Raw genomic sequence first — 72,089 nt, 5'->3', positions numbered from 1 at the left:
GGCATAACCCTTCGGGTACTCGATATTGCCATACCCGGTGCAAACTATGAAGCTGGACCAGCACGAGGACTCGACAAGCTGGACCTGCACGCGCCTCAACTTGGACTACAAGGAAAGAAGATTCCCATACGAATCCTACTAGGACTCTTGTAAACCCTAGCTTGGCTGATATATAAAGCCAGGCAGGGGCACCCCTTAGGGACAGACACAATCAGAACCATAATCATAGAGGCGACACGCCTAGAAACCGCAACCCGCGGATTAGAACTAGACTAGATCCAACAACTCCGCCTATGGCGGCCCCCTGTACTCATATTTACATATACTGGATTGCTAGCAGGACGTAGCGATCCTCCACCGCGGGGACGTGAACCTGGGTACGTCGTGTACCGCCCCGCTCTCGGAACTTCCGTCGTCGCCTTTCTCTAAAACCCAAGCCCCTCATGGTGGGAATTGCCGAGGAACCGCCTCGTCACATCCGGCCCTCCAATGCAAGATTGTAAGGCAATCGTGACTAGATCAAGATCGAGACGGAAGTTGGCACGTCCAAATGAAACATAGAGATGGAAACCATCGGAGCCAGATGAGTAGGTGGTTCCTCTCTCAAAGAAAGGGATTTGATTGGTGAAGATGTAGATGTAGATCTCCTATGTCTTTTCTCTCAAATGAATGCAAGATTCATTGCAGGGAGAGGGAGATAGAAAGCTCAAAGAAGGTCAAAAATTGGGGGAGGGGGGGATGAGCTCAAAAAGTTGGGGAACCTTTGGGGAAGAAGACCCCTTAAATAGGTCCCCAGAAAACTAGCGTTATGGTCAAAAATGTGTCTGGCTGGCAGTGCTGGCCCTCTCCGGACGGTAGTGTCGGGGTGCTGCCACCGGCGTCCCTAAGAAAACCCAGACACCCGATACAAAAACTTGAAGAACTTTTGCGTTCGAACTCCGATTTCGATGATCTTGGGCTCATTGAAATCACAACAACGACATATACAACAATATGAATAGAAACATCATAGTACAGCAAGGGAGGATAGAAACAATTGAATAAAGGTTTTACCTATCTATAAAAAAGACAAACCGGTAAAACCTCCAATATGGAAAATGCAACAACTTGAGTTAGAAAACTCGGATTTAGATGAAACCATTTTTGTTGTAAAGAGGATGACAAGAGCTACCCCCACAAAGAGAGAAAAACTTAAGAACAAGTGGGATAGATTTTTCTACGGATTTTAGAGCAAAATCTCTCAATATGAGAAACCGAGAAAAACTCCAATATCGAAAACGCAACAAGTGATTCATGCGGAATCCGTTTTTGATGAACTAGAGCTTGCTATGGAAATAACCACAAGCTCTAAATAACCACATGGATAATATACAAATAACAACCAAGAAAGATGATGCAAGGATGCAAAGGTTTGAGCTCTCTCCGAACGATACGATCGAGTTACTCACTCGAGAGCCCTCTTGATAGTACAGCAACTAACCTATAAACCGGTCTCCCAACTAAACCACGAGACCCGTAAGAAAGAAAACCTATCAAGGACAAACCTTAACCTTGCGCACTCCACTTGAGATCGATGATGACAATGTTGACCGCAACAAGATGGAACGCATTTCTTCATTGTGCTTGCTTGATGAAGTCTTACGGATTGCTCCCCCATACACCACTATGGGAGCTTCTTCTTCGGCGCATCTTCACATATTGTTGATCACCATATGGATGGCAAGGTTCATGCACATGACATCTTCGAGATAGCTCATCTTGAACTTGCACTACATTTATTCTTTCTTCGTCTTGTTGATGTCTTGAAGATACACATGAGAGCTCACTCAATATTCTTCCTTAAGACATACTTGTCACTTGCTATTCTTCATTTGATCCTTGTTGCAACTTTGAAGCCAACATATGGCTCAAGCATTGTCTATGGACAACTCCTAAAAATATAACTCAACACAAATATTAGTCCATAGGGATTGTCATTAATTACCAAAACCACACATGGGGGATCCATGCACTTTCAATATATCTGTCAACTTAATAGTTATGCTTCCTCATTTATATTAGTGGTGTCCCTGGAAACAAATTCAAGTGTAGGAGGGGATCAAATCAAGGTGATCCCTTGTTTCTCCTACTCTTTATCTTCGTTTCATATTTTTTATATTCAACTATCAGTGTTGTTTTGAAAACATGTACCGAACTTATTTAATTAAACGGAAACTTCCCTATAAATCAGTGTGAAGATGATCATTTTCATGCCTACACGAATGGCTTCTTGATAAATTTCTTAGCTTGCCAAGCTTAAGGGTTAGCTATCAGAAATATAGTTTGGTGCCTAAAAAAATTATTTAGGACAAACCTCCTCCTTTGAGTATTGTTATTCATTGTCAGCTTTGTATTCGCCCTTTTCCTTACCTAGGGCTACCATTGAGCACCAGTAATTCAAAGATAGAATATATCATACCCCTAATTCAAAGGATTCAGAAAAGGGTGGTTACTTGCTCTTAATTCCTTTCAACCTGTGGTAATTTTAAATGGCCAACTCTATTTTTTCCTTCATGTCAACTTTCTATTTCAGTTGCTTGATGGTTACAAGAGTATCATAGAGCAGATTGAAAAACACAAGAGGCGTTATTTATGGAAATGGAGCAACAATACTAATATAAATTCCCCACTTGCAGCATGGGAATTAGTTTGAAAACCTAAAAGCGTAGATGAGTTGGAATCATTCATTTTTATTTGCAGAATAAATGCTTGCTTCAGAATAATAATAATAATAATAATAATAATAATAATAATAATAATAATAATAATAATAATAATTTCTTCATGTGAATTAGCGATCGAGAGGATGCCCTCGACGCCCCAGCCTCTCGTATATATATATGGTACAGGTTACAAGTTACATACGATAACAAACCGAATTAGTTTAGATCTCTAATTCCTTGACGTGCGCTCCAAGCTTGTCTACGGCGGTAGCCGTATCCCTCTCCAACACGCCTCCGCAGTCTGAGCCAGGGAGAGGATCGACGTGAAGACTGGACCGGAATTCTCAGAACAACATAACCGGCAGTCCTTTAGTAAAAATGTCGGCGTACTGCAAGGAGGAGGGAACATGAAGAACGCGCACAGCACCAAGAGCAACCTTCTCACGGACGAAATGGATATCCAGCTCAATGTGTTTGGTTCGCCTGTGATGTACTGGATTGGCCGTCATGTATACTGCACTGACATTATCGCAGTAAACAATGGTGGCTGTATGAATAGGACAGTGCAACTCCTGAAGTATATGGCGAACCCAACAAGTTTCAGCAACACAGGTGGCCACGGCACGATATTCCGCTTCAGCCGAAGAGCGAGATACCGTGGTTTGTCGGCGGGAGGACCAGCTTATCAGATTGTCTCCAAGATATATGCAGTACCCGGAAGTAGAGCGTCTGGTATCGGGGCAACCAGCCCAGTCAGCATCTGAATAGGCAACTAAGGAATTGGTGGATGAGCGATGAAGGGTAAGACCGTGATCAAGTGTGCCCTTAAGATAGCGAAGCACACGTTTAATGAGAGAGAAGTGAGAGTCACGAGGAGCATGCATGTGGAGACAGATTTGTTGAACAGCATAGGAAATTTCAGGACGAGTGAGAGTAGTGTATTGAAGAGCACCGGCAAGACTACGATATAAGGTAGGATCAGGAAAAAGGGAGCCAGCCGTGGCAGAAAGTTTGGAGTGTGTATCAATAGGGGTGGAGACAGGATGACAATCACGCATACCGGCTCGAGAAAGAACATCTAGTAGGTATTGTTTTTGTGAGAGGTGAAGAGAGGTGGGTGTACGTGTGACCGAGATTCCTAAAAAATGGTGAAGTGGACCAAGGTCCTTCATGGCGAACTCATGAGCAAGAGATGTGGTAATGGTAGTGAGAAAGGCTTGAGAGGAAGCGGTGAGAATTATGTCATCGACATATAGAAGAAGATAGGCCGTAGAAGCCCCTCGACGAAGAATGAAAAGGGAAGCGTTAGACTTAGACTCAACAAAGCCAAGAGTGCGTGCATGAGTGGAAAAACGCTGAAACCAAGCACGAGGGGCTTGTTTGAGTCCGTAGAGAGATTTGAGAAGGCGACAAACATGTGTGGGATGCTGAGGGTCGATGAAGCCGGAAGGTTGTTGACTATAGACCACCTCATCAAGATATCCATGGAGGAAAGCGTTTTTGACATCGAGCTGGTGAATAGGCCAGTTGTTTGTGAGGGAGAGGGAGAGGACAATGCGGATGGTGGCAGGTTTAACGACAGGACTGAAGGTTTCGTCAAAATCGACGCCGGGTTATTGTGAAAAACCACGGACAACCCAACGGGCTTTGTGACGAGAGAGAGAACCATCAGAGTTGTATTTGTGGCGGAAAATCCACTTGCCACTAACGATATTGGCCCCAGGAGGTGGTGGAACAAGGGTCCAAGTGTGGTTTAGGGTGAGAGCATCAAATTCTTCCTGCATGGCTTGGCGCCAATTGGGATCACGAAGGGCTGTAAGATAGTTGTGGGGTAAAGGGGAAGAGGCGATGGCTGAGAGGTTTAATCTTTTGGGAGGGCCGGGTAGGCGACCAGTAGCGACGCGAGTACGGTGGGGAGGAGGTGGGGAAGGCGGTGGCGGGTTGGGTGGTGCTATCGGGGCAGTCTGAGCGCCTGGGGCAGGCTGCGAGGCTGCCGGGGCAGCATTTCCTGCCGGGGCAGGCGACGGGTCTGCCGGGGCAGGGTTGGTGCCTGGGGCAGGAGGATAGGGTATTGGGATAGGATCAAAAAGATCAGGTGTGGGGGATGAAGAGGAAGATGTGTTGGTGACCGAGGCGTAAGGAAAAACGTTCTCGTCGAACGTAACGTGGCGAGAGATGATTATGCGACGTGTGGATAGGTCGAGACAGCGGTAGCCGCGGTGGCGAGCGGGATAGCCGAGGAATAGACATTTTGTGGAGCGTGGAGATAGTTTGTTGGGAGAGGTGGCGAGGGTGTTAGGGTAGCAGAGGCAGCCGAAAACTCGAAGGGTGTCATAGGGAGGTATGGTGCCATGGAGCGTTACGAAAGGTGTGGTAAATGAGGTGGCGGAGGTGGGTCGGATGTTGATGAGAAAGGTGGCGGTAGAGAGGGCTTCGGCCCAAAAAGATGGTGGCATGGATGCTTGAAAAAGAAGAGTTCGAATGACATTATTGGTGGTACGAATAGCACGCTCAGCTTTGCCGTTTTGTTGAGATGTATGGGGACAAGAGAATCGAAGGAGGATGCCGTGGGTGGAGCAAAAATTGTCGAGTTTAGTGTTGCTAAATTCACCGCCGTTGTCACATTGAATAGAGAGTATGTTGAGGTTGAATTGGGTTTGAGCATAGGCGTGGAAGGCTAGTAGGGTGGCATAGGTGTCGGATTTTGTGCGTAAAGGAAAAGTCCAGAAGTAGTGCGTGTAGTCGTCAACAATAATAAGATAGTAACAGAAACCAGAGGGACTAGGATACCATGTTAAGCTTCATGCACTAGCCACTTGAACCAAAAGTCCGAACTTATGGAAAGGGCTAGGCAATCCACATATACACTTCACAACACCCCCACTCGCGTGTGACGGGAGAAGAGAAAGTCAACACGTGAAAGAAGAAGAGCACACCGAAACAGCGGTGGCTAAAGAGGGGGGCAACAGCAATTTTTAGGCTTAATTGCGAAAACCATGTGAAAGCCAGGATTTGAACTCGAGACCTGGGGCTCTGATACCATGTGAATTAGCGATCGAGAGGATGCCCTCGACGCCCCAGCCTCTCGTATATATATATATATATATATATATATATATATATATATATATATATATATATATATATATATATATATATATATATATATATATATGGTACAGGTTACAAGTTACATACGATAACAAACCGAATTAGTTTAGATCTCTAATTCCTTGGCGTGCGCTCCAAGCTTGTCTACGGCGGTAGCCGTATCCCTCTCCAACACTTCAATCACCATAAACAACCTTCACTCATTTGTTTTGGGAGACATGCTGTCAAAGTGACCTTACTCTTGCAAAATTTGTTAGTCGAACCTTTTGGTGGAGGACTATTTGAAGGGATCAAGGGAATGCTCATTTTCAAAAGTCTTGGTTACTTGAGAAATATAAAATTGTGTATTTATTATGTTTTTGTATGAAACGTGGACTCATGATGATCCCAGAATACAATGGCCACATCTTTTCACCTTTGTAAGAAAGTGGAACGTTTAAATTCGTGATTTACTTAGCGAGCAACCTATGCATAACATTTTTGCACCTACATATGTGTGAAGAAGCATTTCAAGAGCTCAATTATTTTTAGCAGCTTATCCAGGAGGTGGAGTGCTATGGCTCTTATGCCATTTGGAAGTAAAGGAACAAAAATCTTGGTATTCGCAGCTTCTTCCTCACCCGTGGGAGAAACATGCATACCACATGTCTTCAAATGGCTTTGTGAATGATGTAAAAAAAGGTTTTCTTTTGGTTGATGTTGCATAATAAACTCAGCTCAAGAGATTAGCTTCGTGGAAGAACTTTTAACTTGTAATATTATTCTTGCATGGTATGTTTATCTTGCATGCTTTAATCTACAGACCATCTACTCTTCTCATGCACTTTTTCTTCTATTTGTTTATATTTTTGTGCTCATTGTGGGATCCTGAAATTTTTTGCTTGGAAAATATTATCACATCATCTAGAGACCATATCAACAAATCTTTATTTATGGAGCTTATGATTTTTGCAAGTTGGGAAATATGAAAAAAATAGGAAGGGACACATTTTGAATGGCATCAAAGCAAGAAGAAGTTTAAGTGGGAAGACTTGGTTATCCAATGATCCAAAAGAAAAAAATATGTCATCGACCATTCTTGCCTTGAGAATATCCCTTAAGACATTCTCGGTTAATCTTTTGGCTTCCTTTTCTGTACATATACTTTCTTAAGACAGTTTAAATCTCTCCCAGGAAAAGTTGACATGGTTTCCTAATATATGCACATGTAAAATGAGGAAGAAAATTGTTGTATTTTGAAAATATTTCTCAAGATAAATCTATGCACATGGTTTCCTAATCTAAATATTTAAAAACGATATTCTAGTTAAAAAATTTCATAAACTTCACAGAAGACATGTCATGTGTGGCAGGGACTAGGAAGTACTGCTACCAAGAGTAATAAGAGTCTAAGAAATAACTTCCAAATTTAATGGTCTACCAAAATGGTACAACTAAAACTAAATATCGACCATATTGTGGTGGAAAACATAGACATTATGCACATATAAAATATTACGTTATACAGTTTTTTTCTATCGTTATGTTGCCTATATTTTAAAATTATTGTATCATTGTGGTAAAATATTTTTAAAAATTATCATAGGATTACACTATAAGGTATAGAAATCTGGGCCCACATATCAGATACGTTGCGCCCTAAAACATCTATTTGGTCTGGCTACAACATATTACATCAAAAGTTGGTGTTCGCTGCAAAAGGTGTTCTGACTATGGGCCCCTGTGATTCATAGGATAGGAAAATCATAGAATTAGAAAAAGCATAGGACTAAGATGTCATGGCTAGTTGAATTCTATGGGAAGATGAGTTGTGTTTGATTGTGTCAAAGTAAATTTTCCATGAGGTATGACCTAATATTTTATTCCTATATGATTTGCACTACAAGAGTCCTATAGGATTAGTTCCTTTTCGATAAAGGAAGTATATTAATATCAAAAGATACCAATTGCATCAACCTCTGCAACAACGCGGTGCCCTAATAATATTACGGATGCACACAGCCAAAAAAGAGAAAAAGAAAACTAAGAAATAAAAGTCCCGCTATAGTATCTCAGCCCTAGCAACAACAATACATCCATAACCAAGACAAGACCTGAAATTCAGACTCTTCAAAAGCGATGCCTCCAAGAAGGGAACAGTGCACCAGCGTCGTCATCGCCCGATCAAAGATCTTAGGTTTTCACCCTGAAGATAGTCTCCACTCTCAAAACAATACCTTCAACAAGGACATTGTCAGTCACAACCAGTTAAGACCAGACCTTAGGTTTTCACCCTGAAAGGTAAGACTCCGAACTTCACATGTGTTGCCGCCCCCACTTTCATACCACTGATGCGAAGTCTGGAACACCAAGCAAGCCCCTCAAGAGCGCAAAGACTTGAACCTCCATTAGCTATTCCTCCAATCCAGCCTTCATGATATTATCTTCTTCTGACTTCACCATGGATCAGTTGTCACTTGATTTCAACGCAAAAAAGAGCTTCGCGCAGCTCACTTCAGAACCAAACGGTCGGAATAAAAGCATGGGTGCGCATGACCGAATACCACTGATCCAGCAAAATCTAGGCAATAGAAGCACTATTACATTTGCCGGCGGCGCCTTCCGGAACTCAACACTCCGGCCATATCATGAAGGGTAGGCCTCCGCCGCCGACCAGGCTTCGCTTGGCCGCGCCCCCTGGCGGGGGCGAGGGAGGGGAGGGGGAGAGAGGGGTGGCGGCGGCGCGGTTTTAGGGTTTTCTCCTGGCCGCCACGCGGGGGCGGCTCGGGAGAGGGGTGGCGGTCGCTCTAGGTAAAGATCTTGTGGAAGCCTCATAGAATTAGTTCTTATAGGATATGTTCTTATGAATCAAACAACTAGTATAGGAAAAATCTCATAGGATCAAAATCCTACACAATTCTTATACAAATCCTATGAATCAAAGAAGCCCTATATGTTTTGTGGAACTATATTACCAATCATTGATGCTATGTGTAATTTTCTGGAATGACGGTGGTCACAAAATTGACCTATGTCTGTGGTCATCCGCAACTTCATTGTGACCTATCACGGATGTTCTTGCCATTTCACGTATGAATATATTGGCTAGTTACAATGCTTCATTGTGGCCCTCCTTTGAATAGATTGGCAATATAGGTCAGTTTTATCGAAAGTCCTAGCTTAGAGGAGAGCAAAGCTTGTTGGCATGCGCGGCCTGGCGCAAAGGTCAAAGTGTCAAACCGATGAGGCTGCCATGAATGAACAGAGGCCTGCCTGCCGTGCGTCTTGGGGCTAGCTACGGCCTAGGTACCTGGAAAGGAGGAGATCGCCGGACGCTAGCTTCCTTAACAGATACTGCCACTACAGCATCAACTTGAAGATCAGCTTAAGTAATTTATGTTTTCCCTTAGAGCATCTCCACTGGTAGCCCAAAATAGGTGCCGGCAGAGTTTCATTTTAATGTCATTTTGGATCGAGAAATGAATAATATTTTCGGTAAAATCCGAGTAAAACATTATTCATTCCTCAATCCCGATGACATTTGAAACCTGCTTATCTCTAATCTACTACCTATTGACCACTTGGCTCTATGGAGGTGGACGATCGGCCGATGCTCTCTCCGGTGGTCTCTCCCCTGCTCTCTCCGCTGCTTCTCCATCGATAATCCCCTGCTCTCTCCGCCACGAACTTCAAGTACGCGGCTCTATCCGCGGCCACCGCCTCCTGACGTAGCTGCTGCTCCAGCTCCTCCCGCCGCCGACGGTGATCCAACTCCTGCCTCTGTAGCCGGAGCTGCATCTCCGCCAAACGACGCGTCTCGTAGATTTCATCCTGACGCTGCGTCTCCTCCCGCTGCAACCGCCGCAGCGCAAGCTCCTCCCACCGCGCCTCCAGGATCTCCAGCCGCTCCGCCTCCTCGAGCGCCACCCGGTTCTCCTCCTCATGGCGCCGCCGCTCCGCCTCATGCCGCTGCCGCTCCGCCTCCCGTCACGCCTCCCCACGCTCCCGCCGCTCCGCCTCATGGCGCTCCTGCTCGCCCGCGTCGTAGGCATCTACGGTCGCCGCTAGCGCTGCCTCCTCCCACGCCTCATACTCTGCGAGCTGCGGGTCCACCTCGAACACTTCTACCGCCGCCTCGTCCGACGAGTTTCACATTGTGCATTTTTCTAGGGTTTTTGCAGCAATGGCGGGGGAGGAGGGATAATATAGACCGCCGGCGAGGCGGGAAACATCCCGCGCGGTGTCGTGGCGGGAGACTTTCCCGCGCGGCACGGTGGCGGGAGAGTTTCCCGCCAGGCGTCGTGGCGATAAAATATCCCGTGCGGCGCCCTGGCATAACTGATAGGTGGCTCCCACGCCCAAAGCATTTAGCCTCGCGAGGCGCCGGCGCGTTCGATTCGCGCCCTTTGCGAAGGGGCCGGCACGGGGTTGCCGGCGATTCTATTGGACTTCAAAATTGACCGGCGCCCGGCGCCGGTGCGATCCCATTTTCGCTCCCGGTCCCAAAAATGCTATCGGCACCGGTATCAGGGACGCCGGTGGAGATGCTCTTAGGCCTTATTGTCCAGAAGAGGAAGTCATTTTCTGTAGCCTGTAAGTTGTAGGATTGACTGGAACACCGTGAAGGGTGAAGTTGAGGTCGAAAGACAGATTCAGAATTCAGAAAGCAAGAACGCTATCTATCTCAGCATTCAACATACACGCAGCAGCACCGCTCACTCGATCGTGTAGAGCTGCACTGCCGCTGGAAATGCAACCTCGCTGCTTCCCGGCCGTGCACCCATGACCATGAGCAGCTTCGACTTCGAGGCAGGCCTATTCATCGCACGCGTGCAGTGGCAGAAGAGTGTCAGCGCGAAAGCCTCGGTGGAACGGCGGGCGGCGCGCGGACCGGAGCCGGAGGGGAGGCCCGGTTCAGGCGGCGGCATGCGCGCTAGCTGCACGTACGGTACGGGGGGCACGCCCCTGGATGCCATGGCTCTCTGACAGACAAGGACTATACTAGAACGTTGTCGTCCCGATCGAGGCCGGATTGTGTGATCTTCTTCTCACGATCTTGCCTCTGGATGCCATCGGCTCGATGACAGAGAATTGACGTTGTTCCGAAGCAAATTGACCTGTCAGAATGTCGGATCGTCCGAGCACCGAGGCTGCCCAGCTGACACCGTGATTTGATAACAATACTCTGCTTTGCACTTCGATACATAGCCTGAAGCAAAACTTGGGAGTAACCTAACCTTTTGGTTCGTGGACATCGCCACAGTTGCTAACATTTTGAGTAGCATAGCATGCATGCATACAAATCAAACGAACAAATCCTACCATGTTTTTTTCGATAAAGAGAATATATTAATATCAGAAGATACCAATTACATCTAGCCTCTGCAACAACGTAATACCCTAATGGCAGTACGGATACACACAACCAAAAAAAGAAAGAGAAAATTAAGAAATAAAAGCCCCGCTACACTATTCCAGCACCTACCAAAATACTACCATTATCAAGATAACACCTGAAATTCAGACTCTCCAAATATGACGCCTCCAAGAAGAAAACAGTGCACCAGCACCGTCATCGTCCGATAAAAAATCTTAGGTTTTCACCCTGAAGATAGTCCACATTCTTAAAACATTGCCTTCAATAAGGTCATTGCTAGGCACAATCAATTAAGCCCAGACCTTAGATTTTCACTCTGAAAGGTAGGACTCTGAACTTCATCTGTGTTGCCACCCCCACTTTCATACCACTGTTGCGAAGTTCGAAACACCAAGCAAGTCTCTCAACAGCGTAGAGAATTGAACCTCCCTTAGCTAGTCCTGCAATCCAGCCTTCATGATATTCTCTTCTTCTGACTTCACCATGGATCAATGTCACTTGATGACAACACAGAACAGAGCTTCGCACCGCTCCCTCCAGAGCCAAACTGTGGGAATAAAATCATAGGTGCGCACGACCGAATAACATCCGATCCAGCAAACTCCGGGCATAAGGTGCACTGTTATATTCGCTGGCGGAGCCTTCCGGAACTCATCACTTCGGCCAGATCAAGACGGACATGCCTGAGGAGGTCTTCATCTTCACACAAGAGGGACCCATAGGACCGCCACCATTATTCAAGTCGGGCCCCAACGCCGCCAACCATCCCGGGCCGACCGAGGCAAAGCAGCGACACCAAGCAAATGGGCAACGCCTTGTAGTCGGCTGACCCTCCACCGGCGAAAACCATGATGGCCATGTTTTGACATGCCACCAACCCGCTGTGATCGCAGTCACGGCTCGGCCAACGCTGGCTACCAAGCCTTTGGCCACGCCACCGGGACTCGGTGACGGATCGTTAGACCCATGATACGTCTCAAACGTATCTATAATTTCTTATGTTCCATGCTACTTTTATGATGATACTCACATATTTTATACACATTATATGTCATTATTATGCATTTTCCGGCACTAACCTATTAACGAGATGCCGAAGAGCCAGTTGCTGTTTTCTGCTGTTTTTGGTTTCTGAAATCCTAGTAAGGAAATATTCTCGGAATTGGACGAAATCAACGCCCAGGGTCCTATTTTTCCACGAAGCTTCCAGAACACCGGAGGAGATACGAAGTGGGGCCACGAGGTGGCCAGACACCAGGGCGGCGCGGCCCAGGCCCTGGCGGCGTGGCCCAGGCCCTGGCCACGCCGACCTGTGGTGTGGGGCCCTCGTGAGCCCCTGATGCGTGTGGTTGGCACGTCCGTTGGGAACCCCAAGAGGAAGGTGTGATGCGCACAGCGGCAAGTTTCCCTCAGTAAGAAACCAAGGTTTAATCGGACCAGTAGGAGTCAAGAAGCACGTTGAAGGTTGATGGCGGCGAGATGTAGTGCGGCGCAACACCAGTGATTCCGGCGCCAACGTGGAACCTGCACAACACAACCAAAGTACTTTGCCCCAACGAAACAGTGAGGTTGTCAATCTCACCGGCTTGCTGTAACAAAGAGTTAACCGTATTGTGTGGAAGATGATTGTTTGCAGAAACAGAGAACAAGTATTGCAAAGAGATTGTATTTCAGTAAAGAGAATTGGACCGGGGTCCACAGTTCACTAGAGGTGTCTCTCCCATAAGACGAACAGCATGTTGGGTGAACAAATTACAGTTGGGCAATTGACAAATAAAGAGAGCATGACCATGCACATACATATCATGATGAGTATAGTGAGATTTAATTGGGCATTACGACAAAGTACATAGACCGTCATCCAACTGCATCTATGCCTAAAAAGTCCACCTTCAGGTTATCATCCGAACCCCCTCCAGTATTAAGTTGCTAACAACAGACAATTGCATTAAGTATGGTGCGTAATGTAACTAGTGACTACATCCTTGAACATAGCACTAATGTTTTATCCCTAGTGGCAACAGCACAACACAACCTTAGAACTTTCTGTCACACGTCCTGTGTCAATGCGAGCATGAACCCACTATCGAGCATAAGTACTCCCTCTTGGAGTTACAAGCATCTACTTGGCCAGAGCATCTACTAGTAACGGAGAGCATGCAAGATCATAAACAACACATAGCATAACTTTGATAATCAACATAACAAGTATTCTCTATTCATCGGATCCCAACAAACGCAACATATAGAATTACAGATAGATGATCTTGATCATGTTAGGCAGCTCACAAGATCCGACAATGATAGCACAATGGGGAGAAGACAACCATCTAGCTACTGCTATGGACCCATAGTCCAGGGGTAGACTACTCACACATCACACCGGAGGCGACCATGGCGGCGTAGAGTCCTCCGGGAGATGATTCCCCTCTCCGGCAGGGTGCCGGAGGCGATCTCCTGGATCCCCCGAGATGGGATCGGCGGCGGCGGCGTCTCTGGAAGGTTTTCCGTATCGTGGCTCTCGCATCGGGGGTTTCATCACGGAGACTTTTTATAGGCGGAAGGGCAGGTCAAGAGGCGGCACGGGGGCCCCACACCACCGGGCCGCGCGGCCAAGGGGGGGGCCGCGCCGCCCTAGGGTGTGGCCCCTCCGTGGCCCCTCTTCGTCTCTCCTTCGGACTTCTGGAAGCTTCGTGAGAAAATAGGCCCCTGGGCTTTGATTTCGTCCAATTCCGAGAATATTTCCTTACTAGGATTTCTGAAACCAAAAACAGCAGAAAACAAAGAATCGGCACTTCGGCATCTTGTTAATAGGTTAGTTCCAGAAAATGCACGAATATGACATAAAGTGTGCATAAAACATGTAGATAACATCAATAATGTGGCATGGAACATAAGAAATTATCGATACGTCGGAGACGTATCAGCATCCCCAAGCTTAGTTCTGCTAGTCCCGAGCAGGTAAAACGATAACACAGATAATTTCTGGAGTGACATGCCATCATAATCTTGATCATACTATTTGTAAAGCATATGTAGTGAATGCAGCGATCGAAACAATGTATATGACATGAGTAAACAAGTGAATCATATAGCAAAGACTTTTCATGAATAGCACTTCAAGACAAACTCATAAAGCAACAATTCAAAGTAAAGATATTGAAGCAACACAAAAGAAGATTAAGTTTCAGCGGTTGCTTTCAACTTGTAACATGTATATCTCATGGATATTGTCAACATAGAGTAATATAATAGATGCAATAAGCAAGTATGTAGGAATCAATGCACAGTTCACACAAGTGTTTGCTTCTTGAGGTGGAGAGAGATAGGTGAACTGACTCAACATTGAAAGTAAAAGAATAGTCCTCCATAGAGGAAAAGCATCGATTGCTATATTTGTGCTAGAGCTTTGATTTTGAAAACATGAAACAATTTTGTCAACGGTAGTAATAAAGCATATGCATCATGTAAATTATATCTTATAAGTTGCAAGCCTCATGCATAGTGTACTAATAGTGCCCGCACCTTGTCCTAATTAGCTTGGACTACCGGGTCATCACAATGCATTGTTTTTACCAAGTGTCACAAAGGGGTACCTCTATGCACTTTGTACAAAGGTCTAAGGAGAAAGCTCGCATTGGATTTCTCGCTATTGATTATTCTTCAACTTAGACATCCATACCGGGACAACATAGACAACAGATAATGGACTCCTCTTTTATGCATAAGCATATACCAACAATTAATAATTTTCTCATTTGAGATTTGAGGATTGTTGTCCAAAACTGAAACTTCCACCATGGAGCATGGCTTTAGTTAGCGGCCCAATGTTCTTCTCTAACATATGCATGCTTAACCATATGGTGGTAGATCTCTCTTACTTCAGACAAGACGGACATGCATAGCAACTCACATGAAATTCAACAATGAAAAGTTGATGGCGTCCCCAGTGAACATGGTTATCGCACAACAAGCAACTTAATAAGAGATAAAGTGCATAATTACATATTCAATACCACAATAGTTTTTAAGCTATTTGTCCCATGAGCTATATATTGCAAAGGTGAATGATGGAATTTTAAAGGTAGCACTCAAGCAATTTACTTTGGAATGGCGGAAAATACCATGTAGTAGGTAGGTATGGTGGACACAAATGGCATAGTGGTTGGCTCAAGTATTTGGATGCATGAGAAGTATTCCCTCTCGATACAAGGTTTAGGCTAGCAAGGCTTATTTGAAACAAACACAAGGATGAACCGGTGCAGCAAAACTCACATAAAAGACATATTGAAAACATTATAAGACTCTACACCGTCTTCCTTGTTGTTCAAACTCAAAACTAGAAATTATCTAGACCTTAGAGAAACCAAATATGCAAACCAAATTTTAGCATGCTCTATGTATTTCTTCATTAATGGGTGCAAAGCATATGATGCAAGAGCTTAATCATGAGCACAACAATTGCCAAGTATCACATTACCCAAGACATTTATAGCAATTACTACATGTATCATTTTCCAATTCCAACCATATAACAATTTAACGAAGGAGAAACTTCGCCATGAATACTATGAGTAGAAACCAAGGACATACTTGTCCATATGCTACAGCGGAGCGTGTCTCTCTCCCATAAAGTGAATGCTAGGATCCATTTTATTCAAACAAAACAAAAAACAAAAACAAACCGATGCTCCAAGAAAAAGCACATAAGATGTGATGGAATAAAAATATAGTTTCAGGGGAGGAACCTGATAATGTTGTCGATGAAGAAGGGGATGCCTTGGGCATCCCCAAGCTTAGACGCTTGAGTCTTCTTGATATATGCAGGGGTGAACCACCGGGTGCATCCCCAAGCTTAGAGCTTTCACTCTCCTTGATCATGTTGCATCATACTCCTCTCTTGATCCTTGAAAACTTCCTCCACACCAAACTCGAAACAACTCATTAGAGGGTTAGTGCACAATATAAATTGACATATTCAGAGGTGACACAATCATTCTTAACACTTCTGGACATTGCATAATGCTACTGGACATTAATGGATCAAAGAAATTCATCCAACATAGCGAAAGAGGCAATGCGAAATAAAAGGCAGAATCTGTCAAAACAGAACAGTTCGTATTGACGAATTTTAAAATGGCACCAGACTTGCTCAAATGAAAATGCTCAAATTGAATGAAAGTTGCGTACATATCTGAGGATCATGCACGTAAATTGGCTTAATTTTCTGAGCTACCTACAGGGAGGTGGACTCAGATTCGTGACAGCAAAGAAATCTGGAACTGTGCAGTAATCCAAATCTAGTACTTACTTTTCTATCAACGGCTTAACTTGGCACAACAAAACACAAAACTAAGATAAGGAGAGGTTGCTACAGTAGTAAATGAAGGAGATATGCCCTAGAGGCAATAATAAAGTGGTTATTATTTATATCTTTATGTTTATGATAAATGTTTATATATCATGCTAGAATTGTATTAACCGAAACATTAGTACATGTGTGATATGTAGACAAACAAGAAGTCCCTAGTATGCCTCTTAAACTAGCTTGTTGATTAATGGATGATTAGTTTCATAATCATGAACATTGGATGTTATTAATAACAAGGTTATATCATTATATGAATGATGTAGTGGACACACCCAATTAAGCGTAGCATAAGATCTCGTCATTAAGTTATTTGCTATAAGCTTTCGATACATAGTTACCTAGTCCTTATGACCATGAGATCATGTAAATCACTTATACCGGAAAGGTACTTTGATTACACCAAACACCACTGCGTAAATGGGTGGCTATAAAGGTGGGATTAAGTATCCGGAAAGTATGATTTGAGGCATATGGATCAACAGTGGGATTTGTCCATCCCGATGACGGATAGATATACTCTGGGCCCTCTCGGTGGAATGTCGTCTAATGTCTTGCAAGCATATGAATGAGTTCATAAGAGACCACATACCACGGTACGAGTAAAGAGTACTTGTCAGGAGACGAGGTTGAACAAGGTATAGAGTGATACCGAAGATCAAACCTCGGACAAGTAAAATATCGCGAGACAAAGGGAATTGGTAATATATGTGAATGGTTCATTCGATCACTAAAGTCATCGTTGAATATGTGGGAGCCATTATGGATCTCCAGATCCCGCTATTGGTTATTGGTCGGAGTGAGTACTCAACCATGTCCGCATAGTTCTCGAACCGTAGGGTGACACACTTAAAGTTGGATGTTGAAATGGTAGCACTTGAAATATGGAATGGAGTTCGAATATTTGTTCGGAGTCCCGTATGAGATCCCGGACATCACGAGGAGTTCCGGAATGGTCCGGAGAATAAGATTCATATATAGGATGTCATTTTATGTGAAATAAAATGTCACGGAAGGTTCTATGGAAGGTTCTAGAAGGTTCTAGAAAAGTCCGGAAGAAACCACCAAGGAAGGTGGAGTCCACAAGGGACTCCACCTCCATGGCCGGCCAGCCCTAGATGGGGTGGAGTCCCAAGTGGACTCCACCATAGGGGGCCGGCCACCCCCCACATGGGAGGTGGGAATCCCACCTTTGGGTGGGAGTCCTAGTTGGGCTAGGTTTCCCCCCTCCTATGGAAGGTTTTGGTTTCGGGTCTTATTCGAAGACTTGGACACCAACACTTGGGATCCACCTATATAATGAGGGGCCAAGGGAGGGGGCCGGGCACCCCAAGACCACAAGCTGGCCGCCCCCCATAGAGTGGCCGGCCACCCCTCCCAAACCCTAGCCAAGCTCCTCCACTCCATATTGCCCGCGTAGCTTAGCGAAGCTCCACCGGACTTCTACACCGCCACCGACACCACGCCGTCGTGCTGTCGGATTCAAGAGGAGCTACTACTTCCGCTGCCCGCTGGAACGGGGAGGTGGACGTCGTCTTCATCAACAACCGAACGTGTGACCGAGTACGGAGGTGCTGCCCGTTCGTGGCGCCGGAACCGATCGTGATCAAGATCTTCTACGCGCTTTTGCAAGCGGCAAGTGAATGTCTACCGCAGCAACAAGAGCCTCCTCTTGTAGGCTTTGGAATCTCTTCAAGGGTGAGACTCGATAATCCCCTCGTTGCTACCATCTTCTAGATTGCATCTTGGCTTGGATTTCGTGTTCGCGGTAGGAAAATTTTTGTTTTCTATGCAACGTTATCCTACAGTGGTATCAGAGCCGTGTCTATGCATAGATGGTTGCACGAGTAGAACACAATGGTTTGTGGGCGTTGATGCTCTTGTTATCTTTAGTTTGAGTACTTTGCATCTTTGTGGCATAGTGGGATGAAGCGGCTCGGACTAACTTTACATGACCGCGTTCATGAGACTTGTTCCTCGTTCGACATGCAACTTGTATTGCATAAGAGGCTTTGCGGGTGTCTGTCTCTCCTACTATAGTGAAGATTCAACTTACTCTTCTATTGACAACACTAGTATCACCGTTGTGGTTCATGTTCGTAGGTAGATTAGATCTCACACGAAAACCCTAAACCACGTAAAATATGCAAACCAAATTAGAGACGTCTAACTTGTTTTTGCAGGGTTTGGTGATGTGATATGGCCATGATATGATGATGAATATGTATGAGATGATCATTATTGTATTGTGGCAACCGGCAGGAGCCTTATGGTTGTCTTTAATTTGCATGTTGAGTAGTATTTCAAAGTAGTTGTAATAGTTGCTACATGAGGTGAACAACCATGAAGCCGGCGCCATGAACCTTGACGCTACGCCGACGATGATGGAGATCATGCCCGTTGATGATGGAGATCATGTCCGTGCTTTAGAGATGAAGATCGAAGGCGCAAAGACAAAAGGGCCATATCATATCACATATGAACTGCATGTGATGTTAATCCTTTATGCATCTTATTTTGCTTAGATCGCGACGGTAGCATTATAAGATGATCCCTCACATTAATATCAAGATAATAAAGTGTTCTCCCCTCGTATGCACCGTTGTAACAGTTCGTCGTTTCAAAGCATCTCGTGATGATCGGATGTGATAGATTCAACGATTCACATACAACGGGTGTAAGCCATGTTGCACACGCGGAATACTTGGGTTTGCTTGACGAGCCTAGCATGTACAGACATGGCCTCGGGACAACGGAAACCGAAAGGTTGAACACGAGTCATATGGATGATATGATCAACATGTTGATGTTCACCATTGAAGCTACATCATCTCACGTGATGATCGGTTTTTGGTGTAGTGAATTTGGATCGTGTACCACTTAACAACTATGAGGGATGTTGTATTAAGTGGGAGTTCATTAGTAATTAGATTAAAACATGAACTAATTATCATAAACATAGTCTGAGTAGTATTTTGAATTAATTTTGTAGTATTGGCATCCGTTTTCTACCATGCGCTAGTCTTGTAATTGAGATAGAAATACTGTTAAAATCTGACAAGAAACTTTACGGATTGGTACCGTATTGTTAAAGAATCAAGAATTGATTAAGTCCTATTGCAAACTTTTAGTAAACCTCACATTGTTGATTCAAAGAGCTATGGTTTCAATTAGTACCTAAAGTTATCTTGTCTCCGTGAAACTTGAAGTTCAAATCTGTTTGAAAAGTAAGGAGCTGAAAATTTAGTTTTCAGAAATAATCAAGGTATGAGATATATGTGATATCTAAGACCTTATTGCAAGATGATAGAATAAAGTTTGGTGAGACTACATAAACTCATAAGTTTTATGGGAATGTACGAAGGTTGAAGACGCAAGCCGTCACAATCCTCCAACTATTGGGGCACTAACGATATTCGCATATCCATGAAGTGACCATCCTTAAATATGCACCGTTACTAAGACTCGTCGTTTCGAAGCATCACGTGATGATCGGGTGTGATAGATTCTACGTGTGCATAAAACAGGTGCAAGCTAGATTTGCACATGCAAATACCAAGGTTAAAACTTTACGAGCCTAGCATGTACAGACATGGTCTCGGAAAGTCATCATGATATGATGGATAAAATTATGAGTGAAATTGTTCATCATATTACAAAGTTACTAATAGTGAAATCTGGAACACTTGTCATATGATGATCAACTTCAAAGTAAGAACCTCAAGGTTATTGGTATTTGACCAACAAACCTAGAAGTTATTAATGTTGAAGTGTTTTTCTGAATAATGAGGAAAGCTAAAAGAGAAACTGCAAAAGATATTTTGGCAAAAAGAAAAGAAAAGACTAGAAAGTCTAGCTCAGGTGTATATAAATGATATACATGTTATGGTTGTATTCCTAGTTAAGTCACACTATGAAATTCTTGGGTATTAGTACTATATTGGTTGGTATGAAGTGTCATACTAAACAACGCAATACAAGAATACAATGGCCTAAGTGACTGACAAGGAATATGATAAGGATGCACGTCTGGAACAAAATAAAGTGTTATTATGTTCGTCGTTAGCATTCTATCTAGCCCTTAGAATTTATAATAAAGAACTTAATAATTGTTATTTTGCTCTGGTCAAATGAAAACAATGGGTTGTTCAAATTATGACATTACTCCATGTACGATGGATAAGTTATTATAAATCTTAATGGTGAAACACACATACATAACACTGACGCTAAAATGCCATAAGGCAAATGATTTGAATTCCACTTATTTGTGGAACCGCCATTTAGGTCATGTTAGAAAGGAATGCATGAAGGAACTCCATGAAAATGGATTTTGGAGTCATTTGATTTTTGAATCATTTGGCAATTGCAAAATCTTTTCTAAAAGGTAATGACTGAAATACCGTTCATAGGCCGAAGAGTTGAACGGGCAACAAACTTAGTGGAAAAATACATGATGATGTATGTGGTTCACTGGGCATAGTTGTGTGCGGGAGATTCTTCTACTTCATGAAAACTTTCAACAATAAATTGAGTATATATATGTGGATATATTCAATAAGAAAGAAGTTTGAAACATTTGAATGGTTTCAAATAAATTTCAGCATGAAGTGAAAATCATCGTAATAGAAAAGTCAAATATCTATGATTGGATCATGGTGAAAATATTTGAATTACGAGTTTTAGCGAACATCTAAGAGAGTTATGAAATTGTTCTACAACTTACGTTTCTTGGAGTATCATAGTGATGATGAAGTATCCAAGAGATATATCCAAACTTTGTTGGATCAATGATGAGATAAAATATTGATGCCATTATATTTTTGTGGATTATGCTTTAGTGACTACCGCTTTTACACTGAATAGAGCATCATCATGATCCGTTGAAATGACACCATACGAGTTATGGCATGGGTATGAAACCTGATAGTCTTTTCTTAAATTTTGGTATGCATAGCATAAGTAAATAAGTTTACAACCAAAAATCGGATGAATGTCTTTGTTGGTTATCCCAGAGAATTGATTGGGAATTCTTCCCACTATGGAGACAAAGACAAAAGTGTTTGTCAATGTTTCTTATTTCCAAGAAATTGTTTCTAGTGAAGTTTTTGAGTGGGAGGACAATATAGTTTGATAAGGTTTATGAACCTGAGCATAATGATCAGAGTAGCGCAGCATCGGAATTTGTTTCGGAAGCGGCCACGACGATCATGGCTCCCATGACTACAAAGTGTTTTAGCCATGGAGATCGAAGTACATATTGAACCTTGTAGGTATGGTTTACTTTGTGATCAAATAAATGATTTGTGAACAAAGGATTGATTTTGAACAATGATAAACCAACTACAAACAAAGAAGTTATGATGGGCCCTGACTCCGTTAAAATGGCTATACGCCATGAAATCCAAGATAGATGAATACTTTATGAAAGTAAATAGATCTATGAAATTGATAGACTTGGATGAAATATCCTTGAAGAAAGCTTGACTTGTCGAAAAATTGTTTACGACAAAATTCAAAGAGTTGAATACGATAAGATTAGATCTTCCGTAGCAATGCTTATAGTCTATGTGGATTATTCTAGTAATCACTACATATTTCTTTTATGAGATATGCTAGTAGGATGGCAAAATACACTACTTAACAGAAGTATGTATACAAGATACAACCAAGAGTTTTGCTGGTCCGTGGAATACTAGATAGCTATACAAGCTTCAATTGGATGAAGTAAGTATCACGGAGTTGGAATCTTCACCAGATGAAATAGTCAAAGAGTTTTTGATTTCATCAGAGACGATGAGGAGGCTTGCATTTGCAAGAAATTAAGTGGGAGCGCTAAGACACATTTATAATACTTTATGTAGGTGACATATAGTTGGTTATAAATGATGTAATTATATACTTGATTAAAAGGTTTCATTGAGAATTAACTTCAATGAAAGGATATGGACTGAAACAAATTTAGTGTCAAGATCTATGAAGATAGATTGAAACACATAAATAAGTTTAAGTCAAAGTACATATGATGGATATTGAAGTAGTTCAATATAGAAATATTAAGAAAATGTTCTTGTCATGTGAAGGTTTAACAAGACTTGAGTGTATCTGACACTCAATGAGTAAAAACACATGAGTGATTATAGATCACGAATAATATGTACACAATCAGATATCATGTGCTATAAAGTGTTATGAGCATATACCAGAATGATTCATATGATGATCATTGGACGACAGTAAGAATATCCTTGAGTACTTTAGAAGAACTAAGGATATATATATATTTTTGTATGAAGAAATGACAAACAAATCGCTGTAAGGTGTTACACCGATATTGGTTTTGTCACATATAAAATATAATTTCAATCTCAAATTAGACTAAGTGTTGTTTAAAACGTAGCACAATGAGCTAGAAGTTGTCTATGCTAGATTTAGAAGAGTTCTAAATATTGTGACGGATTCTACAAAAGAAGGCAGAGTATGTCATTGTTTTGACAATGACAAAGAATGTTAAGTCAAGAGGTTCTTTAAGAACTTGGTGTAGTTCCGACAGAGTCAGAACTTTGAAGCTATATTGTGTGTGACAATATAAGTGACATATTTCAGACAGCGGAATTAAGGTTCCACCAGAAGATCAAACATATATAATGCTAACTCATTTGGAAATGAGTGATGCGTTGAGACGCAAATGAATTACAAAATACATACGTTTCTGAGCGTGTCAAATGAATTGACGAATTTTAAAATGGCACCAGACTTGCTCAAATGAAAATGCTCAAATTGAATGAAAGTTGCGTACATATCTGAGGATCATGCACGTAAATTGGCTTAATTTTCTGAGCTACCTACAGGGAGGTGGACTCAGATTCGTGACAGCAAAGAAATCTGGAACTGTGCAGTAATCCAAATCTAGTACTTACTTTTCTATCAACGGCTTAACTTGGCACAACAAAACACAAAACTAAGATAAGGAGAGGTTGCTACAGTAGTAAATGAAGGAGATATGCCCTAGAGGCAATAATAAAGTGGTTATTATTTATATCTTTATGTTTATGATAAATGTTTATATATCATGCTAGAATTGTATTAACCGAAACATTAGTACATGTGTGATATGTAGACAAACAAGAAGTCCCTAGTATGCCTCTTAAACTAGCTTGTTGATTAATGGATGATTAGTTTCATAATCATGAACATTGGATGTTATTAATAACAAGGTTATATCATTATATGAATGATGTAGTGGACACACCCAATTAAGCGTAGCATAAGATCTCGTCATTAAGTTATTTGCTATAAGCTTTCGATACATAGTTACCTAGTCCTTATGACCATGAGATCATGTAAATCACTTATACCGGAAAGGTACTTTGATTACACCAAACACCACTGCGTAAATGGGTGGCTATAAAGGTGGGATTAAGTATCCGGAAAGTATGATTTGAGGCATATGGATCAACAGTGGGATTTGTCCATCCCGATGACGGATAGATATACTCTGGGCCCTCTCGGTGGAATGTCGTCTAATGTCTTGCAAGCATATGAATGAGTTCATAAGAGACCACATACCACGGTACGAGTAAAGAGTACTTGTCAGGAGACGAGGTTGAACAAGGTATAGAGTGATACCGAAGATCAAACCTCGGACAAGTAAAATATCGCGAGACAAAGGGAATTGGTAATATATGTGAATGGTTCATTCGATCACTAAAGTCATCGTTGAATATGTGGGAGCCATTATGGATCTCCGGATCCCGCTATTGGTTATTGGTCGGAGTGAGTACTCAACCATGTCCGCATAGTTCTCGACCGTAGGGTGACACACTTAAAGTTGGATGTTGAAATGGTAGCACTTGAAATATGGAATGGAGTTCGAATATTTGTTCGGAGTCCCGTATGAGATCCCGGACATCACGAGGAGTTCCGGAATGGTCCGGAGAATAAGATTCATATATAGGATGTCATTTTATGTGAAATAAAATGTCACGGAAGGTTCTATGGAAGGTTCTAGAAGGTTCTAGAAAAGTCCGGAAGAAACCACCAAGGAAGGTGGAGTCCACAAGGGACTCCACCTCCATGGCCGGCCAGCCCTAGATGGGGTGGAGTCCCAAGTGGACTCCACCATAGGGGGCCGGCCACCCCCCACATGGGAGGTGGGAATCCCACCTTTGGGTGGGAGTCCTAGTTGGGCTAGGTTTCCCCCCTCCTATGGAAGGTTTTGGTTTCGGGTCTTATTCGAAGACTTGGACACCAACACTTGGGATCCACCTATATAATGAGGGGCCAAGGGAGGGGGCCGGGCACCCCAAGACCACAAGCTGGCCGCCCCCCATAGAGTGGCCGGCCACCCCTCCCAAACCCTAGCCAAGCTCCTCCACTCCATATTGCCCGCGTAGCTTAGCGAAGCTCCACCGGACTTCTACACCGCCACCGACACCACGCCGTCGTGCTGTCGGATTCAAGAGGAGCTACTACTTCCGCTGCCCGCTGGAACGGGGAGGTGGACGTCGTCTTCATCAACAACCGAACGTGTGACCGAGTACGGAGGTGCTGCCCGTTCGTGGCGCCGGAACCGATCGTGATCAAGATCTTCTACGCGCTTTTGCAAGCGGCAAGTGAATGTCTACCGCAGCAACAAGAGCCTCCTCTTGTAGGCTTTGGAATCTCTTCAAGGGTGAGACTCGATAATCCCCTCGTTGCTACCATCTTCTAGATTGCATCTTGGCTTGGATTTCGTGTTCGCGGTAGGAAAATTTTTGTTTTCTATGCAATGTTATCCTACAGTAAACAACTTCCAAGACACAAAATAAAAACAAAGTACTGTAGGTAAAAACATGGGTTGTCTCCCATAAGCGCTTTTCTTTAACGCCTTTCAGCTAGGCGCAGAAAGTGTGTATCAAGTATTATCAAGAGACGAAGTGTCAACATCATAATTTGTTCTCATAATGGAATCAAAAGGTACCTTCATTCTCTTTCTAGGGAAGTGTTCCATACCTTTCTTGAGAGGAAATTGATATTTTATATTACCTTCCTTCATATCAATAACAGCACCAACAGTTCGAAGAAAAGGTCTTCCCAATATAATGGGACAAGATGCATTGCATTCAATATCCAAGACAACAAAATCAACGGGAACAAGGTTATTGTTAGCGGTAATGCGAACATTATCAACTTTACCCAAAGGTTTCTTTGTAGAATGATCAGCAAGATTAACATCCAAATAACAATTTTTCAGCGGTGGCAAGTCAAGCATATTATAAATTTTCTTAGGCATAACAGAAATACTTGCACCAAGATCACATAAAGCATTACAATCAAAATCTTTAACCTTCATCTTAATGATGGGCTCCCAACCATCCTCTAGCTTTTTAGGAATAGAGGCTTCGCGCTCTAGTTTCTCTTCTCTAGCTTTTATAAGAGCATTTGTAATATGATGTGTAAAAGCCAAATTTATAGCACTAGCATTAGGACTTTTAGCAAGTTTTTGCAAGAACTTTATAACTTCAGAGATGTGGCAATCATCAAAATTCAAACCATTATAATCTAAAGCAATGGGATCATCATCCCCAATGTTGGAAAAAATTTCAGCAGCTTTATCAAAGGCGATTTCGTAGCTTTAGCAGCTTTCAGTTTTTCGCGCTTTGCATTAGAAGTGGAAACATTGCTAACACCAATTCTTTTATTAGTATGAGTAGGAGGTGCAGCAACATGTGTAGCATTAGCATTACTAGTGGTGGTAATAGTCCAAACTTTAGCTATATTCTTTTCCTTAGCTAGTTTTTCATTTTCTTCTCTATCCCACCTAGCACGCAGTTCAGCCATTAATCTTATATTCTCATTAATTCTAACTTGAATGGCATTTGCTGTAGTAGTAATTTTATTATGATGATTCTCATTAGGCAAAACTTTTGATTTTAAAAGATCAACATCAGCAGCAAGACTATCGACTTTAGAAGCAAGTATATCAATTTTCCCAAGCTTTTCTTCAACAGATTTGTTAAAAGCAGTTTGTGTACTAATAAATTCTTTAAGCATGGCTTCAAGTCCAGGGGGTGAACTCCTATTATTATTGTAAGAATTACCATAAGAATTACCATAGCCGTTGCCATTATTATAAGGATATGGTCTATAGTTGTTACTAGAATTGTTCCGGTAAGCATTGTTGTTGAAATTATTATTTTTAATGAAGTTTACATCAACATGTTCTTCTTGTGCAACCAATGAAGCTAACGGAACATTATTAGGATCAATATTAGTCCTATCATTCACAAGCATAGACATAATAGCATCAATCTTATCACTCAAGGAAGAGGTTTCTTCGACAGAATTTACCTTCTTACCTTGTGGAGCTCTTTCCGTGTGCCATTCAGAGTAATTGATCATCATATTATCAAGAAGCTTTGTTGCTTCACCAAGAGTGATGGACATAAAGGTACCTCCAGTAGCTGAATCCAATAAATTCCGTGAAGAAAAATTTAGTCCTGCATAGAAGGTTTGGATGATCATCCAAGTAGTCAGTCCATGGGTTGGGCAATTTTTAACCAAAGATTTCATTCTTTCCCAAGCTTGAGCAACATGTTCAGTATCTAATTGTTTAAAATTCATTATGCTACTCCTCAAAGATATAATTTTAGCAGGGGGATAATATCTACCAATAAAAGCATCCTTGCATTTAGTCCATGAATCAATACTATTCTTAGGCAGAGATAGCAACCAATCTTTAGCTCTTCCTCTTAATGAGAAAGGAAACAATTTTAGTTTAATAATATCACCATCTACATCTTTATATTTTTGCATTTCACATAATTCAACAAAATTATTTAGATGGGCAGCAGCATCATCAGAACTAACACCAGAAAATTGCTCTCGCATAACAAGATTCAGTAAAGCAGGTTTAATTTCAAAGAATTCTGCTGTAGTAGCAGGTGGAGCAATAGGTGTGCATAAGAAATCATTATTATTTGTGGTTGTGAAGTCACACAACTTAGTGTTTTCAGCGTTGGCCATTTTAGCAACAGTAAATAAAACAAACTAGATAAAGTAAATGCAAGTAAACTAATTTTTTTTTGTGTTTTAGATATAGCAAACAAGATAGCAAATAAAGTAAAACTAGCAACTAATTTTTTTGTATTTTGATTTAGTGCAGCAAACAAAGTAGTAAATAAAACTAAGCAAGACAAAAACAAAGTAAAGAGATTGAGAAGTGGAGACTCCCCTTGCAGCGTGTCTTGATCTCCCCGGCAACGGCGCCAGAAATTTGCTGCTGGCGTGAAGTTGGCGTGGGAGATAGAAATCTTTGTGGTGTAACTTTTCTTCAGGTCCCCGGCAACGGCGCCAGAAATTTGCTTGATGCATGTGGTTGGCACGTCCGTTGGGAACCCCAAGAGGAAGGTGTGATGCGCACAGCGGCAAGTTTCCCTCAGTAAGAAACCAAGGTTTAATCGGACCAAAGAGGAGTCAAGAAGCACGTTGAAGGTTGATGGTGGCGAGATGTAGTGCGGCGCAACACCAGTGATTCCGGCGCCAACGTGGAACCTGCACAACACAACCAAAGTACTTTGCCCCAACGAAACAGTGAGGTTGTCAATCTCACCGGCTTGCTGTAACAAAGAGTTAACCGTATTGTGTGGAAGATGATTGTTTGCGAAAACAAGTAGAACAAGTATTGCAAAGAGATTGTATTTCAGTAAAGAGAATTGGACCGGGGTCCACAGTTCACTAGAGGTGTCTCTCCCATAAGACGAACAACATGTTGGGTGAACAAATTACAGTTGGGCAATTGACAAATAAAGAGAGCATGACCATGCACATACATATCATGATGAGTATAGTGAGATTTAATTGGGCATTACGACAAAGTACATAGACCGTCATCCAACTGCATCTATGCCTAAAAAGTCCACCTTCAGGTTATCATCCGAACCCCCTCCAGTATTAAGTTGCTAACAACAGACAATTGCATTAAGTATGGTGCGTAATGTAACTAGTGACTACATCCTTGAACATAGCACTAATGTTTTATCCCTAGTGGCAACAGCACAACACAACCTTAGAACTTTCTCACACATCCCAGGTGTCAATGCGAGCATGAACCCACTATCGAGCATAAGTACTCCCTCTTGGAGTTACAAGCATCTACTTGGCCAGAGCATCTACTAGTAACGGAGAGCATGCAAGATCATAAACAACACATAGCATAACTTTGATAATCAACATAACAAGTATTCTCTATTCATCGGATCCCAACAAACGCAACATATAGAATTACAGATAGATGATCTTGATCATGTTAGGCAGCTCACAAGATCCGACAATGATAGCACAATGGGGAGAAGACAACCATCTAGCTACTGCTATGGACCCATAGTCCAGGGGTAGATGATGGCGTGTAACTCACACGTTCGTTGGGAACCCCAAGAGGAAGGTATGATGCGCACAGCAGCAAGTTTTCCCTCAGAAAGAAACCAAGGTTTATCGAACCAGGAGGAGCCAAGAAGCACGTTGAAGGTTGATGGCGGCGGGATGTAGTGCGGCGCAACACCAGAGATTCCGGCGCCAACGTGGAACCTGCACAACACAACCAAAGTACTTTGCCCCAACGAAACAGTGAGGTTGTCAATCTCACCGGCTTGCTGTAACAAAGGATTAACCGTATTGTGTGGAAGATGATTGTTTGCAGAAAACAGTAGAACAAGATTGCGAGATTGTATTTCAAGTAAAGAGAATTGGACCGGGGTCCACAGTTCACTAGAGGTGTCTCTCCCATAAGACGAACAACATGTTGGGTGAACAAATTACAGTTGGGCAATTGACAAATAAAGAGAGCATGACCATGCACATACATATCATGATGAGTATAGTGAGATTTAATTGGGCATTACGACAAAGTACATAGACCGTCATCCAACTGCATCTATGCCTAAAAAGTCCACCTTCAGGTTATCATCCGAACCCCCTCCAGTATTAAGTTGCTAACAACAGACAATTGCATTAAGTATTGCGCGTAATGTAACTAGTGACTACATCCTTGAACATAGCACTAATGTTTTATCCCTAGTGGCAACAGCACATCCATAACCTTAGTGGTTCTTGTCACTCCTCCAGATTCACAGAGGCATGAACCCACTATCGAGCATAAATACTCCCTCTTGGAGTTACTAGCATCAACTTGGCCAGAGCATCTACTAATAACGGAGAGCATGCAAGATCATAAACAACACATAAGCATAGCTTTGATAATCAACATAACAAGTATTCTCTATTCATCGGATCCCAACAAACGCAACATATAGAATTACAGATAGATGATCTTGATCATGTTAGGCAGCTCACAAGATCCGACAATGATAGCACAATGGGGAGAAGACAACCATCTAGCTACTGCTATGGACCCATAGTCCAGGGGTAGACTACTCACACATCACACCGGAGGCGACCATGGCGGCGTAGAGTCCTCCGGGAGCTGATTCCCCTCTCCGGCAGGGTGTCGGAGGCGATCTCCTGGATCCCCCGAGATGGGATCGGCGGCGGCGGCGTCTCTGGAAGGTTTTCCGTATCGTGGTTCTCGGTAATTGGGGTTTCGTCACGGAGACTTTTTATAGGCGAAAGGGCAGGTCAAGAGGCGGCACGGGGGCCCCACACCACAGGGCCGCGCGGCCAAGGGGGGGGGCGCGCCGCCCTATAGTGTGGCCCCTCCGTGGCCCCTCTTCGTCTCTCCTTCGGACTTCTGGAAGCTTCGTGAGAAAATAGGCCCCTGGGCTTTGATTTCGTCCAATTCCGAGAATATTTCCTTACTAGGATTTCTGAAACCAAAAACAGCAGAAAAACAGAATCGGCACTTCGGCATCTTGTTAATAGGTTAGTTCCAGAAAACGCACGAATATGACATAAAGTGTGCATAAAACATGTAGATAACATCAATAATGTGGCATGGAACATAAGAAATTATCGATACGTCGGAGACGTATCAGCATCCCCAAGCTTAGTTCTGCTCGTCCCGAGCAGGTAAAACGATAACACAGATAATTTCTGGAGTGACATGCCATCATAATCTTGATCATACTATTTGTAAAGCATATGTAGTGAATGCAGCGATCACAACAATGTATATGACATGAGTAAACAAGTGAATCATAAAGCAAAGACTTTTCATGAATAGCACTTCAAGACAAGCATCAATAAGTCTTGCATAAGAGTTAACTCATAAAGCAATAATTCAAAGTAAAGGTATTGAAGCAACACAAAAGAAGATTAAGTTTCAGCGGTTGCTTTCAACTTGTAACATGTATATCTCATGGATATTGTCAACATAGAGTAATATAATAAGTGCAATAAGCAAGTATGTAGGAATCAATGCATAGTTCACACAAGTGTTTGCTTCTTGAGGTGGAGAGAAATAGGTGAACCGACTCAACATTGAAAGTAAAAGAATGGTCCTCCATAGAGGAAAAGCATCGATTGCTATATTTGTGCTAGAGCTTTGATTTTGAAAACATGAAACAATTTTGTCAACGGTAGTAATAAAGCATATGTATCATGTAAATTATATCTTACAAGTTGCAAGCCTCATGCATAGTATACTAATAGTGCCCGCACCTTGTCCTAATTAGCTTGGACTACCGGATCATCACAATGCATTGTTTTTACCAAGTGTCACAAAGGGGTACCTCTATGCCGCCCGTACAAAGGTCTAAGGAGAAAGCTCGCATTGGATTTCTCGCTATTGATTATTCTTCAACTTAGACATCCATACCGGGACAACATAGACAACAGATAATGGACTCCTCTTTTATGCATAAGCATATAACAACAATTAATAATTTTCTCATTTGAGATTTGAGGATTGTTGTCCAAAACTGAAACTTCCACCATGGAACATGGCTTTAGTTAGCGGCCCAATGTTCTTCTCTAACATATGCATGCTTAACCCTATGGTGGTAGATCTCTCTTACTTCAGACAAGACGAACATGCATAGCAACTCACATGAAATTCAACAAAGAGTAGTTGATGGCGTCCCCGGTAAACATGGTTATCGCACAACAAGCAACTTAATAAGAGATAAAGTGCATAATTACATATTCAATACCACAATAGTTTAAAGCTATTTGTCCCATGAGCTATATATTGCAAAGGTGAATGATGGAATTTTAAAGGTAGCACTCAAGCAATTTACTTTGGAATGGCGGAAAATACCATGTAGTAGGTAGGTATGGTGGACACAAATGGCATAGTGGTTGGCTCAAGTATTTTGGATGCATGAGAAGTATTCCCTCTCGATACAAGGTTTAGGCTAGCAAGGCTTATTTGAAACAAACACAAGGATGAACCGGTGCAGCAAAACTCACATAAAAGACATATTGAAAACATTATAAGACTCTACACCGTCTTCCTTGTTGTTCAAACTCAATACTAGAAATTATCTAGACCTTAGAGAAACCAAATATGCAAACCAAATTTTAGCATGCTCTATGTATTTCTTCATTAATGGGTGCAAAGCATATGATGCAAGAGCTTAATCATGAGCACAACAATTGCCAAGTATCACATTACCCAAGACATTTATAGCAATTACTACATGTATCATTTTCCAATTCCAACCATATAACAATTTAACGAAGGAGAAACTTCGCCATGAATACTATGAGTAGAAACCAAGGACATACTTGTCCATATGCTACAGCGGAGCGTGTCTCTCTCCCATAAAGTGAATGCTAGGATCCATTTTATTCAAACAAAACAAAAACAAAAACAAACCGACGCTCCAAGAAAAAGCACATAAGATGTGATGGAATAAAAATATAGTTTCAGGGAGGAACCTGATAATGTTGTCGATGAAGAAGGGGATGCCTTGGGCATCCCCAAGCTTAGACGCTTGAGTCTTCTTGATATATGCAGGGGTGAACCACCGGGTGCATCCCCAAGCTTAGAGCTTTCACTCTCCTTGATCATGTTGCATCATACTCCTCTCTTGATCCTTGAAAACTTCCTCCACACCAAACTCGAAACAACTCATTAGAGGGTTAGTGCACATTATAAATTGACATATTCAGAGGTGACACAATCATTCTTAACACTTCTGGACATTGCATAATGCTACTGGACATTAGTGGATCAAAGAAATTCATCCAACATAGCGAAAGAGGCAATGCGAAATAAAAGGCAGAATCTGTCAAAACAGAACAGTTCGTATTGACGAATTTTAAAATGGCACCAGACTTGCTCAAATGAAAATGCTCAAATTGAATGAAAGTTGCGTACATATCTGAGGATCATGCACGTAAATTGGCTTAATTTTCTGAGTTACCTACAGGGAGGTGGACCCAGATTCGTGACAGCAAAGAAATCTGGAACTGTGCAGTAATCCAAATCTAGTACTTACTTTTCCATCAACGGCTTAACTTGGCACAACAAAACACAAAACTAAGATAAGGAGAGGTTGCTACAGTAGTAAACAACTTCCAAGACACAAAATAAAAACAAAGTACTGTAGGTAAAAACATGGGTTGTCTCCCATAAGCGCTTTTCTTTAACGCCTTTCAGCTAGGCGCAGAAAGTGTGTATCAAGTATTATCAAGAGATGAAGTGTCAACATCATAATTTGTTCTCATAATAGAATCACAAGGTACCTTCATTCTATTTCTAGGGAAGTGTTCCATACCTTTCTTGAGAGGAAATTGATATTTTATATTACCTTCCTTCATATCAATGATAGCACCAACAGTTCGAAGAAAAGGTCTTCCCAATATAATGGGGCAAGATGCATTGTATTCAATATCCAAGACAACAAAATCAACGGGAACCAGGTTATTGTTAATGGTAATGCGAACATTATCAACTTTACCCAAAGGTTTCTTTGTAGAATGATCAGCAAGATTAACATCCAAATAACAATTTTTCAGCGGTGGCAAGTCAAGCATATTATAAATTTTCTTAGGCATAACAGAGATACTTGCACCAAGATCACATAAAGCATTACAATCAAAATCTTTAATCTTCATCTTAATGATGGGCTCCCAACCATCCTCTAACTTTTTAGGAATAGAGGCTTCACGCTCTAGTTTCTCTTCTCTAGCTTTTATGAGAGCATTTGTAATATGATGCGTGAAAGCCAAATTTATAGCACTAGCATTAGGACTTTTAGCAAGAACTTTATAACTTCAGAGATGTGGCAATCATCAAAATTCAAACCATTATAATCTAAAGCAATGGGATCATCATCCCCAATGTTGGAAAAAATTTCAGCAGCTTTATCACAGGCAGTTTCAGCAGTTTTAGCAGTTTCATGCAGTTTTTCGCGCTTTGCATTCGAAGTGGAAACATTGCTAACACCAATTCTTTTATTAGTATGAGTAGGAGGTGCAGCAACATGTGTAGCATTAGCATTACTAGTGGTGGTAATAGTCCAAACTTTAGCTATATTCTTCTCTTTAGCTAGTTTTTCATTTTCTTCTCTATCCCACCTAGCACGCAGTTCAGCCATTAATCTTATATTCTCATTAATTCTAACTTGAATGGCATTTGCTGTAGTAGTAATTTTATTATGATGATTCTCATTAGTCATAACTTTCGATTTCAAAAGATCAACATCAGCAGCAAGACTATCAACTTTAGAAGCAAGTATATCAATTTTCCCAAGCTTTTCTTCAACAGATTTGTTAAAAGCAGTTTGTGTACTAATAAATTCCTTAAGCATGGCTTCAAGTCCAGGGGGTGAACTCCTATTATTGTTGTAAGAATTCCCATAAGAATTACCATAGCCGTTGCCATTATTATAAGGATATGGCCTATAGTTGTTACTAGAATTGTTCCGGTAAGCATTGTTGTTGAAATTATTATTTTTAATGAAGTTTACATCAACATGTTCTTCTTGTGCAACCAATGAAGCTAATGGAACATTATTAGGATCAATATTAGTCCTATCATTCACAAGCATAGACATAATATCATCGATCTTATCACTCAAGGAAGAGGTTTCTTCGACAGAATTTACCTTCTTACCTTGTGGAGCTCTTTCCGTGTGCCATTCAGAGTAGTTGATCATCATATTATCAAGAAGCTTTGTTGCTTCACCAAGAGTGATGGACATAAAGGTACCTCCAGCAGCTGAATCCAATAAATTCCGTGAAGAAAAATTTAGTCCTGCATAGAAGGTTTGGATGATCATCCAAGTAGTCGATCCATGGGTTGGGCAATTTTTAACCAGAGATTTCATTCTTTCCCAAGCTTGAGCAACATGTTCAGTATCTAATTGTTTAAAATTCATTATGCTACTCCTCAAAGATATAATTTTAGCAGGGGGATAATATCTACCAATAAAAGCATCCTTGCATTTAGTCCATGAATCGATACTATTCTTAGGCAGAGATAGCAACCAATCTTTAGCTCTTCCTCTTAATGAGAAAGGGAACAATTTTAGTTTAATAATATCACCATCTACATCTTTATATTTTTGCATTTCACATAGTTCAACAAAATTATTAAGATGGGCAGCAGCATCATCGAACTAACACTGTAAAATTGCTCTCGCATAACAAGATTCAAGAAAGCAGGTTTAATTTCAAAGAATTCTGCTGTAGTAGCAGGTGGAGCAATAGGTGTGCATAAGAAATCATTATTATTTGTGGTTGTGAAGTCACACAACTTAGTGTTTTCAGCGTTGGCCATTTTAGCAACAGTAAATAAAGCAAACTAGATAAAGTAAATGCAAGTAAACTAATTTTTTTGTGTTTTTGATATAGCAAACAAGATAGCAAGTAAAGTAAAACTAGCAACTAATTTTTTGTATTTTGATTTAGTGCAGCAAACAAAGTAGTAAATAAAACTAAGCAAGACAAAAACAAAGTAAAGAGATTGAGAAGTGGAGACTCCCCTTGCAGCGTGTCTTGATCTCCCCGGCACCGGCGCCAGAAAATATGCTTGATGGCGTGTAACTCACACGTTCGTTGGGAACCCCAAGAGGAAGGTATGATGCGCACAGCAGCAAGTTTTCCCTCAGAAAGAAACCAAGGTTTATCGAACCAGGAGGAGCCAAGAAGCACGTTGAAGGTTGATGGCGGCGGGATGTAGTGCGGTGCAACACCAGAGATTTCGGCGCCAACGTGGAACCTGCACAACACAACCAAAGTACTTTGCCCCAACGAAACAGTGAGGTTGTCAATCTCACCGGCTTGCTGTAACAAAGGATTAACCGTATTGTGTGGAAAAGATGATTGTTTGCGTAAAACAAGAGAACAAAGATTGCGAGATTGTATTTCAGTAAAGAGAATTGGACCGGGGTCCACAGTTCACTAGAGGTGTCTCTCCCATAAGACGAACAGCATGTTGGGTGAACAAATTACAGTTGGGCAATTGACAAATAAAGAGAGCATGACCATGCACATACATATCATGATGAGTATAGTGAGATTTAATTGGGCATTACGACAAAGTACATAGACCGCCATCAAACTGCATCTATGCCTATAAAGTCCACCTTCGTGTTATCATCCGAACCCTCCAGTATTAAGTTGCTAACAACAGACAATTGCATTAAGTATTGCGCGTAATGTAACTAGTGACTACATCCTTGAACATAGCACTAATGTTTTATCCCTAGTGGCAACAGCACATCCATAACCTTAGTGGTTCTTGTCACTCCTCCAGATTCACAGAGGCATGAACCCACTATCGAGCATAAATACTCCCTCTTGGAGTTACTAGCATCAACTTGGCCAGAGCATCTACTAATAACGGAGAGCATGCAAGATCATAAACAACACATAAGCATAGCTTTGATAATCAACATAACAAGTATTCTCTATTCATCGGATCCCAACAAACGCAACATATAGAATTACAGATAGATGATCTTGATCATGTTAGGCAGCTCACAAGATCCGACAATGATAGCACAATGGGGAGAAGACAACCATCTAGCTACTGCTATGGACCCATAGTCCAGGGGTAGACTACTCACACATCACACCGGAGGCGACCATGGCGGCGTAGAGTCCTCCGGGAGATGATTCCCCTCTCCGGCAGGGTGCCGGAGGCGATCTCCTGGATCCCCCGAGATGGGATCGGCGGCGGCGGCGTCTCTGGAAGGTTTTCCGTATCGTGGTTCTCGATCGGGTTTTCGTCACGGAGACTTTTTATAGGCGAAAGGGCAGGTCAAGAGGCGGCACGGGGGCCCCACACCACAGGGCCGCGTGGCCAAGGGGGGGGCCGCACCGCCCTATAGTGTGGCCCCTCCGTGGCCCCTCTTCGTCTCTCCTTCGGACTTCTGGAAGCTTCGTGAGAAAATAGGCCCCTGGGCTTATTTTCGTCCAATTCCGAGAATATTTCCTTACTAGGATTTCTGAAACCAAAAACAGCAGAAAACAGCAACTGGCACTTCGGCATCTTGTTAATAGGTTAGTTCCAGAAAACGCACGAATATGACATAAAGTGTGCATAAAACATGTAGATAACATCAATAATGTGGCATGGAACATAAGAAATTATCGATACGTCGGAGACGTATCAGTAGACTACTCACACATCACACCGGAGGCGACCATGGCGGCGTAGAGTCCTCCGGGAGATGATTCCCATCTCCGGCAGGGTGCCGGAGGCGATCTCCTGGATCCCCCGAGATGGGATCGGCGGCGGCGGCGTCTCTGGAAGGTTTTCCGTATCGTGGCTCTCGGTACTGGGGGTTTCGTCACGGAGACTTTTTATAGGCGGAAGGGCAGGTCAAGAGGCGGCACGGGGGCCCCACACCACAGGGCCGCGCGGCCAAGGGGGAGCCGCGCCGCCCTAGGGTGTGGCCCTCCGTGGCCCCTCTTCGTCTCTCCTTCGGACTTCGGAAGCTTCGTGAGAAAATAGGCCCTGGGGTTTGATTTCGTCCAATTCCGAGAATATTTCCTTACTAGGATTTCTGAAACCAAAAACAGCAGAAAACAAAGAATCGGCACTTCGGCATCTTGTTAATAGGTTAGTTCCAGAAAATGCACGAATATGACATAAAGTGTGCATAAAACATGTAGATAACATCAATAATGTGGCATGGAACATAAGAAATTATCGATACGTCGGAGACGTATCAGCCCCCCTGACCTACCTCTTCGCCTACTTAAGCCTTCGTCGATAATAGCCCCAGTACCGAGAGCCACGATACGGAAAACCTTCCAGAGACGCCGCCGCCGCCAATCCCATCTCGGGGGATTCAGGAGATCGCCTCCGGCACCCTGCCGGAGAGGGGAATAATCTCCCGGAGGACTCTACACCGCCATGGTCGCCTCCGAATTGATGTGTGAGTAGTTCACCCCTGGACTATGGGTTCATAGCAGTAGCTAGATGGTCATCTTCTCCTCATTGTGCTATCATTGTTAGATCTTGTGAGTTGCCTAACATGATCAAGATCATCTATCTATAATGCTACATGTGCGTTTGTTGGGATCCGATGAATAATGAATACTATGCTATGTTGATTATCAATCTATTATCTATGTGTTGTTTATGATCTTGCATGCTCTCCGTTGCTAGTAGAGGCTCTGGCCAAGTCATTGCTTGTAACTCCTAGAGGGAGTAATTATGCTCGATAGTGGGTTCATGCCTCCATTAAATCTGGGGGAGTGACAGCAACCTCTAAGGTTGTGGATGTGCTGTTGCCACTAGGGATAAAACATCAATTTTATATCTAAGGATGTATTTGTTGATTACATTACGCACCATACTTAATGCAATCGTCTGTTGTTTGCAACTTAATACTGGAGGGGGTTCGGATGATAACCTGAAGGTGGACTTTTTAGGCATAGATGCATGCTGGATAGCGGTCTATGTACTTTGTCGTAATGCCCAATTAAATCTCACACTACTCATCATAACATGTATGTGCATTGTTATGCTCTCTTTATTTGTCAATTGCCCAACTGTAATTTGTTCACCCAATATGCTATTTCTTATGGGAGAGACACCACTAGTGAACTGTGGACCCCGGTCCATTCTTTTACATCGAATACAATCTACTGCAATACTCGTTCTACTGTTTTCTGCAAACATCATCTTCCACACTATACATCTAATCCTTTGTTACAGCAAGCCGGTGAGATTGACAATTTCACTGTCACGTTGGGGCAAAGTAATTTGGTTGTGTTGTGCAGGTTCCACGTTGGCGCCGGAATCCCTGGTGTTGCGCCGCACTACACTCCGCCGCCATCAACCCTCAACGTGCTTCTTGGCTCCTACTGGTTCGATAACCTTGGTTTCTTACTGAGGGAAAACTTGTTGCTGTACGCATCACACCTTCCTCTTGGGGTTCCCAACGGATGCGTGATGTACGCGTATCAAGCTCTTTTTTTGGCGCCGTTGCCGGGGAACGACGAAAAGCTACACACAGAGATTTCCTCCCTCGTCAACCACGCGCCAGTCCTGGGCATCAAGCTCTTTTTCTGGCGCCGTTGCCGGGGAGATCAAGACACGCTGCAAGGGGAGTCTCCACCTCCAATCTCTTTACTTTGTTTTTGTCTTGCTTTACTTTTGTTTACTTCTTTGTTTGCTGCACTAAAACAAAACTCAAAAAAAATTAGTTGCTAGTTTTACTTTATTTACTGTCTTGTTTGCAACCTACATATTAAAAACACAAAAAAAAATAGTTACTTGCATTTACTTTATCTAGTTTACTTTATTTACTATTGCTAAAATGAATACTCCTGAAAATACTAAGTTGTGTGACTTCACAAACACAAATAATAATGATTTCTTATGCACACCTATTGCTCCACCTGCTACTACAACAGAATTCTTTGAAATTAAACCTGTTTTACTGAATCTTGTTATGAGAGAGCAATTTTGTTGAACTATGCGAAATGCAAAAGTATAAGGATGTAGATGGTGACATTATAAAGTTAAAATTATTTCCTTTCTCATTAAGAGGAAGAGCTAAAGATTGGTTGCTATCTCTGCCTAAGAATAGTATTGATTCATGGACTAAATGTAAGAATGCTTTCATTGGTAGATATTATCCTCCTGCTAAAATTATATCTTTGAGAAGTAGCATAATGAATTTTAAGCAATTAGATACTGAGCATGTTGCACAAGCATGGGAAAGAATGAAGTCTTTGGTTAAAAATTGCCCAACCCATGGACTGACTACTTGGATGATCATCCAAACCTTTTATGCAGGATTGAATTTTTCTTCACGTAACCTATTGGATTCAGATGCTGGAGGTACCTTTATGTCCATCACTCTAGGCGCCGCAACAAAGCTTCTTGATGATATGATGATTAATTACTCTGAATGGCACACAGAAAGGGCTCCACAAGGTAAGAAGGTAAATTCTGTAGAAGAAACCTCTTCCTTGAGTGATAAGATTGATGCCATAATGTATATGCTTGTGAATGGTAGATCTAATGTTGATCCTAATAATGTTCCATTAGATTCATTGGTTGCCCAAGAAGAACATGTTGATGTGAACTTCATTAAAAATAATAATTTCAACAACAATGCTTATCGGAATAATTCTAGTAACAACTATAGGCCATATCCTTCTCATAATAGTAATTGTTATGGTAATTCTTATGAGAATTCTTACAACAATAATAGGAATACACCCCCTGGACTTGAAGCCATGCTTAAAGAATTTATTAGTACACAAACTGCTTTTAACAAATCTGTTGAAGAAAAGCTTGGGAAAATTGATATACTTGCTTCTAAAGTTGATAGTCTTGCTGCTGATGTTGATCTTTTGAAATTGAAAGTTATGCCTAATAAGGATAATGAAAATGAAATTGTTACTACATCAAATGCCATTCAAGTTAGAATTAATGAGAATATAAGATTAATGGCTGAATTGCATGCTAGGTGGGAAAGAGAAGAAAATGAAAAACTAGCTAAAGAGAATAATGTAGCTAAAGTTTAACTATTACCACCACTAGTAATGCTAATGCTCCACATGTTGCTGCACCTCCTACTATCAATGGTAAAATAATTGGTGTTGGCAATGTTTCTACTCCTAATGCAAAGCGAGCAAAACTGCCTGAAACTGCTAAAACTGCCTGTGATAAAACTGCTGAAATTTTTTCCAACATTGGGAACAATGATCCCATTGCTTTAGATCATAATGGTTTAGATTTTTATGATTGCCACATCTCTGAAGTTATAAAGTTCTTACAAAAACTTGCTAAGAGTCCTAATGCTAGTGCTATAAATTTGGCCTTTACAAAATATATTACAAATGCTCTCATAAAAGCTAGAGAAGAGAAACTAAAACTTGAAACTTCTATTCCTAGGAAGTTAGAAGATGGTTGGGAGCCCATCATTAAGATGAGGGTCAATGATTTTAATTGTAATGCTTTATGTGATCTTGGTGCAAGTATTTCTGTTATGCCTAAGAAAATTTATGATATGCTTGACTTGCCACCATTGAAAAATTATTATTTGGATGTTAATCTTGCTGATAATACTATAAAGAAACCTTTGGGGAGGATTGATAATGTTCGTATTATGGTTAACAATAACCTTGTCCCCGTTGATTTTGTTGTCTTGGATATTGAATGCAATGCATCTTGTCCCATCATATTGGGAAGACCTTTTCTTCGAACTGTTGGTGCTACCATTGATATGAAGGAAGGTAATATTAAATATCAATTTCCTCTCAAGAAAGGTATGGAACACTTACCTAGAAAAAGAATGAAGTTACCTTTTGATTCTATCATTAGAACGAATTATGATGTTGATGCTTCGTCTCTTGATAACACTTGATACACACTTTCTGCGCCTAGCTGAAAGGCGTTAAAGAAAAGCGCTTATGGGAGACAACCCATGATTTTACTAAAGTACTTTTGTTTTATATTTGAGTCTTGGAAGTTGTTACTACTGTAGCAACCTCTCCTTATCTTAGTTTTATTGCATTGTTGTGCCAAGTAAAGTCTTTAATGATAAAGTTGATACTAGATTTGGATTACTGCGCAGAAACAGATTTCTTGCTGTCACGAATTTGGGTTGAATTCTCTGTAGGTAACTCAGAAAATTATGCCAATTTACGTGCGTGATCCTCAGATATGTACGCAACTTTCATTAGTTTTGAGTTTTCTCATTTGAGCAAGTATGGTGCCCCAGAAAAATACGTCTTTATGGACTAATCTGTTTTGACAGATTCTGCTTTTTATTTCGCATTGCCTGTTTTGCTATGTTTGATGGATTTCTTTGTTCCATTAACTTTCAGTAGCTTTGTGCAATGTCCAGAAGTGTTAAGAATGATTGTGTCACCTTTGAACATGTGAATTTTTGGTTATGCACTAACCCTCTAATGAGTTTGTTTCGAGTTTGGTGTGGAGGAAGTTTTCAAGGATCAAGAGAGGAGGATGATACAATATGATCAAGAAGAGTGAAAGCTCTAAGCTTGGGGATGCCCCGGTGGTTCATCCCTGCATATTTCAAGAAGACTCAAGCGTCTAAGCTTGGGGATGGCCAAGGCATCCCCTTCTTCATCGACAACATTATCAGGTTCCTCTAGTGAAACTATATTTTTATTCCATCACATCTTATGTGCTTTACTTGGAGCGTCTTTATATTTTTGTTTTTGTTTTGTTTGAATAAAGTTGGATCCTAGCATTCATTGTGTGGGAGAGAGACACGCTCCGCTGTTGCATATGGACAAATATGTCCTTAGGCTTTACTCATAATATTCATGGCGAAGGTTGAACTGCTTCGTTAAATTGTTATATGGTTGGAAACGGGAAATGCTACATGTGGTAATTGGTATAATATCTTGAATAATTTGATACTTGGCAATTGTTGTGCTCATGTTTAAGCTCTTGCATCATATACCTTGCACCTATTAATGAAGAAATACATAGAGCTTGCAAAAATTTGGTTTGCATAATTGGTCTCTCTAAGGTCTAGATATTTTCTAGTAAAGGTCGAACAACAAGGAAGACGGTATAGAGTCTTATAATGCTTACAATATATCTTTTATATGAGTTTTGCTGTACCGGTTCATACTTGTGTTTGCTTTAAACAACCTTGCTAGCCTAAACCTTGTATCGAGAGGGAATACTTCTCATGCATCCAAAATCCTTGAGCCAAACACTATGCCACTTGTGTCCACCATACCTACCTACTACATGGTATTTCTCCGCCATTCCAAAGTAAATTTCTTGAGTGCTACCTTTAAAATTTCCATTCTTTATCTTTGCAATATATAGCTCATGGGACAAATAGCCTAAAAACTATTGTGGTATTGAATATGTACTTATGCATCTTATCTCTTATAAGTTGCTTGTTGAGCGATAACCATGTTCCTGGGGACGCCATCAACTATTTCTTTGTTGAATATCATGTGAGTTGCTATGCATGTTCGTCTTGTCTGAAGTAAGGGCGACTTACCATGAGTTGAATGGTTTGAGTATGCATATTGTTAGAGAAGAACATTGGGCCGCTAACTAAAGCCATGATTCATGGTGGAAGTTTCAGTTTTGGACAAATATCCTCAACCTCATATGAGAATATTATCTGTTGCTAAATGCTTATGCATTAAAGAGGAGTCCATTATCTGTTGTCTATGTTGTCCCGGTATGGATGTCTAAGTTGAGAATAATCAAAAGCGAGAAATCCAATGCGAGCTTTCTCCTTAGACCTTTGTACAGGCGGCATAGAGGTACCCCTTTGTGATACTTGGTTAAAACATATGTATTGCGATGATAATCCAGGTAATCCGAGCTAATTAGGACAAGGTGCGGACACTATTGGTATACTATGCATGAGGCTTGCAACTTGTAGGATATAATTTACATGATACATATGCTTTATTACTACCGTTGATAAAATTGTTTCTTGTTTTCAAAATAAAAGTTCTAGCACAAATATAGCAATCCATGCTTCCCTCTGCGAAGGGCCTTTCTTCTACTTTTATTGTCGAGTCAGTTTACCCATTTCCTTCTATCTTAAAAAGCAAACACTTGTGTTAACTGTACATTGATTTCTACATACTTGCATATTGCACTTATTATATTACTTTATGTTGACAACTATCCATGAGATATACATGTTACAGTTGAAAGCAACCGCTGAAACTTAATCTTCCTTTGTGTTGCTTCAATGCCTTTTCTATGAATCTATTGCTTTATGAGTTAACTCTTATGCAAGACTTATTGATGCTTGTCTTGAAAGTACTATTTATGAAAAGTCTTTGCTATATGATTCAGTTGTTTACTTATTACATTTACCATTGCTTCGAATCACTGCATTCATTACATGTGCTTACAATAGTATTGATCAAGATTATGATAGCATGTCACTTAAGAAATTATCTTTGTTATCGTTTACCTACTCGGGCGAGTAGGAACTAAGCTTGGGGATGCTTGATACGTCTCAAACGTATCTATAATTTCTTATGTTCCATGCTACTTTTATGATGATACTCACATGTTTTATACACATTATATGTCATTATTATGCATTTTCTGGCACTAACCTATTAACGAGATGCTGAAGAGCCAGTTGCTGTTTTCTGTTTTTGGTTTCAGAAATACTAGTAAGGAAATATTCTCGGAATTGGACGAAATCAACGCCCAGGGTCCTATTTTTCCACGAAGCTTCCAGAACACCGGAGGAGATACCAAGTGGGGCCACGAGGTGGCCAGACACCAGGGCGGCGCGGCCCAGGCCCTGGCCGCGGCGGCCTGTGGTGTGGGGCCCTCGTGAGCCCCCCTGACCTACCTCTTCGCCTACTTAAGCCTTCGTCGATAATAGCCCCAGTACCGAGAGCCACGATACGGAAAACCTTCCAGAGACGCCGCCGCCGCCAATCCCATCTCGGGGGATTCAGGAGATCGCCTCCGGCACCCTGCCGGAGAGGGGAATCATCTCCCGGAGGACTCTACACCGCCATGGTCGCCTCCGGATTGATGTGTGAGTAGTTCACCCCTGGACTATGGGTCCATAGCAGTAGCTAGATGGTCGTCTTCTCCTTATTGTGCTATCATTGTTAGATCTTGTGAGCTGCCTAACATGATCAAGATCATCTATCTGTAATGCTACATGTGCGTTTGTTGGGATCCGATGAATAATGAATACTATGCTATGTTGATTATCAATCTATTATCTATGTGTTGTTTATGATCTTGCATGCTCTCCGTTGCTAGTAGAGGCTCTGGCCAAGTCATTGCTTGTAACTCCAAGAGGGAGTAATTATGCTCGATAGTGGGTTCATGCCTCCATTAAATCTGGGGGAGTGACAGCAACCTCTAAGGTTGTGGATGTGATGTTGCCACTAGGGATAAAACATCAATTCTATATCTAAGGATGTATTTGTTGATTTCATTACGCACCATACTTAATGCAATCGTCTGTTGTTTGCAACTTAATACTGGAGGGGGTTCGGATGATAACCTGAAGGTGGACTTTTTAGGCATAGATGCATGCTGGATAGCGGTCTATGTACTTTGTCGTAATACCCAATTAAATCTCACACTACTCATCATAACATGTATGTGCATTGTTATGCTCTCTTTATTTGTCAATTGCCCAACTGTAATTTGTTCACCCAATATGCTATTTCTTATGGGAGAGACACCACTAGTGAACTGTGGACCCCGGTCCATTCTTTTACATCGAATACAATCTACTGCAATACTCGTTCTGCTGTTTTCTGCAAACATCATCTTCCACACTATACATCTAATCCTTTGTTACAACAAGCCGGTGAGATTGACAACCTCACTGTCACGTTGGGGCAAAGTAATTTGGTTGTGTTGTGCAGGTTCCACGTTGGCGCCGGAATCCCTGGTGTTGCGCCGCACTACACTCCGCCGCCATCAACCTTCAACGTGCTTCTTGGCTCCTACTGGTTCGATAACATTGGTTTCTTACTGAGGGAAAACTTGTTGCTGTACGCATCACACCTTCCTCTTGGGGTTCCCAACGGACGCGTGCTGTACGCGTATCAACCCACCGCACCATCCTCTGGCCGACCATCTCCGGCGAAGAAGAGGGCCACCTCCGCCATCATACCTAGGGTTGCTGCCCCAGGCGTCCTCGTGCCGCGGGAGAAGCCCAGGAGCACCACCTCGCGTCGTCGGGAGGCGGGGAGATGCAGCAGGAGTTGCGGCACAAATCGATGACCTAGTCGCCGCCTACTGGCCATCGCTGCCAGCCACCCCCGGCGTGTTGTTGCCGAAGAAGTGGATCAGCTCGGACGAGATCTGCATCGCAGATCATGGCCGCCCGTCGCCCCACCCTCCGCCGCCAGCGTCAAGGCAGGTCCTGGCCGCCACCTCCCCACGCAGCATGAGGAGAACCACCGCCACCGCCTTGCCACGCGGGCTTTGCCCGACGGCGCTACCGGCGGCGGCGGGAAATTCGGGTGCAGAAGGGAGGGCTAGGTGCGGGTGCGGGAGGCATGTAATCTACCATGTTTTCCTGCAAAGATTTTGCCAAACTCAGACGGTTTCGCCAATTCTACCCCGGCTTACTTCTAGGCCATTGGCTGCGTCTTGATTCATGTGCACCATGAGTTGCAATATTGGTGGCAACTGAGATTTTTCTTGTTACAAACAAGGTTACAACTGAGATCTTACTACTTGCACGGAGATTGCAACCGAAAAAAACATATCGGACCATTGGATTGCTTCGTAACGTGTGCTAGCGATGATTTGGCAATTGGGTTGCAAAATAATACAGGTTTGATTGCTTTGTGATTTATTCTGCTTCTAGACCATTGGCTGCGTCTTGATTCATGTGCACAACTGTATTATCCCTGAAACTGTATTATTTTCCTTCGAAGATTTTGCCAAACTCAGACGGTTTTGCCAATTCTACCCCGGCTTACTTCTAGACCATTGGTTGCAAAATAATCAAGTCATAAGCTGCAACACGGGATGACATCAGGTGATTAAAAAATAAGTTGATTTTCGGCCGAGTGAAATCAGTTTTATCCTTTGTGTAGAACCCAACACGAAAAAAGTCTAGACGCAACTCTCGGCTTGTGCACGCGCCTCATTCTGCGTCACCTCAAGTTTGTTTTTACTTTACTTTACTTCGAGAAACCTCCAAATTTGTGTCGATGGCTTGTTATAATAAATAGTTTTAATCTATAGTATTCTGCTTATTTGAAATTTGATCAAGAGATATATTTGCACGTGATGCAGGATGAAAGTTTTTCAGACTATGTGCTAGTATTTTGATGAATCCGAGATGAGTATGATCCGATAGCTCAAACTGTAATGTGTTGTGAAGAGCTTGTGAAGTGCATGTAGAATCCCTTGTTGGATTTCAGACAACAGACAGACCAAACGCTGTAAAGTAATTGGATTTCAGGCGTCTCCTGGTCAGATCACCACGGTCTGATAGTCGTGGCAGCGATTGTCAAAGCGACGTGATTTGCCACCGAAAAGTTGTAGGCGCGCGGCTGGACACGTCCGTATGGAGGAGAGGAGCGGCTGGGGAAATAAGAAGAAGCGCTGTACGCAATAGCTAGCTAGGGGAACATGGCTGCCGTGCAAGGAATCCTGGACGGATGCTGTCAGGAGCGAGATAGACCACCGGCCACCGTGCTGCCGTGCTGGTGTCCCCGTGCCTCCACGAGATCGCAGCGAGAACAAGAGGGTTTTCTGAGAACACGTTAATTAGCAGATTCAATCCTACAACGACAGGCAAGTTTGGCCAAATCACATACGCACCAGAGTAACTAGATTAGTTCGTATCTGGTAATCAGTTCTGGAGCCGCGTTCTATCAGGCCGAGGAACCTCCACCTAAGACAAGTTGGATTGCTCTCAGCTGACACAACAAACATGCAGCAGGAAGGCACAGCGCCGCACAAGGATGATCAGCAAGCTCCTGACCTCAGTTTGGTAGCAAAGTTCTTTCGAAGTATTTGTAAGATACCACAGTTTTTTTAAAAAATACCACGGTTTCAAATACTTTGATGTGTTTGGCTACGACTGAAAACTGCAGTATAATACTTTAGTATCCCTGAAACTGTGGTATTTTTTAAGTGTTGCAAAAACAACTTCAGACCTCTTTTTTCTAAAACGGAGGAAGAGATGAAAAACAGTTCTATATTCTTGACAATCAGATCGCTTCAGCCATGAGCAAAGGAGAAAGAGTTAAAAGACCTTTATCTTTCATCCATTATCTATTTCCGTTGGTTTGGTCCGGCGGCCGACCGGCCGGCGAGGGAGTTTGCGTAGAAGAGCTTGATCTCCTTGCAGTCCATCTGTGCGGGACTTTGGTGGCGGCCCTCGTTGCCGCAGGCAGGACGGAGCAGTGGGACTTTGCCGTAACATTATCAGTCAACGTGTCTATATGGGCATAGATCGATAAGTAGGCTGGCACTCAGCAGTATCTCCGTATGAACTGGCCTCTTGTTGTCATAGTTTCGTGCATGAATCCAGTGCAATCAGTGCAGATCCCAACAACCATGCATGCAATAGCCATGCACACAACTATTGTCAAAAGAAATGATACACACAACTATAGTATCAAGAAACTGCAGTATTTTTCCCTATACGCAAAAATACTTCAGTTTTGTAATACATTGCTAGGATTCAGGAAGGTAACAGCAAAACATTGCTCGCTACTATCCAGATCCATATAGGTACAGATCCAATTGTGACACCAAGTATTTATTCCAAACACAAGGCTTGCAGAGTATAACTAAGAAAACAGCGAAGTACACCCACGGCTTAGACAGATTATATATACTGTATCAGAGTTCAAAGACCAACAGGCATCAGTGACAATAGCAGCGCAAGCATTGCCCCTAACTACTAACAGGTTCCTACGTTCTGGTGTCAACTGGACAAATCTGAGCCTCATTCAGAACGCACAACAAACCATACTTAGTAACCTCTAGATATGCTGTCAGAAGAAGTGCACCTAAACCAATGGAGCTGCGCTAATCACATAACACCCAGACAACAAATATGAGATGGTCACTCATGTTAGGAGGTTACAGTGATCGGTTCCAGAACTATAATCCATTTTATCTTATAGGGGTAATGCCAAGTACCAGTTATCTCCATCATACACTGCACTTGAGAAACAACAATCTTACTAAGGGATGTTGCAGGATCAAGTATTGACATACAGTACATGATTTGATGTTACAAATTACAGGGCTAGCTTTCCCAAACAAAGTACACCACATTTCTGCCTTCTAATTTTCAATCAAACAGGTAAACACGAATTGAGCTTCCCTAGCCATAAACTATACTGCATGTCAGTTTCTAGATTCTAAACAAGAATTCAGTCAAAGAAATAGAAGCTTAAGGTGCCTACCCAAACATGCAGAGCATTAAGCTATGAATGCTATAGTTAACATGAAACGTACAGCTGCAGTGTACGCGCCAACCAATAACAGATAAACCGCAGAGAACAAGCATAGGAACGATTTAGCATATAGCACACCAGGGACAAAGAAACATAAGCAAATTGCAGTAATCAACTCATACCACCATATCTCAAATTCTCAACTAAAATGAAGCAGGCATACTTAACACATGAGTTCCATCTCATCCATTACACGAGCCAAAACAGTAAGTAAGGTTTTTTCTTCCATCTTCTTGCGCAAAGACAACACGAGAGGAAACTAGTGCAAGGAAAGAGAAGCTTCTTTAACCCGTGACGCGCATCTACTTCTCGGAGGAGTTGGGGCCGCGCTTCTTGCCGAAGCCGACGACGGCGGTGACGAAGCGGCGGTTGTACTGGATCCTCTTGTGGGCGCGGCCGCGGGGCTGCTTCTTCTTGTCCTGCTTGGCGACCTTGGGGGTCTGCCCGCGCACCTTCCCGGCACGAGCCAGCGATCCGTGAACCTTACCTGCGCGTCACGAACGCACGAGCAGAAGCAGAATCACGTCAGGACATGAATGAGGTACGAAGGTGAAGAAGGGTGCGGTCGGAGATTGGAGGTTTACCCATGTCGACGGCGGCGCTGAGGCTGTGGAGCTGCGGCGGGGGAGGGTTGGAGGGCGAGGGCGCTGAGGGTTCGCGGCGGCGGTTGTGGAGGGAGAAGAGGAAACCTAGGTGGGGATCAGGGATTTTATATAGCGCGTTTCCTCGGGTCATTGGATAAATGGACCGGGTAGTATTGGGCTGTTGGTACAGATTACATGGGCCGTGGGGATACACATAAGTTCGGCCTATGCCAGGGTTAAACTCGACGGCGACGTGCAAACTTAAGCGGCCCATCGTGCTTGCTCAGAAGTCCACAGCGCGACAAATGTCCTCTTAGAGCATCTCTATCACAAGAGCATCTCTAAGGGCATCTCCAGCGGCGCGACGGATTTTAGCGTCCGCGCGCGTCCGTTTGCGTCGGCTGAAATGGTCAAATTCGAACACGCGTCCGTTTGCGTCGGGGGTGACTCCAGCGGCACGACGCATTTTTTTGGCCGAAACTTTTTTTTAATACATGAAACATAATTTACATAGTTAAAACATGAAAAAAAAAACCTAACGCCTACTGCTGCTCCTCGTCGATGTCGAGCACGATGAGCTCCGGTATCAGCCACGGCCAGTAGCCATCCGGCGGCTGCACAGGCGCGTCGTTCTCGGAGACGAGGACGCCGAGCTTCGCCATCTCGTCGTCCGTCATGTTCTCCGGGAACTCGAAAACGCGGCCCTCCGCCACGGCCTGCTGCCATTCGTGGAAGATGGCCGCGACGTAGTCGTCGCTGTCGTCCTTCACCTCCTCGTTCTGGTACGCGAGCGCCTCGATGTAGTCGTCGTCGTCGTCGTAGGCGGCGTAGGAGTTGTTGTGCTGCGCGCGCGTCGCCGCCTGCTGACGACGCCTCGGCGCCTCCTGTCTTCGTGGACGAGTCGGCGGTGCAGCCCCGAAGGGGAAATCCCTATCGCACATGAAGCCCGCCCTTCTTCTCTTATCTGTCTCGGTTGTCAGATACGTACGCCAGGTGTCGGAGTCGACGGCGTACGCCGGATCGGCGCGGAGGTCCTGCGGCAGGTACCGCCTCCTTCGCCGGATCTCCGCGCTCCGATCAGGCTCGCGCGCAGGGACGGGAGGGATGGGCACCCAGCGGCAGCTGAGCCGCCAGCCGCCAGGTAGTTGCACGCCGGACCAGGCCTCGCACGGCAACCATCTGCCGTGCATGAGCCTCCCCAGCGTGACGGGGAGCGGCACCCTCTTGGTGCCGCTGCCGGAGGCCTCGAAATCGTTCTTCCTCCCCATGGCGCTGCGGCGGTGGTGTTGCGAGTGGAAGTGTGGGCGAAGGACGAACGCGGCCGGTGGACTTTTAAGAGCGGCCGCGCGCGGGATACGATGCCATTGAAGGCGCCGCAGAAGCCCAGCCGCCGCCCGCCAGTGCGCGTGCAGAACAGGCAGCCGCGCCATTGATGGCGAAGGCTGCGACGCAGACGCGAAAGCGCTGACCGCCTGAATCGATGCCCTCGATGTCGACTCGCTGCCAGGCGGGCCCGGTGGGGAAGCGAGCAGACACTTTGCGCGTCTGCGAACGTCCGCTCCGCGGACGGCCCGGTCACTTTGCGTCGCGTCGCTGGAGAGGGTGTCAAACGCATTTCCGGTCCCCGCGGACGCAAACGGTCGCTCAGCGTCCGTTTGCGTCGCGCCGCTGGAGATGCCCTAACAGAGACTCAACTCACCGAAACTGAAACGGTGAGTAGAATAGAAATCGTAAAATAAAAACTGAAAAAATTAAATTAAATTCTCAACGCGAGAATTCATCGATGAACACATATTAGACGTAGTTGTTGCTCCGATTAAGCATCAGACTTTACATAATTTGTACTAGAAACAAAAATGAACTAAAAGTCACCGCCGCGCGAGCTAATTTGACCAAAATTCGGCCCCGGGGGCCTCTACGCGCGGCAGCGGAGGTGGTGGCGGAGGAAGGCGAGGCGGCAGACGGTCTCGAGCTTCTACTCCCGGCGCGCCGCCTCGTACTCGCGCACCTAGCGGACGGCGTCGGCCTCCTCCCGGCGGAACTAAAAAAATGCAAGTTTAGTTTCCCGAAAAACATTTTTCGAGCGGATTCGGAGGTGGCGCAGAATAGCACCCGCATTCGGAACCGAAAAAACTAAATTCAAATATGGCGGTAGAATTGATCACTGCAAACAAGTTCATAAAACTAAAATTCAAACTACATAATTATATGATCGACATTGCGATCACAAAATACATTTTACATATAGATTGGCCTCCGCTGCGCAACCTAAGTTAACTAATTTTCGGCCCTACCGGGGCCTCTATGCCCGGCGGAGGACGCCGCCGTAGGCGACCTACTCGGATTCGAGTTCGACGACCTCCTGCTTTACGCGGCGGACGGGGGCCTCCTTCTGCGGCGCCTCGTACGCGCGCACCTGACGGAAGGCGTCCGCCTCTTAGCGGCGGAAGCCTGCGCACGCCTCGGCCTCCGAAATGACGGCGACATGTTGGATCATCGTCGCCTCCTCCTCGTCGTTGAGGACGTAGTCCGCCGAGTTGAAGACGGCACGCACCGGCTCCTCCTCCTCCTCCTCGTCTCTGCTCTCGTCGACGGGTGGCGCAAGGGCACGACCCGACGCGCCGGAGGAAGAGCCCTTGCCGCTATTGGCGTAGCGGGCGAGCTTCCCCGGCGGCAGCAGCCCTCAGTTTGTCCACCGGCGCGCTCCGCTTCTGCGCGCCCTCCAAGCGGTTCCATTTCCGCCGCTCGGCCTCCGAGCGGAAGACGGGGGGCGCGGCCACGAGTTGTTGCCGCCAATCCGTCTGCCTCCCCTCCTGCTGCTGCCGGCACCAACCATGCAGTCGCGGTGGAGGTCGCGGAAGAGCCGATGCGACGGTGGCAACAATGGGATTTCTCGCCGGAAGTGGAAGCGTGCAGACGGCGGAGGAAGCGGATGCGGCGGAGGGGAGTAGGGTTTTGGAACCCTACTCCCCTCTGCGGCATGTATAAATAGGGGTCGCACGCTCACTTTCTCGGGCCCCCGAGAAAGTTTTACGGGTCGGGCCTCCGATTCAGACGCTGTTCTACGCCGCTTTCGGCCCGAACCCGTAAATCCGTAGAAAAAATTCAGTTCCGGTGGCATTTACGGGCTCTGTTAGAGATGCTCTTAGACACTCCAAATCCTGATTTTTCTTCTACAATGTACCAGTGTAGCAAAAAAGCAAGCCTTTCGTTTTTAGCAAAATCTGTTTTCACCTAAAATCTCACTTTTATGTCCACAAAAGCACCAGTGTGGCGAAAACTAACTTATTGTAGCAAAAACTGATTCACCCACAAAACACACAAACCTCGTCGGAGACTCACCGGAGACCGTCGGAGATCTCGCCGGAGACATCATAGCAACAAAAATGTACTATTGTAGCAAAAGACGATATCATCAGAGACACCGTAGCAATAATTTTTGACATTATAGCAAAACAACATAACGATTGTAGCAGAAAAACAAAAGTATATAGCAAATCGCAACTAGCTGTAGAAAAAATTGCACCTAAAAATCATTGTACCATCCCACTAGAATGTTCATAGCAGAAAACATACGAGTTTGTAGCATTCAAAAACACCATGTAGCATAAAAAAACGTGATAATAAATTATTCGCAACAAACATCTTGAATCATGGTAGCATCATGCTCTCATATTCTCTGCGACAAATTAATAAATTTATAGCATTTTATAAACTCAAATGCAGTATTACACAAAACAGTCTCATATTGGGCACCCAATAGCAGCATGGTTGTGCCCCCGTGAAGCCGCCATTCTTCCTGGTCCTAACATCCACACCGTGCGACGGCACCTCTGGCGTACCACCTCCTCCTGCAAGATGGACTACGTCGTGGACTCCATCTCTAGCTACAACGGGGCGCCCAAAAGTTAGGGTTGTGCGGCGTGGCCATGGCGTGCCCGATGACTCTCGCTACTACGCCATGGTTCGTGACCCCGTTGCTACTCCCCCGCCGGTAGCCGAAGCTCATCCTCGTCGCTTGGAGGCAGGAGGCTATGGTGGCGTGGCAGCGAGATCCAGAACGAGTAGAGGCGATATCAACGATAATGCAGTGGTGGGGTGCACGACGGTTCGGTAACGGGGATGGGCATGTGAATTGTCGGTGGGGCGCAAGCGGCGGCAACTCCGGCGAGTCGCGGATGGAGTTGGGGGCGGCGCTGGTCTCTCTCCCACTCGCTGCAGAGGATAAGCTCATGGGTAAGAAAAGGTGAGGAAGGGAATAGATGACTTGGACCCGCTGGACACACGGCAAGCGCTGCGTGGAGAATCGGGAGAACACGGTCGTCTGAGGGCAAGGAAGCATTTTCCTTAAAACAACGCCAAGATTTGCTAAAGTGCATCTAAAAAAATGGTAGCACTGAGCATCGTCCAGATGATATGAGGAAAAATGGGCCCCCTCCTACATTGTAGGATTGTAAAAAAAGATCAAGGAATGGTGTCATCAGTCCGATGCTCGCAGCATATACCTCAATAATTTATACAAAAATCACTAGCATGAGAAAATAGAAATTTTGAACTAGAATTTTACTGCCACGACATTTCATTAGGTAGTTGGTTAAAAACTATGCGAAAAACATCACAACATTTCAAAAACACCAAAGCAATAACCAAATATGAGTGCGCATCAAATCCTCACCGGTCACAGCAAATCTCCATCTCACGATGCAAGTTCTAGAATAAAAGCTCAACACATGTATGCCGAGTAGACGACTTTTGTAACCCCTTGCAAAAATATTTGCCGCATTGAAGTAACAATTGCAGTAGACACACAATATCATCACAACATCTTTAAAACTAAATGGACCTAAAGGTACACACGCCTCGCCTAGTTTGGATTGGTAAGTCTTAACAGCCACTTGTAAACAAAAGCGGCACACCCTGTCTGATTAGCAAAGCATGCGGATTTCTCATTCTCGGTCCCGGATTAAAACTCAAGATTCGCTAAATTGTATCTTAAAAAAAGGGGGTAATACTCAAGCATCCTCCGGATGATATAAGGACAAAATTGGCCTCCACCTGCTTAATGAAGTCTTCATAAAACTCAAGATCCAAGCCCATTCGATCATTGTAGCATACCTTCTACCCGTGTAGCCAATTTTATATTTATAAGGGTACATTGCCCCTGTGTGGTTTTGGTAATTAATGACAACCCCTATGGACTAATGTTTTCACTGAGTTTATATGAAGGAATATTCCATAGGTACTACTTGTAGTCCATGTGTTATATTCAAGTATGGATGTCATGTAGATAAAGATATACCTTGAGTATTGGCATCAAGATCATCGATTTGAAGACATATATGTGATATGATAAAGAAGAAGAAATGAAGATGGAGTTCTTATGTGGAACTCAACATTAGCCATTCTCTATCTTATCTGTTAAGCAATGAATGATCCAGATCTTGAGTGCTTGATTCCAAGTGAAGATATCAAGATATGGCTCTAAGTCGATGTCATGATAGTCTCATGAGTTGAGCTATGGTTGACTAAGATTTAGAGCATGCAAACAAATGAGGAGATCTTTATACACCTCAAGATAGTATGATAGAGCATGAGAAGATACAAGGTTGACCAATACAAAGAGTGAAGAATAGATTCAAGTTTTGTCAACACGTGAAGCATGAAGAATGTGCCACGTGAAGTCATGTGGTATGGTAAGCCTTGTCAATTATGCTTTATGAACTAACCCATCATATATGTGCCCTTATGTTGTCTATGTGGGTTAGGTATCTTTCCATGGGCATGCATCAAAAGTGAGATCTCATATAGCCCAGGAGAGGATGACATCAAGTGGTGATCGTCATCAAGGTTGATTTGGGCAAGTTCAAGTTGAGCATCTCAAGAGGATCATATGGTTGAAGATTGACGTACATTTGGTGATAATGAACATGTGAAGATGTGTGATACGTCTCCAACGTATCTATAATTTTTTATGTTCCATGCTTGTTTTATGACAATACCTACATGTTTTATTCACACTTTATAATGTTTTTATGCATTTTCCGGGACTAACCTATTAACAAGATGCCGAAGTGCCAGTTCCTGTTTTCTGCTGTTTTTGATTTCAGAAAAGTTAGTTTACGGATATTCTCGGAATTGGACGAAACAAAAGCCCACGGCCTTATTTTCCATGGAGTGTTCCAGAAGACCGAAGGAGAGACGAAGAGGAGCCACGAGGCGGCCACACCATAGGGCGGCGCGGTGGGGCCCCTGGCCGCGCCGCCATATGGGGTGGGCCCCTCGGGCGTCCCCCGACTCTGCCCCTTCGCCTATATAATCCTCCCGACGCGAAAACCCTAGCACCGAGAGCCAGAATACCAGAACAGTTCCAGAGACGCCGCTGCTGTCAACCCTAACTCGGGGGGTTCAGGAGATCTCCTCCGGCACCCTACCGAAGAGGGGAATCATCACCGGAGGGCTCTACATCACCATGCCCGCCTCCGGACTGATGCGTGAGTAGTTCATCCTTGGACTACGGGTCCATAGCAGTAGCTAGATGGTTGTCTTCTCCTCTTGTGCTATCATGTTTAGATCTTGTGAGCTGCCTATCATGATCAAGATCATCTATTTGTAATGCTACATGTTGTGACTCCAAGAGGGAGCTCTACTAGCAACGGAGAGCATGCAAGATCATAAATAACATATATGATAGATCAATAATCAACTTGACATAGTATTCCATATTCATCGGATCCCAACAAACACAACATGTAGCATTACAAATAGATGATCTTGATCATGATAGGCAGCTCACAAGATCTAAACATGATAGCACAAGAGGAGAAGACAACCATCTAGCTACTGCTATGGACCCATAGTCCAAGGATGAACTACTCACGCATCAGTCCGGAGGCGGGCATGGTGATGTAGAGCCCTCCGGTGATGATTCCCCTCTCCGGCAGGGTGCCGGAGGAGATCTCCTGAACCCCCCGAGTTAGGGTTGACGGTGGCGGCGTCTCTGGAACTGTTCTGGTATTCTGGCTCTCGGTGCTAGGGTTTTCGCGTCGGAATGATTATATAGGCGAAGGGGCAGAGTCGGGGGACGCCCGAGGGGCCCACCCCATATGGCGGCGCGGCCAGGGGCCCCACCGCGCCGCCCTATGGTGTGGCCGCCTCGTGACTCCTCTTCGTCTCTCCTTCGGTCTTCTGGAACACTCCGTGGAAAATAAGGCAGTGGGCTTTTGTTTCGTCCAATTCCGAGAATATCCGTAAACTAACTTTTCTGAAATCAAAAATAGCAGAAAACAGGAACTGGCACTTCGGCATCTTGTTAATAGGTTAGTCCCGGAAAATGCATAAAAACATTATAAAGTGTGAATAAAACATGTAGGTATTGTCATAAAACAAGCATGGAACATAAGAAATTATACATACGTTGGAGACGTATCAATGTGCTTAATGAAGCTATCCCATAGTGGCATATGGGGAGCAAATTATGTGTCTTCACGAAGCAACAATGATCTAGTGAGGATTTCCGGCTTGAATGAAGTATGGAGCATCATCATCAAGATCAAGCAGAATGCGCAAGGCAAATGTATGTCCTTCCTAAGTTTTCCTTTTACCGGTCTCAAGGTGGTTGTTGGGAGACCGGTTATAGGACAGATAACCGCACTATCAAGAGGGGCTTTCGGTTGGGTAACTTGATCACATCGTCTTAGGGAGCTAAACACTTTCATGCTTTGCATTCCATAAATCTTGTTGATTCTTGGTATTTCTCTGTGTGAGGTTCTTGGACTTTTTTCTAGCTTTACAACAAGCCCAAGTTCGTCGAAAACGGAATCCATATGCATCCTCTATTGCGTTTTCGAGTTTGGAAGTTTTACCGGTGTCTCTTTTATAGATAGGTCAAAACATTCATCTTGTTGTTTTTACTCTGTGGGTGTACAATGATGTTTCTATGCATGAAGTTGTAGGTCTTGTTGTTCTGATTCCAACAAGCCCAAGATCATCGAAATCGGAGTCCGGACGCAAAAGTTATCACGGTTTTTGTAAAACATGTATTCTTGTTGGCCTAGTGCCTCACCCGGCGTGACCAACCGCCCCACCGGCCCACCTGGAACCACGCTCGGTGGCGCCGGCAATCTCACCGGCTCGCCCGGCATAGACCATCTCTCACACCAGTGCGCACCGGATGCAGTCCAGGCGGCATTTGGTCCTCGCCCGACGACTCGCCCGGTTTCCGCTGGGCTGGCCCGGTGCCACGCCTGGCATGACCGGCTCTCCCACCAGGCGGCCCGGTAGCACGCCCGGCGTGCCGGCCCTCCATCCAGGCTGCACCAAAAACTCCCAGATATGCCTGATGACCCACAAGTATAGGGGATCGGAACAGTCTTCGAGGGAAGTAAAACCCAAATTTATTGATTCGACACAAGGGAGACAAAGAATACTTGAAAGCCTTAACAACGGAGTTGTCAATTCAGCTGCACCTGGAAACAGACTTGCTCGCAAGAGTTTATCAGTAGTAACAGTTTTATAGCAGTAGCAGTAGTGAAATAACAGCAGCAGAGTAACAAAGACAGCAGTAGTGATTATAGTAAACAGCAGGATTAAAATACTGTAGGCACAGGGATGAATGAACGGGCGTTGCATGGATGAGAGAAACTCATGTAACAATCAAAGCAGGGGCATTTGCAGATAATAATAAAACGGTATCCAAGTACTAATCAATCAATAGGCATGTGTTCCATATTTAGTCGTACGTGCTCGCAATGAGAAACTTGCACAACATCTTTTGTCCTACCAGCCGGTGGCAGCCGGGCCTCTAGGGAAACTACTGGATATTAAGGTACTCCTTTTAATAGAGTACCGGAGCAAAGCATTAACACTCCGTGAACACATGTGATCCTCACATCACTACCATCCCCTCCGGTTGTCCCAATTTCTGTCACTTTGGGGCCTCGGGTTCCGGACAGCGACATGTGTATACAACTTGCAGGTAAGATCATAAACAACGAATATCTTCATGAATCAATAACATGTTCAGATCTGAGATCATGGCACTCGGGCCCTAGTGACAAGCATTAAGCATAACAAGTTGCAACAATATCATAAAAGTAACATCTACGGATACTAGGCACTATGCCCTAACAATCTTATGACTATTACATGACCAATCTCATCCAATCCCTACCATCCCCTTCAGCCTACAGCGGGAGAATTACTCACACATGGATGGGGGAAACATGGCTGGTCGATGGAGAGGCGTCGGTGATGATGGCGGTGATGATCTCCTCCAATTCCCCGTCCCGGCGAGGTGCCAGAACGGAGTTTCTGGTCCCGAGGCGGAGTTTCGCGATGGTGGCGGCGTACTGGAAGGTTTCTGGCGACTTCGACTTCCTCCCGTGCGTTTTTAGGTCGAAGGCAATAAGTAGTCCGAAGGAGGGCGTCGGGGGCCAGCCGAGGCCGCCACACACTAGGGCCGCGCGCCCCCCTCCTGGGCCGCGCCGGCCTAGCGTGTGGGGCCCTCGGGCCCCCACCTGGTTTGCCCTTCTGGCTCCGCCAATATTCTGGGAAAATAGGACCTTCTGCATAAATTCCGAGGATTTTCCTGAAAGTTGGATTTCTGCACAAAAACGAGACACCAGAGCAGTTCTGCTGAAAACAGCGTTAGTCCGTGTTAGTTGCATCCAAAATACACAAATTAGAGGCGAAACAATAGCAAAAGTGTTCGGGAAAGTAGATACGTTTTGGACGTATCAACTCCCCCCAAGCTTAGCTTATTGCTTGTCCTCAAGCAATTCAGTTAACAACTGAGTGCGATAAAAGAACTTTCACGAACACATTTGCTCATATGATGTAAATATTCTCATGATATGGCAAGTACTTAAGCAATTCATAATAAGATACATGCAAATAAAATCATCTAATAGCTATATCAATCATGGAAAAGGTACCAACAAAATAATAATAAGCATCATGAATCATGTCTATTAGCAGGATTGCAATGTTCATAAAAGGATATGATAAAGTGGTATCTCGCTTGCCCGTATTTGTACAGCAAAACATAAATGCTTGGGCACCTTTGAGGTTCATGAGAAGACTGGAAGTAAAGATTATCAAAGATAAAAGCATCAAAGTTATACCACAATTAATCACATTTTGGGACAAGCATATTATACTAAGAATGACAGTTGTGCTCTCAAGAAAGTGCTCAAAGAAAGGATGGTGACTCAGCATAAAAGTAAAAGATTGGCCCTTCGCAGAGGGAAGCAGGGATTAACATGTGCTAGAGCTTTTCATTTTTATAAAGACAGAAGTAAAATGGTTTTGAGAGGTGTTTGTTGTTGTCAACGAATGGTAATGGGTACTCTAACTACCTCATCAACCGGACTTCCAAGAGCGGCTCCCATGAAATTTTATTTTTGGGTGGCACTCCTTCCAACCTTGCTTTCACAAACCATGGCTAACCGAATCCTCGGGTGCGTGCCAACAATCTCATACCATGAAGGAGTGTCTTTTTATTTTAGTTTATTTAGATGACACTCCTCCCCACCTTTGCTTTCTCAAGCCATGGCTAACCGAATCCTCGGGTGCCGACCAACAATCACATACCATGGAGGAGTGTCTATTTGTAAATTTATGAAGGTTAGTTAATTGGGGCTGGGAACCCCGTTGCCAGCTCTTTTTGCAAAATTATTGGATAAGTGGCTGTGCCACTAGTCCATTGGTGAAAGTCCATCCGGAGTAAATGACAAGATCGAAAGATAAACACCACATACTTCCTCATGAGCTATAAAACATTAACACAAATTGAGAAGCATTTTGAAGGTTTTAAAGGTAGCACATGAGAATTTACTTGGAATGGTTTGAAATGCCATGCATAGGTATTTATGGTGGACACTCTGGAATAACTTGGTTTTTAGGGGTTTGGAAGCACGAGCAGTGTTCCCGCTCAGTACAAGTGAAGGCTAGCAATAGACTGGGAAGCGACAATCAAGAGAGCAGTAACTATCATAATCATGCTTGCAGCAAAATAAATTAACAGAGGCATAAAAGTGATACAAGAACTCTGAGGTGAAGTAAATCATCGAGGCTTAATTGACTTTTGTTCAGTCATAGGCATGCGTGAGCATGTGCCAAGTTGATTCAAGTGGATTATTCAGAGGAGGATACCACAATGTCATATCTATCTATGAATAAAGCAATGCAAGCAAATATTTATGACATGCTACTCATATTAATAAATTGGAGCTAATCATGAGAGATCATGAACTACTAGACTCTCTTAAATGACATATACCTCACATGAACCAACTAAGCATGCTCACATGGATGAGTATATGTACAAAAATGAAAACAAATAGAGTTCATACCAGCCTCTTACCACAGTCGGATTGTTGTTGATTTTCATTATTGCCTTTTCACTTGTGTAGCTTGAATAATATGGAATGAAAACCAAACTCCAACCACCGAAGACCCTGAACTCCATAATGAACTTTACAAAACCAAAGAAGAACAGCAAATATTTTTGGTGTTTTCGAATTAGAAACAAGAACAAAAGGAAACAACCAAACAAAGCAAAATCTTTTTGGATTTTCTTATAGCAAACCAACGATAGCAAATAAAGCAAAATGAAAGCAAGAAACCAAAATAACAAATGGTAAAGAGAAACAACAGAAATATTTTTGGTCTTTTTGTGTTTTAGGAAAGAAACAAAACAAAAACAAGAGAATGAAGACTAGAAGAAACACATAAAAGCAGGATGACAGAAATCTGCCAAAACCTGACAGCAGTACAGAAATCGATTTTTACAAAAATCTTTCGTTGCTCAGTTCGAAAAGTGTTCAACTAATGAAAGTTAGATAATAACCTGGGGAACATGCACAAAAATTTTCAACTCAAAATAACGTTCTGGCTGTGCGCACGAATTTTTTTAGTAACAGTCCAGAATCTGTTTTCAGGCAGCACTTCCCCAAATATCATCTCCCTCTCATTAGAAAACCACTCAAAGAAACTAAACAAGTATATACAAGTATCCAGCAACCATAATATGCAAAGAATGAGTTATGCCGGTATACCTCCCCCCAAGCTTAGGCTTTAGCCTAAGTGGAGATCAACCCCAGCGAGGGTCAGGGTTCCATGCCGGCGAATCGTACATGGCGTGATCATAATAAGGTTCTTGTGCAGAAGAATAACACGGAGGCTCCGTATAACCGTAATGTTGATGCGAGGAGCTCGCTGCATCGGATGACAAGTCAAGGTGTTCATCGGCCCCCTCCGTGCCGCCTCTTGCCTGGTGGCCATCTCCCTCCAAGTATGCATTCAGTTCACCTTCTGTGACTGACCAATTCTTCCTGGAATCAAAGTTAAACAGAACAGGTGCAGGCAATCCTACTAGTTTTTCAGTTTTCTTAGTTGTTCTCCAAGTTTTCTTATAAAATGTTATCTTGTAAAACAGGTTACTCAAGTTAGACGAATCAGAAACAAATTCATGTTTAATCATAGAGACTATATCAAGTTTTTCTACGGAAAGCTGAATATCAAGATGGTGAGGTTCTACACCATGCATAGCTAATAAACGAGAGGCGATGAGACCTCCACAGATTCCGCCCTTCTCACGGTTAGTGGCAAGTCTAGAAGCTATCAAAGCACCCAAATTATAGGTCTTATTACCTTGCAATGCAACAGCTAGAAAAGCTAAATCCTGGATAGATAATTTACTTCCATTCTTTCTAGCTAGAACGCACTTGGTGATGAAATAAGCAAAGTAACGAATAGCTGGGAATTGAATACTACTAATTTTACCACCATCCTCTGAGAAGCTTCTTCCATGACAAATCATTTTGTAGAGATTCAAGAGCTCTTGCGGCGATCCCCTCATCTTCTCGCACGATCCCCATTGCGGCACTCTAATTGTTGCACAAAAATCATTGAATGGCAAGTTGACAGTTTTATTATAAATTTTGTACCGAACCATGGGGTTAGATCGTGACCAATTGAATTCAAAATCCTGCACTACAGACATAGTCAATTTTGCATATTGGCATGGTTCACCAACAACAAAATCATCCAACCTTGCACGAGAGATTAGACTTTGAACATCTTGCAAGATTCCTGCACTCCTCATAAAATCCACGCACGGGTAGTAAGCGGGGTATACTCCTTCTTCGCGGTGAACTCTCATGACCTGTTGCACCTCCAATTCTTGTTGGTTGAGTTGGTGCCTACTCCCTTCCATTTTCTGAAATTTTTCAACAAACATTATAAAATTTGATTTGGTGACATATAATTGAGGGAAACTACCATAGGAACTTGCTAGAGTACTAATCCCACTTAGAACAAGCATGCAAGCTCACTAAACATGTTACCTACAGCAGCAAAATATTCAAGATATACTCCACTAAACAAAATTCTATTTGGATAATTGAAGGAGTCACATACCGGAGAGCAAATGTGCCAAATTTCAGACCGAAATCTGGGCTGAGAAAAGAGATCGAGAAATCAGGAACTCTTGAGCAAAAACGCGAGTGAGAGGAACCTGGTGCGAGTTTTTTCGGGAGAGAGAAGAAAGTGGGAAGAAGAGATGATGAAGTGGGGCAAGGAGGGGTCCACACAACAGGGTGGTGCGCCCCCTTGCTGGCCGCGCCGGCCTGTGGGGTGCCACCATGGGGTGCCCCACTGGTCATCCCCAAGTGTTCCTAGGTGCCTCGTCGAAAAATAGGACTAATGGTATAATTTTTGCGAATTTTTGAAAACTTTGAAAAATGCACATTTCTGGGTGTTAAATTTATTATTACTGGGCAGAAAAAGATTTTGAAATCTCTAATTAACTAAAGAACTTTGCAAAACAAAAGTGCTACAGCAAGTAGATCAAGTGGAGGAAGAAAGAAATGTTGTTTAGCTCTTCTATGCATATAAAATGTATTTGTTAACAAGGTTGATCAAGTCTTGCCACCAAATAATTTTACATGTCATAAGAAGAAATAAACCTCAAATCAATCATATTACCTTATATTGTATTGATACGGATCCAATCATAATAGTTTGATATCCCTCTTTGAGATCATATATAGAACAATCAATAACTCCCACTGTGACGGTTCTTGAACTGGAAATTGTATTAACTCCACATATTTTATCAGTCTTCTTGGGGAAATAGACAGTATGTTCCTTGTCATCAACATTAAAAGTGACTTTTCCTTTATTGCAATCAATAACAGCCCCTGCGGTGTTGATAAAGGGTCTCCCAAGAATAATAGACATATTATCATCTTCAGGCATTTCCAACACAACAAAATCAGTTAATATCAAGCAGTTATTAGTAACTTGAACAGGAACATCCTCACATATACCAACAGGAATAGCAGTAGATTTATCAACCATTTGCAAAGATATATTGATACGTCTCCGACGTATCGATAATTTCTTATGTTCCATGCCACATTATTGATGTTATCTACATGTTTTATGCACACTTTATGTCATATTCGTGCATTTTCTGGAACTAACCTATTAACAAGATGCCGAAGTGCCAGTTGCTGTTTTCTGCTGTTTTTGGTTTCAGAAATCCTAGTAACGAAATATTCTCGGAATTGGACGAAATCAACGCCCAGGGTCCTATTTTGCCACGAAGCTTCCAGAAGTCCGAAGAGGAGACGAAGTGGGGCCACGAGGTGGCCACACCCTAGGGCGGCGCGGCCCCCCCTTGGCCGCGCGGCCCTGTGGTGTGGGGCCCTCGTGCCGCCTCTTGACCTGCCCTTCCGCCTACTTAAAGCCTCCGTCGCGAAACCCCCAGTACCGAGAGCCACGATACGGAAAACCTTACTGAGACGCCGCCGCCGCCGATCCCATCTCGGGGGATCCAGGAGATCGCCTCCGGCACCCTGCCGGAGAGGGGATTCATCTCCCGGAGGACTCTACGCCGCCATGGTCGCCTCCGGAGTGATGTGTGAGTAGTCTACCCCTGGACTATGGGTCCATAGCAGTAGCTAGATGGTTGTCTTCTCCCCATCGTGCTTCATTGTCGGATCTTGTGAGCTGCCTAACATGATCAAGATCATCTATCTGTAATTCTATATGTTGCGTTTGTTGGGATCCGATGAATAGAGAATACTTGTTATGTTGATTATCAAAGTTATGTCTATGTGTTATTTATGATCTTGCATGCTCTCCGTTACTAGTAGATGCTCTGGCCAAGTAGATGCTTGTAACTCCAAGAGGGAGTATTTATGCTCGATAGTGGGTTCATGCCCGCATTGACACAGGACAAGTGACAGAAAGTTCTAAGGTTGTGTTGTGCTGTTGCCACTAGGGATAAAACATTGATGCTATGTCTAAGGATGTAGTTGTTGATTACATTACGCACCATACTTAATGCAATTGTCTGTTGCTTTGCAACTTAATACTGGAGGGGGTTCGGATGATAACCTGAAGGTGGACCTTTTAGGCATAGATGCAGTTGGATGGCGGTCTATGTACTTTGTCGTAATGCCCAATTAAATCTCACTATACTCATCATAATATGTATGTGCATGGTCATGCCCTCTTTATTTGTCAATTGCCCAACTGTAATTTGTTCACCCAACATGCTGTTTATCTTATGGGAGAGACACCTCTAGTGAACTGTGGACCCCGGTCCAATTCTCTATACTGAAATACAATCTACTGCAATACTTGTTCTACTGTTTTCTGCAAACAATCATCTTCCACACAATACGGTTAATCCTTTGTTACAGCAAGCCGGTGAGATTGACAACCTCACTGTTTCGTTGGGGCAAAGTACTTTGGTTGTGTTGTGCAGGTTCCACGTTGGCGCCGGAATCTCTGGTGTTGCGCCGCACTACATCCTGCCGCCATCAACCTTCAACGTGCTTCTTAGCTCCTCCTGGTTCGATAAACCTTGGTTTCTTTCTGAGGGAAAACTTGATGTTGTGCGCATCATACCTTCCTCTTGGGGTTCCCAACGAACGTGTGAGTTACACGCCATCAAGCTCTTTTTCTGGCGCCGTTGCCGGGGAGATCAAGACACGCTGCAAGGGGAGTCTCCACTTCTCAATCTCTTTACTTTGTTTTTGTCTTGCTTTATTTTATTTACTACTTTGTTTGCTGCACTAAATCAAAATACAAAAAAAAAAATTAGTTGCTAGTTTTACTTTATTTGCTATCTTGTTTGCTATATCAAAAACACAAAAAAATTAGTTACTTGCATTTACTTTATCTAGTTTGCTTTATTTACTGTTGCTAAAATGGCCAACCCTGAAAACACTAAGTTGTGTGACTTCACTAGCACAAATAATAATGATTTCCTATGCACACCTATTGCTCCACCTGCTACTACAGCAGAATTCTTTGAAATTAAACCTGCTTTACTGAATCTTGTTATGCGAGAGCAATTTTCTGGTGTTAGTTCTGATGATGCTGTTGCCCATCTTAATAATTTTGTTGAATTATGTGAAATGCAAAAGTATAAGGATGTAGATGGTGACATTATAAAATTAAAATTGTTCCCTTTCTCATTAAGAGGAAGAGCTAAAGATTGGTTGCTATCTCTGCCTAAGAATAGTATTGATTCATGGACTAAATGCAAGGATGCTTTTATTGGTAGATATCATCCCCCTGCTAAAATTATATCTTTGAGGAGTAGCATAATGAATTTTAAACAATTAGATACTGAACATGTTGCTCAAGCTTGGGAAAGAATGAAATCTTTGGTTAAAAATTGCCCAACCCATGGACTGACTACTTGGATGATCATCCAAACCTTCTATGCAGGACTAAATTTTTCTTCACGGAATTTATTGGGTTCAGCTGCTGGAGGTACCTTTATGTCCATCACTCTTGGTGAAGCAACAAAGCTTCTTGATAATATGATGATCAACTACTCTGAATGGCACACGGAAAGAGCTCCACAAGGTAAGAAGGTAAATTCTGTCGAATAAACCTCTTCCTTGAGTGATAAGATTGATGCTATTATGTCTATGCTTGTGAATGATAGGACTAATGTTGATCCTAATAATGTTCCGTTAGCTTCATTGGTTGCACAAGAAGAATATGTTGATGTAAACTTCATTAAAAATAATAATTTCAACAACAATGCTTACCGGAACAATTCTAGTAACAACTATAGGCCATATCCTTATAATAATGGCAACGGCTATGGTAATTCTTATGGGAATTCTTACAACAATAATAGGAACACACCCCCTGGACTTGAAGCCATGCTTAAAAAATTTATTAGTACACAAACTGCTTTTAACAAATCTGTTGAAGAAAAGCTTGGGAAAATTGATATACTTGCTTCTAAAGTCGATAGTCTTGCTGCTGATGTTGATCTTTTGAAATTGAAAGTTATGCCTAATGAAAATCATCATAATAAAATTACTACTACAGCAAATGCCATCCAAGTTAGAATTAATGAGAATATAAGGTTAATGGCTGAACTGCGTGCTAGGTGGGATAGAGAAGAAAATGAAAAACTAGCTAAAGAGAAGAATGTAGCTAAAGTTTGGACTATTACCACCACTAGTAATGCTAATGCTACACATGTTGCTGCACCTCCTACTATTAATAATAAAAGAATTGGTGTTAGCAATGTTTCCACTTCTAATGCAAAGCGAGAAACTGCTAAAACTGCTGAAACTGCCTGTGATAAAGCTGCTGAAATATTTTCCAACATTGGGGATGATGATCCCATTGCTTTAGATTATAATGGTTTGAATTTTGATGATTGCCACATCTCTGAAGTTATAAAGTTCTTGCAAAAACTTGCTAAAAGTCCTAATGCTAGTGCTATAAATTTGGCTTTCACACAACATATTACAAATGCTCTCATAAAAGCTAGAGAAGAGAAACTAGAGCGCGAAGCCTCTATTCCTAGAAAGCTAGAGGATGGTTGGGAGCCCATCATTAAGATGAAGGTTAAAGATTTTGATTGTAATGCTTTATGTGATCTTGGTGCAAGTATTTCTGTTATGCCTAAGAAAATTTATGATATGCTTGACTTGCCACCGCTGAAAAATTGTTATTTGGATGTTAATCTTGTTGATCATTCTACAAAGAAACCTTTGGGGAAAGTTGATAATGTTCGCATTACCGTTAACAATAACCTTGTCCCCGTTGATTTTGTTGTCTTGGATATTGAATGCAATGCATCTTGTCCCATTATATTGGGAAGACCTTTTCTTCGAACCGTTGGTGCTATCATTGATATGAAGGAAGGTAATATAAAATATCAATTTCCTCTCAAGAAAGGTATGGAACACTTCCCTAGAAAGAGAATGAAGTTACCTTTTGATTCTATTATGAGAACAAATTATGATGTTGACACTTCGTCTCTTGATAATACTTGATACACACTTTCTGCGCCTAGCTGAAAGGCGTTAAAGAAAAGCGCTTATGGGAGACAACCCATGTTTTTACCTACAGTACTTTGTTTTTATTTTGTGTCTTGGAAGTTGTTTACTACTGTAGCAACCTCTCCTTATCTTAGTTTAGTGTTTTGTTGTGCCAAGTAAAGTCGTTGATAGTAAAGTTCATATTAGATTTGGATTACTGCGCAGTTTCAGATTTCTTTGCTGTCACGAATTCCGACCTGCCTCCCTGTAGGTAGCTCAGAAAAATATGCCAATTTACGTGCGTGATCCTCAGATATGTACGCAACTTTCATTCAATTTGGGCATTTTCATTTAAGCAAGTCTGGTGCCATTTTAAAATTCGTCAATACGAACTGTTCTGTTTTGACAGATTCTGCCTTTTATTTCGCATTGCCTCTTTTGCTATGTTGGATGAATTTCTTTGATCCATTAATGTCCAGTAGCTTTATGCAATGTCCAGAAGTGTTAAGAATGATTATGTCACCTTGATACGTCCAAAACGTATCTACTTTCCCGAACACTTTTGCTATTGTTTTGCCTCTAATTTGTGTATTTTGGATGCAACTAACACGGACTAACGCTGTTTTCAGCAGAACTGTTCTGGTGTCTCGTTTTTGTGCAGAAATCCAACTTTCGGGAAAATCCTCAGAATTTATGCAGAAGGCCCTATTTTCCCAGAAAACTGACGGAGCCAGAAGGACAAGTCAGGTGGAGGCCCGAGGGCCCCACACCATAGGGCGGCGCGGCCCAGGGGGGCCCGCGCGGCCATGTGGTGTGGCCCCCTCGGCCGGCCTCCGACGCCCTCCTTCGGACTATTTATCGGCCTCGACCTAAAAACGCACGGAGAGAAGTCAAAGTCGCCAGAAACCCTCCAGAACGCCGCCACATCGCGAAACTCCGTCGCGGGAGCCAGAAGTCTCCGTTCTGGCACTCCGCCGGGACGGGGAATTGGAGGAGATCATCGCCGCCATCACCGCCAACGCCTCTACATCAACCAGCCATGTTTCCCCCATCCATGTGTGAGTAATTCCCCCGGGATGGTAGGGATTGGATGAGATTGGTCATGTAATAGCATAAGATTGTTAGGGCATAGTGCCTAGTGTCCGTAATTGGTACTTTGATGATATTATTGCAACTTGTTATGCTTAATGCTTGTCACTAGGGCCCGAGTGCCATGATCTCAGATCTGAACATGTTATTGCTTCATCAAGATATTCATTGTTTATGGTCTTACCTATAAGTTGTATACACATGTCGCTGTCCGGAACCGATGGCCCCGAAGTGACAGAAATCGGGACAACCGGAGGGAATGGTAGTGATGTGAGGATCACATGTGTTCACGGAGTGTTAATGCTTTGCTCCGGTACTCTATTAAAAGGAGTACCTTAATATCCAGTAGTTTCCCTTGAGGCCCGGCTGCCACCGGCTGGTAGGACAAAATATGTTGTGCAAGTTTCTCATTGCGAGCACGCACGACTATATATGGAACACATGCCTATTGATTGCTTTGTTCTTGGACACCATTTTATTATTATCTGCAAATGCCCTGCTATGATTGTTACATGAGTTTCTCTCATCCATGCAACGCCCGTCATCCGTCCCCGTGCCTACAGTATTTTAATCCTGCTGTTTACTAAAATCACTACTGCTGTCTCTGTTACTCTGTCTTTGTTATTTCACTACTGCTACTTGCTATAAAACTGTTATTGATAAACTCTTGCGAGCAAGTCTGTTTCAGTGCAGCTGAATTGACAACTCCGCTGTTAAGGCTTCCAAGTGTTCTTTGTCTCCCCTTGTGTCGAATCAATAAATTGGGTTTTACTTCCCTCGAAGACTGTTGCGATCCCCTATACTTGTGGGTCATCAAGACTATTTTCTGGCGCCGTTTCCGGGGAGCATAGCTTTATTTGGAAGTTCACTTGGATTAATATTGTTCGCTGCAAATTCTCCATCATGGGTAAACCTCGCGATACTAAGATCGCCATATTACCATCCACTACAAGAAAAGGTACAATTCTGAATACCTCTGCTGCTCTTGATTCACCATCTGTGATTGATAAACTTGTTTCACCGCCGCATGCTTCACATGCGGGTACTTCTGCTGAATCTGAAAACTCTTATAATATTGATAATATTTCTACTGTGCTTGATGATAGTGGTTCATTGGGATCTTTTCTAGATGCTACGATTGCTAGGTCTAGACAAATTGAAAATACTGAAACTCCTAATGCTACTACACCTGTTAGTTCACCTGAACTTGATTATTTTAGTGATGATCCTGATGAAGATTATGTGGAGCTTAATGATGATTTTATTGAAAAATGCAATGCTACTACTGATGCAAGAAAAATTAAAAAGTTGCTTGCAGAACATGCTGTTAGATATAAACTGTCTCCTGATCCTAAATTTGCCACATCTCCTATAAACATTAAGGATAAAGATTATGATTTTTCTCTTGATCTATCTCATATAGCTATTGTTGAGAAAACACCCTTTTGTGGTACCGAAAAAGAAAGTGCTGTTGAACACATGACTGAGTTATCTACCTTGAGTAGCTTGTTTTCTGATGATGTCAAGATGCGTACTTACTTTGTTGCTAAAATCTTTCCATTCTCATTAAAGGATGACGCTAAAACTTGGTATAATAGTTTGCCACCTAATTCTATTAAAAGTCAAAAAGAATTGCTGGATGTTTTCTTCCGCAAATACTTTCCTGCTAGTGCTCAACATATTGCTTTGCAGAGAATTTATAATTTTGACCAGGGAGATGAAGAGAAATTGCCTGAGGCTTGGGCGAGATTTTGCTCTCTTATTAGAGCTCGGCCTGACCATGATTTGGAAAAGCATGATTTACTTGATATATTTTATAGTGGACTAACCATTGAGTCTAGGGCATACCTGGATAGTTGTGCTGGATGTGTTTTCAGGAAAAGAACTCCAGACGACGCTGAAGAATTATTGGCTAAAATAAGCCGGAATCATGATGATTGGACTACGCCCGAACCAACTCCAACGCCAATATTGAAGAAGAGGGGTTTAATTAAATTGAATGATGAAGATATGAGGGAAGCCAAGAAGTCTCTCAAGGAGAAAGGTATTAAATCTGAAGATGTGAAGAACCTTCCTCCCATAGAAGATATATGTGAGATAATTCCCACTTCATCCATGATTGAGGTAAATTCCCTTCAACGCTTTACTAGGGAAGATATTCCGTATTCAAAACCTCCTGCACAATGCTTAGATGAGTTTGATAATTATATTGTTAAGCAAGAAAATTTTAATATGAGAGTAGAGAATCATTTAATGGAAAATTCTCGAGCTATTAATGAACTGCATGGTATTGTGGAGAGAACCTCAAATGATGTTAAGATGCTTGTTAAACATTTTCATATGATTCAAACTCAAATTGATCAACTCACTAAAGTGCAAAATGACTTGTTAGGGAATAGTTCTAAAGAAAAACATGCTTATGAAGTAACAACAAGAGGTGGTGTCTCTACCCAGGATCCTCTATATCCTGAAGGGCATCCCAAAAGAATTGAACAAGATTCTCAACGCATTGAACCTAGTGCTCATTCTAAGAAGAAAAAGAAAAAGAAACATAAAAATGTTGTAGAATCCTCTGAACCTGTTAATGATCCTAATAGTATTTCTATTTCTGATGCTGAAACTGAAAGTGGTAATGAACATGATAAAGATAATGATAAGAATGATACTCCTGATAAAGAAGAGGTTGAAGAAGAACCTGAAAAGCATGCTAAAAATAAAAAGTACACTAAAGAAGATTTTATTGCTGAGAAACATGGTAATGAAAGAGAACCTTGGGTGCAAAAGCAAATGCCTTTTCCTGCTAAGAAACTAAAATCAAAGGAAGAAGAACACTATAATAAATTTTGTGATTGGATGAAACCTTTATTCTTGCAAATCCCTTTGACTGATGCTATTAAATTGCCACCTTATTCAAAGTATATGAAAGATATTGTTACTAACAAAAGGAAAATCCCCAATGAGGAAATTTCCACTATGCTTGCTAATTACTCTTTCAATGGCAAAGTTCCAAAGAAGTTGGGCGACCCAGGTATACCTACTATTCCTTGTTCTATTAAGAATAATTATGTTAAAACTGCTCTATGTGACTTGGGAGCCGGTGTTAGTGTTATGCCTTTTTCTCTTTATAAGAGGCTTTATCTAGATAAGTTGATACCTACTGATATATCTTTGCAAATGGCTGATAAATCTACTGCTATTCCTGTTGGTATCTGTGAGGATGTTCCTGTTCAAGTTACTACTAACTGCTTGATATTAACTGATTTTGTTGTGTTGGAA

The 72,089-nt window shown here is 42.9% G+C and overlaps 1 protein-coding gene across 1 annotated transcript; it reads right to left on the bottom strand.

Annotated features, from left to right (window-relative positions):
* Positions 1–48,923: 48,923 nt before the first annotated feature.
* On the bottom strand, positions 48,924–49,572 carry LOC127318036 (small ribosomal subunit protein eS30z/eS30y/eS30x). Its single transcript, XM_051348649.2, has 2 exons — positions 49,414–49,572; positions 48,924–49,316 (listed from the first exon to the last, which is right to left on the bottom strand). The coding sequence occupies exons 1-2, from the start codon at positions 49,562–49,564 to the stop codon at positions 49,132–49,134; spliced, it is 336 nt and encodes a 111-aa protein (XP_051204609.2). The 5' UTR covers positions 49,565–49,572; the 3' UTR covers positions 48,924–49,131.
* Between the last annotated feature and the right edge of the window lie 22,517 nt (positions 49,573–72,089).

Source organism: Lolium perenne, chromosome 7, assembly GCF_019359855.2.
Source record: "Lolium perenne isolate Kyuss_39 chromosome 7, Kyuss_2.0, whole genome shotgun sequence".
In the NCBI taxonomy this organism is placed as follows: Eukaryota; Viridiplantae; Streptophyta; class Magnoliopsida; order Poales; family Poaceae; genus Lolium; species Lolium perenne.
Note: the sequence above shows the minus strand (reverse complement) of the source record. Positions and strands in the feature narration are given on the sequence as shown.

Bases quoted from the DNA above. Each gene is read 5' to 3' on its own strand.
- LOC127318036 (XM_051348649.2), bottom strand. From the start codon at position 49,564: ATGACCCGAGGAAACGCGCTATATAAAATCCCTGATCCCCACCTAGGT. The intron at 49,317-49,413 runs GTAAACCTCCAA...CGTGACGCGCAG, and splicing joins CAGCGCCGCCGTCGACATGG to GTAAGGTTCACGGATCGCTG.